Source organism: Calliphora vicina, chromosome 2 (assembly GCF_958450345.1).
Source record: "Calliphora vicina chromosome 2, idCalVici1.1, whole genome shotgun sequence".
In the NCBI taxonomy this organism is placed as follows: Eukaryota; Metazoa; Arthropoda; class Insecta; order Diptera; family Calliphoridae; genus Calliphora; species Calliphora vicina.
Window position 1 is genome coordinate 35,946,978 of NC_088781.1, and position 72,089 is coordinate 36,019,066.

General features: G+C 30.5%; 3 protein-coding genes across 3 annotated transcripts; 1 reads left to right on the plus strand and 2 right to left on the minus strand.

Annotated features, from left to right (window-relative positions):
• Window positions 1-24,028: 24,028 nt before the first annotated feature.
• On the minus strand, window positions 24,029-25,047 carry LOC135950285 (transcription termination factor 4, mitochondrial). The gene is made up of 2 exons (XM_065499832.1): window positions 24,943-25,047; window positions 24,029-24,885 (listed from the first exon to the last, which is right to left on the minus strand). The coding sequence occupies exons 1-2, from the start codon at window positions 24,991-24,993 to the stop codon at window positions 24,049-24,051; spliced, it is 888 nt and encodes a 295-aa protein (XP_065355904.1). The 5' UTR covers window positions 24,994-25,047; the 3' UTR covers window positions 24,029-24,048.
• A 1,065-nt stretch (window positions 25,048-26,112) lies between these two features.
• Window positions 26,113-29,341, plus strand: LOC135951668 (trans-1,2-dihydrobenzene-1,2-diol dehydrogenase-like). The gene is made up of 5 exons (XM_065501351.1): window positions 26,113-26,345; window positions 26,534-26,801; window positions 28,176-28,467; window positions 28,538-28,784; window positions 28,965-29,341. The coding sequence occupies exons 2-5, from the start codon at window positions 26,594-26,596 to the stop codon at window positions 29,220-29,222; spliced, it is 1,005 nt and encodes a 334-aa protein (XP_065357423.1). The 5' UTR covers window positions 26,113-26,345; window positions 26,534-26,593; the 3' UTR covers window positions 29,223-29,341.
• A 1,642-nt stretch (window positions 29,342-30,983) lies between these two features.
• On the minus strand, window positions 30,984-46,403 carry Axud1 (AXIN1 up-regulated 1). Its single transcript, XM_065500731.1, has 5 exons — window positions 45,297-46,403; window positions 45,179-45,223; window positions 36,352-37,366; window positions 34,172-35,826; window positions 30,984-33,616 (listed from the first exon to the last, which is right to left on the minus strand). Exons 3-5 carry the CDS (start codon window positions 37,253-37,255, stop codon window positions 32,798-32,800), a joined length of 3,378 nt encoding a protein of 1,125 aa, XP_065356803.1. The 5' UTR covers window positions 37,256-37,366; window positions 45,179-45,223; window positions 45,297-46,403; the 3' UTR covers window positions 30,984-32,797.
• Window positions 46,404-72,089: the final 25,686 nt, after the last annotated feature.

Sequence of the window (72,089 nt, forward strand, 5' to 3'; positions counted from 1 at the left end):
CTATTAAACATTTTTTTATTTCTTTTTTTTATAATTGCAGTGACTAATTTTTTAAGTTTGTAGCTGTTTAATGGGTGAGTAGTCAAATTATGTTTTCCCATAGATAGATATTAATGATGCGAGTGGCAATTTAATTATCAATGGTTAACATTTTTTATTAGAAATATTTGATTTTTGTGAGTGGTCAGTAATTGATTAACTAGCTATAGCTTGTTAAATTAAAACAAAAATTATATTGATTTAAAGCCATTCAAATTAGGAGAAATTACAATACAATTATTCACACGAATATATTTAGAAATCAAATTTGTTTTACTTAAAATGTGACAAAAGAATTAACACATGTTTGTAATTTATAACGTTTAATATAACCAAAACTTGCATCATATTTTATTTTAGTTATTTTCAAAAAATGTTTTTTTTTATTTAAATACATTTATTTGAGTTGCCCATTTATCTTCAACTTATGTCAAAAAATAGTTTCGTGAAAAATGGCTTTGGAACGAATAGAATAAAAACAGAAGTGATAAATTATCATACCTCAGTAGGGTTCCTAATTTCCCGGGAGGAAATTAAAAAATACCTTCATTTCCGGGAATTCTCAGTAATTTTTTAATACTAAATTACACCAAAAACCATTAATTTTTTTTTCGAATAAGCAGTCTTAGAATTTTACCAGTGTTTTAAAAGAAGTATAAATAAACTCTATTTGGTTGTACAATGTTGATCCGACACTTTTAAAGGTTTATGCTATAATAGTTGCATTTAACGGTCTTGTCCAACACGCAGTTTTAATCGGCGCACAGAGGGTTGAAATGTACCAAAAGTGGCGATTAATTCAAAAGCTGAACTTTATCTGTTTCAGTCATGTTTGGTATTGGGTTAAAGTGCATTAAATAATACATAACAAACTGCTAAAATTACAGTTGTGAGTAACTTACTTTATTGGCAGTGAGCGGTCAATGTCAAATAATTTTTACAAATTTTGCGTGCTGTGGTTAAAATTGAAAATTGTGATATTTCGAGAGCTTATATTTTTTGTTAAATCTGTTAAAAGTAGAAATATTAAAATGGAACCATCAACTTCAGGTATTTGAGAACATAAATAAATAATTTTTATTTAGATAAATGTTTTGAAAATATTTTATAAGATTTTTTTTAAAGTTCTCCATTATTGGGGTTTTTTCGATATATAGATTGTGTTTGGCATCAATCCAAGTTTTCCAAAATTGTTATAAAAATAAAACAAACAAATTTCAAGTTTAAATTAGAGACGAAGATCTCTTTTTATTGTAAATAAATATTACCTCGTATAAGGAATATATTTCGTTTTTCAGTAAGATGCACGTAGTGCTTATGTCGAAGACAATTTGACAAGTGTTTTTTAATGCTAAAAAAACAAGCATAATATGGTGGCTAACAATATTTAAGGACCCGTTAACGGTTTACTCGCTAGAATCTAGTAAAATACTTCCAGCAAAGTTGCATAAAAAAGGAAGCAACAATAGATTCTAACGTTGTTAAAAATAGTATAATACGTTTAATGTAGTTATTACCAAAAGGATGCAACCTAAACAGATTGAGTTTAAAAAAAATCAGGGCGAGATCGGGTAAATTCCATTAAATGCTCTTAAAATATGAACATTCAGCTTCTATATACAGAAAAAAAATCGTGCGGGTTTATTGAGGTTTTTTACTTATTTAAGTTATAGTGAAAGAACTCCTCTTGCTAAAAAACATATTCTGATACAAAAGAGGTTAAAACATTTTTTTCTTAAATTTTTTTTAAAGTTGTGTTTTTATGTATTTATTATTGTTCATTACAAAAATTTATAATATTGTCTTTTGTGGCTTTTTTTAAAAAAAATTTGTACATTTATAAAATTTTATGAAAAACAAAAATTAGATTTTAAATTAAATTTATGCTAATATAAATACATATAATAAATTTATGTTTTGAATTTTTTAATAGCATATTAAGCATGCTTTTATTTCCAATTTAATTCATTAATTTATCGCTTTCCATTCCAAAGTTACAGCATAAATTGTGAAAAAGGGTCTTTTTTTCCAAAAAACAATAATGCGCTTAAAGGGTTAAAACAAATTTTGTTTAACCTTTTTTTTCTAAAATGCTGTGTTTTTATGTGCTTATAATGAATTAATCGCCACTTTGGGTACCATTCAACCCACTGTGCGGCGTAAAATCAATAAATTATAATATTTTAGTAAACAACTTAAGAAATCCGACTATGTTAAATCTGGAAAACATGCGTAGTACGTTTGAAAGTGCGAGAGATAGTTTGTTCGGTTCAGAAGTGGTGATTTTGACAGGACTTCCAAAAAAGTTTGAAGACCAAGAATTGTAGAAATTACTCCATGTAAATTCTTGTAAAACTCAACAAGAGCTTGCAAAATCATTGGGAGCTATTCAAGCAGCAATTCCAAAACGTTTGCGAGCTGTAGGATTCATCCAAAAACAGGGAAGTTGTTTGCACTCTATAAAAGAAAATCAATTTTGCACCGAATCAGTACTTGCGATTAAAAATGGATCCATTACGATAACCCGAAGCATAAGTGATCGTACGTGAAGCCCGGCAAACCAGCCGAATCGACACCAAAGCCAAATATCCATGGCGCTAAGGTAAAGCTCTGTATTTGGTGGGAGCAAAATGGTCCTACCTATATTATATAACTGTTTGAATCTGACCAGACAATCACAGGAAACCTGTACCGTACGCAACTGATTGGTTTGAAGCGAGCATTTGCCGAAACTCCGTTCGTTCTTGGCCTCAAAAGATAAGCAATTTTTATAAAATTATTTTTATGTCCCAATTTTCAAAAGATTTTTTAAGCTAACTGAAAACAAATAATGAAAGCGATATTCTCTAATTCATATATAAATATATCGGGAATTCTTCCGGCTCGGTTGCTATTTAAAATTGACAAAATCGGTCCATAAATGTCTGAGATATAATTATAAGATTATATAATATAGGTAGTGTACTAGGACCTACGCTATATTTGATTTACACCTCCGACCTCCCTACGTGCAATAAACTAACAATTTCAACATTTGCTGATGATACCGCCATTATTAGCTCAGACGAAGACCCACTCATGGCATCTAGTCAACTACAGAATTACCTCGTACGTGTGGAGTCATGGTTGAAAAACTGGCGAATAAAGGTAAATGAGCTGAAAAGTAAACATGTTACTTTCGCTCTAAGGAGAGGAAATTGCCCACCTGTCACACTCAACAACGTTAATATACCGCAGTCTGATTATGTCACCTACCTTGGTATTCATCTAGATAGACGGCTTACTTGGCGCCGACACATAGAAACCAAGAGACTTCACATGAAGTTAAAAGCCTCTAGCTTTCATTGGTTAATCAGTGACCAATCAAAATTAAGCCTTGAATATAAAGTCATCCTGTATAAGACCGTTTTAAAACCAATTTGGACATATGGAATTCAATTATGGGGAATGGCTAGCAACACCAATATTGATCTTATACAGACGGCCCAATCTAAAATTCTTAGGACCATGACGGGAGCACCATGGTACATAAGAAATGAAAACCACAGAGACCTAGAAGTGACATTGGTAAAGGAAGAGTTCAAGAAAGTCCGTGAGAAATATATTGTGAAGCTGCGAAACCATCCCAATACGCGTGCAAGACAACTTGTGCAGACCCAAACCCGATCCAGGCTCCGTAGAGCAGATCTACCACCCCGCTAAGATGAGTGACAGTTTACCATTATGGCTCTCCTGTTGAAGAGCAAATAGTTTTAATTTTAGTTATAAGATTTGAATACTTATTGTAAGGTCAAAACAGACAGATTCAATAAATCAATAAAGCGTTAAAAAAAAAATAAAAAAAAAATAAATGTCTGAGATATAAGGAAACCGGGATAACCTCGATTTTAAGTCTATTTTTGATCTATATCTGGATTACTAAGTCATTAATATAGACAATATGGATATCCAATATCCATTGGATAAAAAATTAAAAAAAGGATTTTGGAAAAAACTTTTTTAAAATAAATTAAAAAACAATTTAGAAAATAAAATCAAATTTGTAAAACAATTTTGAAAAAAAAATTAAATTTTGTTTATCTAAAAATATTTAAACATTTTATTTTAAAGTATAATTTGGTATATAAGATTCGTCACAGCCGAATATAGCTCTCTTGTTTTCATTTAGTATAATCCTCCCTTCGATGAAAAAATTAAAACTTTGACCAGCTGGACTATAAATTTATTCTACAAAAATTATCTACCAAAAATGCTGTTATTTTTGATTTTTTATTATAAAAATCAAGAAAAAACAAGTAAGAAAGTATGTTCGGTCTAGCCCGACTATATAATACCCTACACTAAGTAAAAGAGCAAAAACATTTTTCTTTTAACCCTCCGACGGTTGAGTCCTTATACGAAGTACACAGGGACCTTTAGGGAATTTTATATGAAAACGCATTTTTTAAACATTTTTTTGTTTTGATTTATTATTATTTACTAATTATACATGCATTATGAATGTTGGAAAAAAATTTTTCTTTTATATATAACATTATTAATTTTTTATGAGTTTTATATGAAAAAAGCCTAAAAAACTATCCCGCGGACTTTTTCACACGTTCCAGTTTTTTCACATTTAAATCTCAATAAACTATTGGTCGGATCGCTTTGATTTTTTTTAAACGATTCTATATAAAATTTTCTTGGAATACATGGACGGGTATACTTCCCATGGACCATCAAGGAGTAATTTCAGTTTGAAAATGAAAAAGGTCCCCATGGACCTCTGGAAATATCTTCAAAATTGCGACCTGTACTCTGCGCACAAGGTTTACATGGACAGCCAGACGGACGGACGGACATCGTTTAATCGACTCAGAAAGTTATTCTAAGCCGATCGGTATACTTTAAGATGGGTGTTAGACTAATATTTTTGGGCGTTACAAACATCTGCACAAACGCATTATACCCTCCTCACTATGGTGGTGTAGGGTATAAAAAATTATGAAACAAACGGATAGATAGAGTTACGTTATGATGGACATAAATTGAGGAGCCGCAGAACAAAAGGTACTTTTTAGATTTTTTTTATAAATTGTTTTTATAATATTTGGGTTGAAATCTTCTAGAAAAAATCAATTTCCCAAAAATGTTTAATTTTCAAAAAGTAACTTTTGTTCTGTTGCTCCTCAAATATTTCTAAGGCATTTTCTTCATACTGATTTTTTGAGTTGAAAATTGCAGAAATAACAATTATTTTCGGTCTCTGTATAAAGTACATCTAAATTGATTCGTTTGTTGCCCTAACTCAGAACATAAGTGTAAATTTATTTATTTATGCATTCATTACAACTCATAAACCAAATAATAAACGTGAAATATCTTGGCGATTAAATGCAGCTCAAATAGAATGGATGAATTAGTTGGATTGTTTGAGAAATTTTTAAGTACGACTATTGGTGAATTGTTTATTATCCACAATTTATGGCATTAAAAAACGAAATTGTCTTTAAATTCTGTACGTTAACATAATTTCTCCAAAAAAGCAGCAAAAACACAATTTCTTCTAAATTTCTATTTATTGGTAATATATTCAATTCAAACATTGAAATCTTTTAAAACCACTAGTAATCAAAAAAACATAAATTTACTAAACTGCTGACGCTTTAATCAACCTGTCTACACCCATACAAAGAATATTTATACAATATTTCGATAATTTTACAAAGGCGGTAACAGCAGCAGCTACTGGTTAAACTACTGCAGTAGAAATAACACCCAAATAAATAAAAATTATGTATATGAAAATTAACACAAAGTGATTCTTTACAATTAGTGGGTAACACATGCATATACAAAATTAATAATAAAGAAATTTGAAATTGTAACACACAAACAACACAATAATATTTGAGATTGAGAGGAGTGCAATTTCCAATACAAAACAAAAGAGTTTAGCAGCAAACTTTAACTATACCAAACAACCAAATAAACGCCAACACGTACAATTAAGGAACGTATCACCGATACGATACAAAAACAACAACAATAACTACCATACCATATGCATATTAAAGTAGAAAATGAGAGAAAAAAAAACTTTCTTTGCACAAACTTAAATTTAAAACGATACTATTTGGCATTAAGCCCGTCATACATTTTATGGAAAAAAGTCATGCGTTTTTTTTTTTTGTTCACAATTTTACTTCTATTTTCTATTTCAAAAGCTAATTTTTTTCTTTAGTAATCAACTGATCCATCAATGTTTAGAAAATATTTTTGGTTTAAAATTCATTTTTAGCAACTTTTAACAAAAAATGTCAATTTGTCAATCGTTTGTCATAAACAAAATAAATATTTTTGTAATTTAATGATTTTTTTTAAAGGTAAAGTTGTTTTTGCTTTTGGTTTTGCATATTTAGCACGCTTTGAAATGGAAGCTTAACTAAAAAAAGCAGCAATAACAACTTTATGATTTGTTTTGTATTGCTTTTCACTTACATTTTTAGTTGCCCCTTTACGTACGTCCGTCCGTCTGTCTTTCATTCAATTTTGTTTCATTCATACATGGATTTTGCCAGAAGGCGTCAAAATATCAATTTTTAAACTTCCATCAAAATAAACCAGGCAACACAAAATACTTCATGTCAACTAACAGCAAAAAATTGCTTATTTTTAGTATAACTTTTTAAACAATGTATTTTCTTATTGATGTTAGTTGTTTTTTTTTTGTTCGTTCAATTGTATTATTGAACTAGATACATATATGCTAATATGAGATATGAATCGAATTTAAAGAACTCTATAACATTAAATTAATTTCGACTTTTTTAGCAAATAAAAAATATACAAGATGGTTTATTATACCCTTCGCCATGAGTGGCAAGGGTATGTATAAGTTTGTCATTCCGTTTGTAATTTCTACATTTTTCATTTGCGACCCCACAAAGTATATATATTCTGGATCGTTATAGATAGCGAAGTCGATATAGCCATGTCCATATGTCCGTCTGTATGTTGAAATCAACTTTCCGTAGCCCCTAAATAACTTACATACATGATTCATACATCTATATGTCGGGAATTCTTCCGGATCGGTCGCTATTTACAATCGACAAAATCGGCCTACAAATGGCTAAGATATAAGGAAAAAACCGGGAAAACCTCGATTTTGACCTATTTTTGACCAATATCTGGATTACTAAGTCATTAATATAGACAATATGGATATCTAATGATAGATATTTCAAAGACCTTTGCAACGACGTATATAAGACCATAGTAAGTTGGACATACAATGGGTCAAAATCGGAAAAAAATATTTTTTAACCCGAATTTTTTTTCTGTCATAAATTCTTTTTCCAAAAAAATTAATTAAAGAAATTTAAAAAAAATTAAAAAACTTTTTTTAAAAAAAATTAAAAAACATTTTGGAAAAATTTTTTTTTAAAAAATTTAAAACATTAAAAAAAAATTTTGATTTTGTTTCAATAAAAACTTTAAAAAAAAAATGTTTTTAAGTATAATTTGGTGAAGGGTATATAAGATTCGGCACAGCCGAATATAGCTCTCTTACTTGTTAAGTATAATTTGGTGAAGAGTATCTAAGATTCGGCACAGCCGAATATAGCTCGCTTACTTGTTTTGTATATACTTTGGAGCATGTATATACAATGTTATGGCCACTGTAATTATGTATATGAGTGCGGTAACCATAATATGTTTAAGTAATCATTCACTTTATTGTATCAATTATATATATGATTATTGTGGTAATCATATTTATGATATAATTAGGATTATGGTTATCATACTTTGAGAACAATATATTATGATATAATTATTAATCATGAATATTATTGTCATAAACATATGTATATTTATTTACTACAATTGTCTACGATTGTCGACATAATGATCTGCGATTAAAATTGATATATAGATCTACGATTAAAGTTAAGATTTGTCTACATATCGAGCCCTTAGCGCCAAATTATCCTAAGCGACAAAACACAAATTTTACAGGAAAAGGTTTTTTTTGATTATTTTGAAATTTATACATAAAATTAAAAGTGTTATGATGCGATATAATATAATTTCGTTCAAGCTATTTGTCTATTTTTCAAAAATATTTATAACTTTTGACAATTAACAATTCATGGAATACTTTATTGAAAAATATGACAAAAATTTTTTTTTATTGAGTTTTTGCAAAGATACAAAATTTTCAAATTGAAATTAAATTTTTATTTATGAATATTTTTATATAGATTTTTCTTTTGAAATTCAATTTTTAAATTTGTTATCGTGAATCCCGCAAGTTCTAAAAAAGTTTTGAAAAATCCCAAAAATTTGATTTTTTTAGTTTTTTGTCTATGATACCCATACCATTATCGGGGTTATCGAAACCCTTTACAAAATAATTAAGAACATAATTGGCCGTCTAAAATGGGTTACTGTATTTTGATATCGACTATGCGATTTTAGAATTTTTGCCCTAAAGTTGAAATTTATATAAAAAATAGGCGTTTTTTGGATGGACATGGTCCCCTCGGCTTCAAATATTTCCAATTTTTTTTCATTTGAAATATTTGATGTAAAGTTAGTTTTTCAAAAAATATAAATTCCTTATACATCTCTTAGAAATTTTTAAGATAAAAAGATAAGATAAAAAGAAAAAATTTACGATTTCCCAAAAAACTAGCGAAAAATCGATTTTTTTAAATTCAAATGCATATAACTTTGAACTATGTAGGTCAGTATTTTTAAACAATTATTTTTTTTTATTTGACACGTACTTTTCTTGTTAGTCCAACAAATGAAAAATTGAGAAAATCTGGAAATATTTGGACCCGCTGTTATCAAAAAACTGGAGTATAGTGGGTAAAAATGTTAAAATATAATTTTCAAATGCGAAAGCAGAGTTCCTGCCAGGAACTTTTTTAGCCATGTCTGTTTTTAAACCTGCATTGGCTTTAACTTTTCGTACCAAATAGTCCAAGTACTGAGATAACCGGACTGCTTTCCTACCAGATGTGTTGGGAGCTCTTTTGAAAATTCTTTCTATTTATTGGCTTTAGAAACATCATGTGGATCATTCCTTCTACCTGAACCGATACTGTTTAATAACATTGTAATCAGTTTGACGGCAGACCTTTGATTGTTTGGACAATTTTTTGTAAGACCAAGTTGGGTTTTGTTGAAAATATTTAATAATTTTTGTAGCACTTTTTTCTCGTCACTCATTTTAATCAGATTAACCACAAATGTACACAATTGTAATTAAACATAATAACCAGGGAAACCGGAAATATGCTCTAAAAAAAGCGTTTTAGGCGCTTTAAATATGCAGTAAAAACTTTAAAATATGCTCTTAAAATTTAAAAAATATGCTCTTAAAAAAACAAACTTTTACATAATTTTTAACCAAAAAAAATTTACTTAAATTTTCAAATAAAAATCGTTGTCTATTGGATCTGAAAACATTTTTAAACATAGAAAATGTTCTTTCGACATCAACTGATGTTACAGGAGCAAATTTAAAAGACAATATTTCTTTAACACTTAGAACGGTTAAGTTTGAATTAGAACTAAAATTTGATATTTAGATGGAGCTATTATTAAAATAGTCCTTATTTTATATTACAACAAGTAAGAGAGCTATATTCGGCTGTGCCAAATCTTATATACCCTTCACCTAATTATACTTCAAAATAAAAAATTTAAATATTTTTAGGTGAACAAAAATTTTTTTTCAGTTTTTTAATTTTTTGGAAAAAAAAATTTTTCGAATTGTTATTTTAAATTTAAAAAAAAATATTCTGTTTTTTAAATTTTTTTTTTGTGAAAAGCCATCTATTTTTCAATTTTGAATTTTAAACAAAGGAAGTAAAAACCTGTAACACAACAGCGAAAAATAAGTAAGACAAAATTTGTTTTTGATAAACTCAAAATATGCTATTAAACAGTAAAATATGCTCTAAAAACGCAAAATATGACATAAATATGCTCTTAAAACAAATATATGCAAAAATATATATTTAAGGGTAAAATATGCAAAAATATGCACTAACAAATCGATGCCAAAATTCTTAAATAGTTCTGAAACGTGTAAATATCTTATCCATGTGCTCATAAGACTCACCAGAAAAAACATGCATTTGCATATTTTGGTTTCCCTGATAATAACTGACATGATTTACAAAGGTTACTTGTTAAAAAAAATGTGTTAAGGTTTTTTTAATCTCAGTCCTTATATTTAATAAAAGTACATCATATGTTCAATATTCCACGTTCTCTTTATGCCGACCACATGTTCTGCATATATTGTATAAAAGTATTGTACTACAATTTACAGGAACATAGCAACATATTTTGCTAACATGCAAATATATGCTTTTTTAGATTTAAAATTTGTTATTCTCTTGTCTTCCTTTCTGGAGATACATGAGCGTTTTAATCTTTGTGTCCATTACACAGATTGACATTTTTATAAAAAATCTAAAAATATTTTTCTTCAAAGAACAGCCTAAAACTATATCTACTCCTACTGTAGGGTGCAAGATAAAATAACAGCAAACATTATTTTTTTATGATTAACGATACACCGACGCTTTTAATGTTACTTGAAGTGGGTTGGGTTTACATTCAAACTATGCAAAATATCAAATATTATAAACAAATCTTTAAAACGGAAAGAAACACAACGGTGAACAGTTTTGGTTAAAGAGCTTATTTTGGTTGTGAAAAGGAAAGTGTTGATAATGTATGACAAAAATGCATTAAACAAATATTCAAACACAATTTTTTTTAAATAGAAAAAAAGTAATAAAAACAACAACAACAACAACTACATTATATATACAAACATACTCACGCACGGAGGAGACAAATTTAATGGGGAAGCGGCAAATATAATAGCAACAACAACAGCAACTGCAGCCAACAGAATAATGACGAAAAATCAAAAGACTTCAGTCAGAAACTTGTTCAAATAAGAAATCACTTGTTTTCTTCACTAAAAGCAAAATGTTCATTCATAAAAATCACTGATTGATATTTGTTTGATTCGTACATAAATAAAGTCAACAAATAAACAAATAAACATAAAAACATACACACAACACATTATAGATAGACTCTCTGCTTTTAGCCATATTAATGAAAGAAAGACTTTTTCTCTTTACGTTTTACATTTCCTTGGAATTGTTGAAAATGAAACATCCACAGAAAATCGAATCAAATCAAATCACTTCAATTACTAACAACAACTATTGTATATAACAGAAAAGGAAAAATAATTACTCGTTTTAGTGAAAACTTTACAAAACACACATAAGTAGCTACTTACGAACTATAACTATAAATATAACTATTTCTACTGCAAACTATCATCATGTGTTATTTATTTATATGCATATGCCTTCACTAAATGGATAAATATTGAAAATGAAAATTATAACATACGAATATTTATATATACGGAGAAAAACGCTTGATAATCGATTTGTTTATTCATTCAGCATCCGAATAATGATGCCAAAACAAATTGGAAAATGCAATAAAAGAGCATGATATTTTTGGTGTAGATCTAGCTCCAAAAATTATATATTGGCAACGATCTATTGATAGTTTATTCTCCCTTTGGAGCGCTCAGAAGTCTCAGTTAGCAAATAAACGAAAATGAGAGGAAGGAAGAGAGTAACAGTTTAACTTTCATTATAAGGAGTGAGATCGAAAAAATCTTAACATACATAAATGTTAATAAAAAAGAAACCACTAAACCTACAGTTTTTATTTTTTTATTTGATTGAAATTATTATTACACACCTTTTATGTGATCTTCAATTGTCTTTTAACAAGATCCCAATATCTCTAAACTGGCCTCTCTTGGTACAAATATCACATTATTGTTCTTGACCTTGCTTACCATAGTGACAGGATACCAAATCAGACCAAAAATAAGTGGACACATTAAGAAGTCTTATAAATGGAAGTATCCTCTTTTGTAAACATTTACATTGATGTAAATTTCAGTATTTATAGAGTCCTTTGTAACAAATATTTGGCTTCTTTTGCCGAAACAGCATATTGCTTGCTATACCAAGAACTTTTTGGCAACATTTTTTGCTTTTGGGTCCTAAACTTTTCTACAACATTCCCTCAGACATCAGCAACATAAAAATAATGACCCGGAAGCTGCGAAAAATTTTCCAGAACTGTTTTTGGTCCTGTTCCTGTCAGGAACTTTTTGTATGTTTTTAAACCTACATTGTCTTTAACTTTTCGTACCAAATAGTCCGAGTACTCAGCTAACCGGACTGCTTTCCTACCGGATGTGTTGGGATCTCTTTTGAAAATGTTTTCTATTTATTTGCTTTAGAACATAGTTCCTCGCTAATATTGTCCAGAATACGAAGATTTTCGTCAATTTACACGTACACAATCCGAATGTAAACAATACCCAGCAGTTAAGCAAGTAGTCAATGTATCCCTTAAAAACTGTAATTGTCAGAAGTGTCTTATCACTTGGCTGACTCCAATTTATATATTTTGGTAATTTGACACGTGTGTTCACTTTGTAGTGCAGAGAGAAGACAATTGGTTACTTTAAACACCCAAGTAATCTAGCGTGAAGACACCCAAGTAATCTAGCGTGAAGACAATTTACACTAAGTGTCTCTAAGTAATCTGGAGTGTAGTCATTTTAAAAGTTTTGTGAGTAATTCGTACAAACTGGTTTTATACAAATTGTGTTGATACAATTCTCATACAGATTATTTTTATTTTTGCTTAAGTGTATTGATATCCTATGTAACACAGCATGGAGTCAATAGCCACTTTAGTGTCTCTTAGTAACCTTTGGTTACTTCACTTCAAACTTTGTTTGTACTACACTTTATTTTACCCACCAGAAGCGTTGACTTCTTTCGATCAGCTATCAGATAGTCACATTGTAATCAAAATTGTCAATTGACCCCATGCTTAGAACATGCACGTGTTAAAATAACTAGTCAAGTAGCTGATCAAGTACCCAGTATGTGAAGCCAATGCGTTGCCTACTTTGGACCAGCTATTAGACAGTCCCATTGTAATCAAAAAGAGACAATTGACCCGTTGCTTAGGATATGCCCGTGTTAAAATGACTAGCCTATAGGCTATAGAAGTAACTAGCTCCCACCCTAAATGATGGGTAAATCACTAGTTCGGTACTTTCTCCTAGAACTGCTGGATAGAGAAATATGAAAAATACAAATATTTCAATCCGTTGCTTGATGTTGTTGTGGATATTTTATTGTTTACCCATACATGCACACAATTTGAATGCCTCTATTTGCGGGACTATGCTTTAGAAACATCATGTGGACCAATCCTTCTACCTGAACCAGGTTTTCTATCAATGGACAAGTTCTCCCGATACTGTTTAATTATATTGGAATCAGTTTAACAGCAGGCCTTTGATTATTTTGCCAACTTTTTGTAGGGCCAAGTTGGGTTTTGTTAAAAATATTTAATAAATTTAGTATGCACTTTTTTCTCGTCACTCATTTTAATCAGATAACAACATATGAACATAATTGACATATTTTTCAAAAATCATGATCAAAAAAATAATCAAATAATACTTGGGTTAAAAGTTTTAAGGAAAAACATGTGGTTTTTTCGATCCCACTCCTTAATGCCAAACCAATAAAAGAACAAAATATTTTTGATGTAGATTTAACACCAAAAATTCTAAATTGGCAACGATCTGTTGACAGTTTACTTTGAGCGCTCAAAACAGTCAGATAGAAAATAACCAAATATAAGAGAGAGAGAGAGATTAACAAAGAGTTAAATAGTTTTGCGTGCATTATAAAACATATAGGAACTGTTTTTCTTTTTACACTTTACTGTTTATTAATATTGCGGAGAGTAGGTGATTTCCTTTCGGGTTTCACTACGCGGAAGACCACACCAATCGTCAGATGTAGTGCCATTTACATCCTAATGTATGCAGGGGGGATATTAGATCTAACCTGTTGCGGAGAGGTATATCAGTAGGTCATTAAGTCTGGACCTAGATAAGACACCATGGATTGTCAGTATGTATTTGCGCAGTATGTTTATTTAAATAGTGGTCTTTATGCGTGGAGAGTAGTCAGTTATTTTGACTGGTCTATAGGGTTACAATTCTCAATTTACTGTTCCCATGTTATCAATGGTGGGATCATTTGTCACTTTACTATCACTTGGTGGAGTACAGATGGGTTTTGTAATAAAATAAAAAAAATAGACAGAGAGAGGGAGAGCATAACAAAGAAAAAGTTATCCAGTTTTGATTACATAATAAAATAGGAATGTTTTCCTTCTAAAAATAAGAAAAGCTTTAAGTTTTTTAATGTTGTTTTTATTTGTTTATTGAAATCGAAAGTGTTACCTCCTCGAACTAGTAAAATTTGGACAATTGATTTCATTGACCAGTTAGGACTAGTTATATTACTAACTCCTTGGGGGTCAATTGTTGAATACATTAATCACATAGGCTGTCCCCAAGGGGGACAGGTGTTTATCGGTAATGTAGTAACCAGAGTCCTCAGAACTACATGGTACTAACTAATTTCTGTATCAACTTTTATATGAGTTTGTGTTTTTATTTTTTTTTTTTCTTAGAAATGGCGAAATTGCGGGTGTTTGCTTTGAATTGAATTTTTTTCGTATTTTATAAAAGTTTAATAATCAAACACAAAATATAAAAACAAAAAACACTTACACTAAAGATTTACTTTGTAAGAAAACAAGTTGACAGATTATTATGGTTAATATGTTTTACTGGATTTACAAGTTAGTAGGTTTTTAGTTGTACTCCTTGTAATATAGATTTGAAGGAATATAAATATAAATATGTTTGCACATTTTGTCATTATGTTTGCAACATTTTGTGTCATCAGAGTAGATTTTAGATTTTGCTTTGGAGCTACTTCTTTAACTTGTCTTGAGGATCTGAAAAGGTCTCAGAATTAATTTAAGAATTTTGGAGTTTTTAAATATTCATTTCGTGCTTAAATACTATTATATTGCGAATACGATTATTTATGATCTTTGATGACTATTAATTTATTAAAATATATAACATTATCCACTATAACCAATAGTAATACCATATATTGGCTCAAACGAGTGATTTTGATAAGTTGTAGGGTCATTTCAAAGCATGTTTGAGTGGTTCATCAATTAGTGTAATAAATATCTGACTTTGTTTTCTTTTCCCATAACTTCATTGTGTCCAATTGCTGCCATTTAAACTTTAGGTGTAGTGTATAAACAATTCTACTCAAATCAACAAAATGTTGTTATTTCTTTCTTTTAAGAGATGAATGCGAACCTTTAAATAAAAATATTACTAATACGCGTTCAATTTGGGTGCCCGCCCAATAGTCTAGATCAGGGTTTCTCACAAGCTTTTGCTTCACGACCCATTTCATTGAAATATGGTCCACTTTTTTATCATATTCTTTTATACAAAGCACAAAAAAACAACAATTTCAATTTTCAAGTTAAAAACTACACCATTTCCAATTGTATTTCAGAAATTTCTAATTGTATTTCAGAAATTTCTAATTATATTTCAGAAAATTCCAATTGAAGTTCAGAAATTTCCAATTATATTTCAGAATTTTCCATTTATATTTCAGAATTTTCCAATTATATTTCAGAAATTTCCAATTATATTTCAGAATTTTCCATTTATATTTCAGAATTTTCCAATTATATTTCAGAAATTTCCATTTATATTTCAGAAATTTCTAATTGTATTTCAGAAATTTCCAATTGTATTTCAGAATTTTCCAATTGTATTTCAGAAATTTCCATTTGTATTTCAGAATTTTTAATTTATACTTAAAAAGTTTCTAATTGTATTTCAGAATTTTCCAATTGTATTTCAGAAATTTCCATTTGTATTTCAGAAAATTCTAATAGCAATACAAAAGAAAATTTCTGAAATACAAATAGAAATTTCTGAAATACAATTGGAAAATTCTGAAATACAATTAGAAACTTTTTAAGTATAAATTAAAAATTCTGAAATACAAATGGAAATTTCTGAAATACAATTGGAAAATTCTGAAATACAATTGGAAATTTCTGAAATACAATTAGAAATTTCTGAAATATAAATGGAAATTTCTGAAATATAATTGGAAAATTCTGAAATATAATTGGAATGTTCTGAAATATAATTGGAAAATTCTGAAATATAAATGGAAATTTCTGAAATATAATTGGAAAATTCTGAAATATAAATGGAAAATTCTGAAATATAATTGGAAATTTCTGAAATTCAATTGGAATTTTCTGAAATATAATTAGAAATTTCTGAAATACAATTGGAAATGGTGTAGAAATAGATATTGAGAGAATAAAATTAATATTCAGAATTAAAAATTTTAAAATGAGAAATCCAAATTAATATTGAGAAAAAACTAATTGAAATTCAGAAATAGAAATTAATATTGAGAAAATTCAAATTGAAATTCAGAATATCTAATTAATATTAAAAAAAACTGAAATTGAAAAATATAAACTAGCATGCATAAAATACAAATTGAAATTAAGATAATAACAAGTAAGAGAGCTATATTCGGCTGTGCCGAATTTTATATACCCTAAAATTTTTTTTTTAATATTTAGTGAAAAAAAAAATTCGGGTTAAAAAATATTTTTTCCGATTTTGACCCATTGTAGGTCCAACTTACTATAGTCTTATATACATCGTTGCAAGTCTCAAACCTAACATTGGCATACTATCCCCTCGATAACTTCCTAAAAAAGATTAAATATCATCTAACAGCATTTACCACTAGTAGTTAAGATATTGTCTTAATGTTCAAGCCATTAAGATGGAAACAAAACAACTATGGTCTTATATACGTCGTTGTGCAGGTCTTTGAAATATCTATCATTAGATATCCATATTGTCTATAGTAATGATTTAGTAATCCAGATATGGGTCAAAAATAGGTCAAAAATCGAGGTTGTCCTGGTTTTTTCCTTATATCTCAGCCATTTGTGGACCGATTTTCTCGATTTTAAATAGCAACCGAGCCGGAAGAATTTCGGAGATATTGATGTATCATTCGTGTATATAAGTTATTTGGGGGCTTCAGAAAGTTGATTTCAACACACAGACGGACAGACGGACATGGCTATATCGACTCTGCTATCTATAACGATTCAGAATATATATACTTTGTGGGGTAGCAAATGAAAAATGTAGACGGAATGACAAACTTATATATACCCTTGCCACTCATGGTGAAGGGTATAAAAATTGATGTCGTGAATAAATTTTTTAAAAAAACATGCTACGATTTTGAATTTAAGTTTGTTTAAACAATTGGGCACTGCTACACGTTCAATATATATTGACCGCGATCCAGTATCGCGACACGTTCAATATATATTGTGATATTTAGGTTATTCTGCGATCAATACTGCATGCTACACGTTCAATAAATATCGCGATACTGGATCTGATTCTGAAATTCAGATCGTTGATCACGGGTCACGCAATAAATATTGAACATCGTAATATCAACTCGCGATACATTCATGAGAAGTGAAGAATAAATAAAATAAAACAAGTAATAGAGCTATATTCGGCTACCAAATTATACTTAAAAATATATTTTTTTAAATATTTTTATTTAAACAAAATTAATTTTTTTTTAATTGTTTTTAATTTTTTTTTTAAATTTTTTGGAAAAAGAATTTAGACAAAAAAAAAATTTTTTGATAAAAAAAAATCGGGTTAAAAAATATTTTTCCGGATTTTGACCCATTGTAGGTCCAACTTACTATAGTCTTATATACATCGTTGCAAGTCTCAAACCTAACATTGGCATACTATCCCCTCGATAACTTCCTAAAAAAGATTAAATATCATCTAACAGCATTTACCACTAGTAGTTAAGATATTGTCTTAATGTTCAAGCCATTAAGATGGAAACAAAACAACAGCAACAACCAAAAAACAGGTTGGAATCATAATGTTGCATATAATACTGTTTAGAGCACTTAATAAGGCAGTTTGTAAGTTTTAGTTCCTCCATAATTAGTCATATATGTTTAAAATCCAAACACTGAATGAATTTGACATAAATGGACAGTTTAGCCATAATGGTCGAGTAGTATAAGTCCAATATTCAATAACCACAATTACAACAATATCATCAACTGAAACGAACGATGATGGCTAAAGATACTAGTATGGATGCGGCTAACAGATGCTGGTGGTGTCACACAGCAATGATAGTTGAGTTGTGCATGTAATGATTTCAAATAATATTAAAACAAATTCTTGATTTTCATTTTCTTTATTTTTTCCTTCTACTGCTGCTGCTGCTCCAACTGCTATTGCTTATAAGACCTGGTCGATTGTGTTGAAATTATTCATATACATACATACTCGTTTATTGTTTTCGAAATAGAATTAGAAAACTTTCACTTTCATTTCATATATTTCGAAATGAAAATATTTCTACTTCTTTTTAATGTCATTTATATCATACTTTGTAATTGTGAGTTAATACACTGGTGATTGTATGTTTTGGAGTGTTGTGTAGTGGGTAGAAATTATTGGTGACCATATAAAATAAAAATGTTTTACTGTGATTGGAAACCTTTAGTTTATATTGTTGCACGTACGAACTTCTAAAATGTACATGCGTATCACCCAGACTTTACATATAAGCATTTGGTGTGAGTACACTCTGAAAATTACGCAAGAAAATTGATATTTGGTGAATTTTCTTGATGGTATTGAATTGTAACTCTCATTTAAATAGATATAAAGTACACTAACACATTTATGTTATGACATTTTGGTTAATGCGAGGGCCAGATGCCTCCAAACTTGAGCTATTTTTGATGTAAATTTCAAATTGAAGCCGAATTTTATCTAAAGAGTGTGTCAGAAAAAACTTATACAAACTATTTCATCCAAAACTTATCCTTGGTCCAACAAATTGTTATTTTTTTTAATCACGTTAGCTTTTTTGTAAAAAAAATATGTCAGATATTATCTTTTCTTAATCATTAATTTTCAACTGTTATATGTCAGATTTTATCTTTTCTTAATCATTAATTTTCAACTGTTATTTCGGTCAAAATGGATAAATAACACTGTCCAACAAATTGAGACTTTTTGATTGGAACAAAATAACGACCCTATATTCATTCATTGATTCCCATGACAGCCGGTTCTACGCACCGGAATGACCCGAGTTCACTCGGCCAAGGGCTGTCAACTCAGCAATCACTGCTGCTACAACAACAACAACAACGATCATATAATTCTGAAAGGGCATGTTGAGTAGATCATTTTTGTATAATAAACTTATAGTCCAGCTGGCGCCTGAATTTTTTTTTACAATGGGTCAAAGTTTTAATTTTTTGATCGAAGGTAGCATTATACTAACTGAAAAAAAACTGTAAGTTAATATCTGAGAGAATTCTTATTGTCAGAGTTATATTGTGAAATTTTATGGGGATCATTTTTGTGCAAGATCTTAACCCTCTATCTCCTCTCTTTAGGGGTCAATTCGACCCTTTTTTTCAAAAAAATCAAAAAAAGTCCTTTCAAAAAGGACATTTAAGGATTAAAATATTCTACGAAATTATTTGCCGTAAAATTTCAGTGGGGGTCACCAAAGATATAAGAGTTGTAAATAAAGCCCTTTACACTTAATTAGCAAAATTGCACGACATCTGGGGTCTCACATTTTTTAAAAATATCTCCAAAAAGCCAAATATGATCCGAATGAGTTGAAATTTAAAATATAAATAGTCCTTAAGGAGATCTACAAAAAATATGCATATATACTATGTAAGTTATCTCTTTTAGTTCAAGAGATATTTAGGTTTATTTTTTTTTAATTCTGCTCGATCATTTTTTTAGTTTTTTAGATATACGGAGGTTCGATTTTTTTTAATATCATCTACATATTTCGAATACAATAAAAAATAACATGCTAACAGTTATCTCATCACTATAAAAAGTTACACGCATCCAAAGTTGGAACATGAAAAAATGGCCGTATTTTTTACGTTTTTTCCAAAACACATTTAGCATGGAATGAATAAAAAAGTTTAAAATTTTTCAAAAGGAAGCAAGTCCTTAAATTATAATTTTTGACACTTTTTATTTCAAAATACCAAAATTTCTAAAACGGGGAAAATGTGTTCCAAAAACTGAGTTTTTGTTTTAGAAAATACCCTACTGCGACGTTATTTACCGTGTGATAGCAAAATAACTTTGTATGTACATATTTAAATAAGATATTGTAGATATAAATTTGTTTATTTAATTCAAGTACATATTATGACTGTTAAGTGATTAACAGTCGTCTATTAACTTCAAAATGTGGTTTATGTCTGTGCTAGTTAAATTTAAATGTCTCTTCACACCTATATAAACCCCTATTTTTATTAAAATTGTGACCTATATTTGGGAAACAAAAAAAAAACTTAACCAATCACTGTACCTAGCCTATCTCAAAAATATATGTTTTATGCAATGAACAAAAAAATATTTTATTTATAAACTTGTGTTATTAAAAAACTATTTACTTATACCATGGTTATTTGCATTGAATTCATTAAAATTCTAATTAGTTTTCTTCTCGTATTGAAAAAAACAATTACAACGCCTTAATTTTACTAAGACTTTCTAACGACAATGTTCCTACAAAATTCTTCAAGTGCATATTAAACAAATTGGTTTTAATATAATCTACAAAGTGTCGCCAAACTTTAAAGTACTTAATCGACCACAACACCACAAATACACATTTAAATGTCCAAAATTACATACATACATATGGTATGTTTACGAAGTACCAACTAAAATTATTTATTCCAGTCAAGATTTAAAGTTTGAATTCGTACGTACTACTAACGCATGTCATTAACTACATATATTCATACATATTTTTATCCATTTTAAAAAAAGTGTTAGCTGTCTCTTTATAAATACAAAAACTTGAGGTCTTTAATTTCACTTTGTCATACATTTGTTTTTATTTTAATATTATTTTCTATACCATTTCTTTCATTTCAGCTACATATTTTAAAATGCATTTCATACAACTATTTGGCTTAATTGCGTGTTTTTTTTAAACGCAAATATTATTATTGGGTTTTATTTGTAAGTTTTCCAATACTTTTATTACTGTTTTGATTGTTTTTTGGAATTTCCGTCCTTAGTCGTCATAAATTCTTCTTTATTTAATGAAAAATGAAAGTTAATGTTTTGTGAGTGTTAAAAACTACTACCTCAAGGTATTTTTAATTAAGAGTTTGGTTTATTGTTTTTAATGAATTCATAATAGTTAGAAATGAAATTAAGGAGCGTTATGAAATTAACGTGTATATTCGTAAATATTATGGTTCCTAATCGGTAACCATAATAATGTTTTATAAGATAAGATATGCTATAATATACATCAATGTATAGCAAATTGCTTCTTCTTTTCGAAAATATATAACATTTTTAAGAATTTTAAAATTCATACAAGATTTTATGCAAAAATAAAACTTAAATTTTTCATTTTCAAAAAATGATCAAATTGCAAAAGTGAAAAAAATGAGATTTGTTATTGAGAATCCCACAATTTCCAAAAATGGTATTTTTTAGATTTTTGACCCTATTGAGGGTACCAAGGTCCGGGCTATAAATTCCCTTTGCAAAATATTTAAAAAAATATTGGAGCATACTAAACAGGTTATAATTTTTTAATTAATTTTATAATTAACACTTTCATAAAAAATAGGAATCCTCTAGACCTCGCAGTAATAAAATTTTTGGAATTAATTTTCTTTTAAAGTACAATCCATAATATTACCTTTAAGAAAATTATAAATACATTATTTATTTAGTTTTTATTTTGTGTATAACTAAAAAATCAATGTAAGTACTTTTTTAGAAAAAAAAATCGCGAAAAACTACATACTTTATAAAAATTGTCATAACATAACTTTTGACTTAGTAGTGATTTTGAAATAATTTTTTTTTTTGAATATTTATAAATTAATTAACAACAAATTTATAAAGTACTCCATGAAGATTGTTTTAACTCTTTCAGTCACGCTTTTTTGTGTATAAGTTTAAAATCAAAACAATTGCATTTTTACTTTATCAAGATTAGTTTATAATAAAAAGTAAGAAAAAATTAATCAAAACATGAAAAAACCACCCCATTCCAAGGTTTTTTATGAAGTGAAGTGGTTAGTTTACTAACCCCCGTGGCGGTTGGCCTTCAAAATAACTATTATACAAATTTTTGTTTCGTATACATTTTTTTGGAATCGAATATTTTTGACTAAATTTTTTGACCAAACAACCGAAATATCAAAGTAACACTGAATTCGATGAACAATGAACACTCTGTGCTTTTTTATTGAATGCGTGAAAGTCTCTTAAAAAAACTGATTTTAACAATATTTTGAAATTAATATATTTATCTAACCAGAGCACACTGCCGGCAATGTTTTGCAAAAAATCATAAACGATGACTTCAAAAAATATAATTGTTTAGCAAAATGGCAATAGATGTCAATAAACTATCAGCCCAATTATGAATAAAATTTCCCCGGGAGTTTTTTCACTTTTCTCATTTTTCCTATTCAAATTCAATGGGAAAAAACTCCCGCGGAATTTTTTATTCATAATTGGCCTGTCTGTATGTTTTAAAGACTATAGAAAATGTGGTTAGTAAACTGACCACCCAACCGCAAAGAGTTAAAACTCAACAAGAGCTTGCAAAATCATTAGGAGCAAACAGCAATTTCAAAACGTTTGCGAGCATCAGTATTCATCCAAATTGGTTACTACACGAATTGAAGCCGAGAGGTATTTGAACAAAGCTTTTGCATGTCCGAAATGATACTTTAACGATAAAAAAGAAAATTATTTTTGCACCAAATCATTACTTGCGATGTATTTGGTGGGACCAAAAGGGTCCTATCTATTACGAGCTGCCAGACCATCACATGGAACCTGTACCGAGCGCATCTGAATCGTTTGAAGTGAGCATTAGCTGAAAAACTCCCAGAATATGCGGTCAGACATGAAACCGTAATATTCCATCATGACAACGTTCGGCTACATGTTGCAATACCTTTTAAAAAGTATTTAGAATGAAGTAGTTGGGAAGTTTTGCCTCAACCGCTTTATAGGCTAGACCTTGTCCCGTCCGACTGTTATTATCGATCGATTTAGAACGCTCTCTGGGATACGCTTCACTTTGGAACAGAGTATCCGATATGGGCTTGATTCGTTATTGGCCTTAAAAGATGGGAGAATGTAATAGCTAACAATGGCCAATACTTTGAACAAATTTATATTAAAAAATAAAATTCTTTTAACTGTTCCATGAGTTTCCGTTTCCAACCACCTCGATTTGTTATCTAGGTATATCTGGATTACTACATCATTTACATAGAAAATGTGGATATCCAATGATAAACATTTGAAATAGCTTTCCAACGACGTTTGTAACACTCAAAATCGGGGAACATTTTTTTGTCCCGATGATTTATTCACAAAATAATTTTTTTTTTATAAAATTTTAATTTTTTTTCCTAAAATATGAATTATATGCTCATAAAAACAAAATAAGCAATTATTACAAAATATGCAACATCAAATCGATGACATTTTGTTGCAAATCATCCGTTTCAGGAAAATAATTTATTTTGACCAAACTGCAAATATTTGGATGAAAATCAGTTTGGTAATGTGTATAAAATATAATGGTTATGATAAAAATTGTTATTCGATTTTAAAAATTGAATTATGAATTAATTCTTTCGAACCTTTGGTTTTATTTTAAATTGAATTTTTCAGTTTTTGTAAAAGCCTATCCCAAATTATAATGGCTGTAATCGCTAGAAACCAATTATAAATCTTTCACATCTGTTAATCAACTATTTTTATTAAAATCTAAAAAAAATTTCAACAAACATATTTATTTTTACATCATTTTATTACTTCTCTTCATCACTTAACAAATCATCTTCGTCATCCTCATTTTCTTCTTCTTGAATTCTTTCCAATTCTCTGGCATACAGTTCCTTAAATGCCTCATATTCTGCCACACTTACATGACACACTTTTGTGGCAAATGTTTTCTCCGAAGTGTCGGTAATTTTATACAAGCGTGGGTTTTTCGATGGTTCATTAGGATCTGCTTTCAAAGGCCTTGGTTTAAATAGGCCTAATCGTTCCATGAAAATATGTCGACATCTAATGTCATCCAAAGATTGACTCAATGCTTCTGATTTAACAATTTCTGGTATTTCAATGCGCATTTTCTCTTTCATATACAATATCTTGGCTTCAATTGATGCTTCTGTTTGTTCGATTAAAGTAGGACAATTCATAAGTAGCTTCCAAACATTTTTGCTGGTACTAACATACGATTGTAAAAAGGAAATTTGTGTTAGCAAACGCCTTTTGTCATCGACATCCATTAGGAAGGGGTATTTGGTGATAAGAAGAAAAAGAAAGTGTTCACCAAACTGACAGGAACGCCAATGTTCCAAAGTGTCCACGATTTTACGGGGCGAACGCATTAGAACTTTTGGATTGCCGGTTACGATTTGTAAGAAACTATTTGTTGTAATGCCATGATTAAGAAATGTTTCGTGTGCTCTTTGCCACATTGCCGGTGATACATTTGCTAAAGTAGGTGTCGCCTTAATAGCTTCCTGAATATGCTCCTTTTGTAGTTCATAGTCCTCTACCGGTTGTGGCTGTTGCACGGCCGCTGTAGTTTTACCGGGTGTCGACGTTTGTGTAAAACTTCGTGTGTGATGATTACACTAAAATGTTTATTTTTTATTATTATGATGTTAACAATGTTATTTTAAAATAGTTACCTTTATTTTCGTGGTATTATTTTGTAGTTTTAAAATGAAATTCCTTAACATTTTAAATTTTTTTTGTTCTTTTTCTACTGTAATTTTAATTTTGTCTGTTATGAAAGTGTGGTAAAAAGTAACAAAACAAAAACATATGTTAAACGGCTGTTTCTAGTGCTGTTATTTAATTTGCAATCCGGTTACTTAATATTAGGCCGTTTTTACATAGACATTTTTAAATTCAGCGGTTATGTTTATACTCAAGGAAATAAATATTTCTTAAAATCATATAAAATGATATTTCCATATATGAAAGTAGTTAGTCCTTCTAGGCGAGAAACGAGTCAATGAAATTTTCAGTTTTTTAAGAAAATTGAACTTTTCCATAAGAATCTTACATTTAAAAAAAGGTTCTAAAACTTTTTCCACCTAATACTTTTAAAAAATTTTAAATATTTTTCAATGATTGTAAATATTAAAAAAAGTAAGAATTGTAATAATTTATACAAACGGGATTTCGTTCGTACTTTTTTTGGTATTTTTTTAGATTGAGAGTAAATGTATTTTTACTCTCTAATTTTTTTTTGGAAAAAAAAAATTTCGAATTGTTTTTTTAAATTTAAAAAAAAATGTTTTAAATTTTTAAATTGTTTTAATTGTTTTTTAATTTTTTTTTAATATTTAGCGAAAAAAACTTTTGGTGAAAAAAATCGGGTTAAATATTTTTTCCGATTTTTACTCATTGTAATTCCAACTTACAAAGGTCTTTGAAATATCTATCATAAGATATTCATATTGTCTATATTAATGACTTAGTAATCCAGATATAGGTAAAAAATCGAGGTTGTCCTGGTTTTTTCCTCATATATCAGCCATTTGTTGTGGACTCGAAAGCATGTCTGACAGAATTATTGAAGACTTGGGTCCCGAAAATATATGTGGTCTTCAGAAAATTGATTTCAACAGACAGACGGACATGGCTTAATCGACTCCGCTATCTATAAGGATCAAGAATATATATACTTTATAGGGTCGGAAATGAAAAATTTAAAAATTACAAACGGAATGACAAACTTATATATCCCTTCTCACGATGGTGAAGGGTATAAAAACAATCCATACAGTATTACTTAAACAAGTAACCGAATATTTGTTTTGGTTTATTCTATAACACTATAAATTAATTGAAATGCAATTTATTCAGCCGGTGTACTTAAAGCAGTGATTGAGTGAAATTGTTACATATTTGTTTAATTAATTATAAAACAAAACAAAAACATAGGTATACATAGTGAATTTGCAATTATCTTAATTATATAAACAATCTATTTCTAATCTTAAAAACAGTTTAGTGTGTTCAGAACTAGCAACCATAAACATACTTGCAGTTTAATTTGCGCAATTGAGATTACAACTTTCAGGTACTTTTATTATTATTGGTGAAGTCAATAGTTTTATAAATATTTGCATTTGCTTACCTCCCCTTGACCATGCCAAACATATACACTCACCCATCTATATGTATCTTATCTATAAAATAGTTGTATACATTTTTTTACTTGAAGAGAACTACAAACTAAAGTTCTATAATTAATTTCTTTACACACAGGTTAAACAAAATATTGAAAACTAATTTAGTTTAGTCTTTGTTAATTCGTTTATTGAGAAGATGCCAAGCGCTTTACGTTGGGGTATTGCATCGGCTGGCAAAATAAGCCATGATTTTTGTGTTGCTTTAAGTACTTTGCCATTTGATGAACATCAAATTTTTGCTGTAGCTGCCCGAGATCAAAAACGTGCCCAAGAGTTCGCCAAAAAACATGAGATTACTAAAGCATTTGGCTCCTATACAGAGTTGGCTGAATGTGAGGATGTGGGTGAGTATAATACCTATATTGAAAGCATTTTTAATAAAAAAAGTTAGGGTACGTGAGAATATGCACATTTTAGAATATTTGTAAAAATTAATTATGTAGCAAATATTGTAATATTTCCTTATTTACAATCGCCATAATCAAGGTTGTAAAGTTTTTATTAAAAATTAAAATATGCTTTACACGAGTTGCCATTTTAACTAGCATAAAATAATCATAATACTTATAATTATTAAATTTTCCGTTTGGGTGATCCGAATTTCGCTCCCATATCACGCGATATACTTATTTCCTTTTTATACCCCATACCACTATAGTGGACTGCATGACACAACAATATAAGGTACAATCCATAGGGTAACATAGAGACGAGACGTAATTGCCAAAAACATAAGTCTGTTGTCAAAAACCTAACTCTTGCAACAACAAATACATGCTAGTCAATGTATTTTGTTGTTGTATCAGACATATGTTTTGTTGTATTTTTGTTTGACAAATCGGGGTGTCTCGTCTCTATGTATAATTCTCTATGGTACAATCAGTAGAAAAGGGGTAAATATTGAAAACTCTCCCTAGTGATTCTACCTTCTACAATTATTGTATCATGGTGGGCTGGTTATTATGCTCAAACGTATTATGTGTTTGTAACGCCCAAAAATATTAGTCTAACACCCACCTTAATGTATACCCATCAACGATGTATGTCCGTGATTGTCCATTAGGGTCACCCCATATGGTTAAAAGATTAGTTGACGGCTATTCCTGAAATGTGCGATATGTGATGATCGAGCTTTTAATAACGACTTGGTAAATAAAAAATCAAAAGGGCGGTATTATGGGGCGTGGCAATTTTTTTTTTACATTTCTGGAATCATCTTCACCTAGTCTGTAATTTTAGGGGTTGCTGGGTTAAATTTTTCTTCATCCATGTAAACCTTGAGCCAAAGTATAGCACGCAGTTTGATAAGATGTCTATTTTGATACAATATTGAGTGTTTTGGCCCAAGGATGAAACCTATTGAAATTGTTTGAAATCTGTCCATTATTTCAACTAGATTTTATCCGTCATAAATGTCTGATCTCAAATTTATATTAAAAAAAATCGTACCTTAAAATTGTGTGTGGATCGATCCCATAATAATGTTGGCATGCTAATAAAATAGAATAAAAAAAGTTTCATATATAAAGAAATCACGCGAACTTATTTCATGGCGATCGGTCCATATAAGACTCACTTCTGAAAATCACTCATGAAAAAATATTCTTGAAATTTAAAAAAAAATTTTGTTCATTTAAATGGTTGGGCTTAACCATACTTTCTTTTTAATTTTCTTAAACTCTTTAACACTTTACTTTTATATTTTTGCTTAATTATAGACATTGTTTACGTGGGCTCTCTCAATCCCCAACATTATGAAATCACTATGTTGATGCTGGAGCACGGTAAACATGTTTTGTGTGAAAAACCTTTGTGCATTAATCGCAAACAAGCCAAAAAAGTCATACAATATGCCGAAATGAAGAAACTATTTCTAATGGAAGGCGTTTGGTCAAGATTCTTCCCGTCCTACCAGTATTTGCGCAAACAAATTGATTCGGGTGTGTTGGGAGAAATTCAAGAAGTAAATGTGGAATTTGGTTTTCCCTTAAGCGAAGTGGACCGTTTGCAGTAAGTGTTGGAAGATTCATATTAAATTTGTTGATGTTGATTTTAAAAATACAAAAAAAAAACTTTTTAGAAAACGTGATTTGGGAGGTGGCACTTGTTTAGATTTGGGTATTTATACCATACAAGTTTCCCAGTGGGCCTTCCAGGAGCCACCACAAGAAATCAAAGCACAAGGTACTTTAAATGCTGAAGGCGTAGATGTAGAAGTCAAAGCTGTATTACATTATCCCGGCAAACGCACATCGAAAATGCATTTTAGTGCCAATAGTGAATTGGCCAATAATGCTGTTATAAAGGGCTCAAAGGGTCAGATAACAGTAAGTATTTATTATTAGTTTATTATGGCATACATATTTTAGTTATTTAAAACCAAAATCTTTTCACGAAATCAGATTTTCTTTAGTTATACATTTTATATTTAATAGCCAAGTCCGCCTGTCTATTGCTCTCTAAATAGTTTTTTATATAATATTTAATGTATGTATAAATTTTTTCAGCTTAAACAATTTTGGTGTCCCACCAAAATCATTGATATCGATGGCCAGGAAAAGGAATGGGTTTTGCCCAAAGGTAAATATCCCACCAATTTCGTTAACTCGGAAGGCTTGCGCTATGAAGCCGAGGCAGCTAGACAATGTGTTTTGGAGGGAAAACTACAGCATGATCACGTCAGCCACAATGACAGTTTATTATTTGCCCAAATTGAAGATGAAATTCGTGCACAAATTGGTGTCGTCTATCCTGAAGATAAATAATGGTTTCATTTTTGTAAACATCTTTTTGAGGCTGCTTAAACTTTGTTAAATTTGTATTTTTAATCCATTTTTTTGTATTTTAAATAAAGACATAATATACATATGGAAAATACCACAAATTTTTTAATTTAACGTTTTCTCTTAGTATTTAGGTTGTTAACGCGTTATAAATTCTTTGCAAAGTTGACAACGCCATTTAACCTTGAATTAGCGCCATCTATTGAGGGAGTATAAATAATTTCATTGTAATAAAATTATGGCAAACAATAGATGGCGCTGTTAGCATGCTTTAACAGAGTTGCCAAGTTTTCTTTATTTTCTATGATAAAGGATCTAACAAAATCGTTATAACTCGGCAAATACTTACCCAATTTCGTTCTAACAAATGCCATTTTATTAATGCCTTTGGATTAATACATATTTTTATAGTTTTTGCAAATATTTTCGGTTTGTTTGTTTTATTTTATTTAAAAATTAAATAAATTATATTTGATTTAATATTAATAATAAACTACATTATTTATATTTATAATATTATCAAGACTTCTAGTTCTTGTTAATTGAATTTTCCCTTTTTTTAGTTGATATATGTATTTAGTTATATTTAATATTGGAAAACGATTTAAGTTAACAAAACCTTAAAGGATTAGAAATAATAATTAATAATAATAAAAAATTATAGAAACAGGGTCTTATTAAACTACATTACATATTTGTTTTTGAAAATAAAGTAAAAAATACAATATATAACGTAAAAGAAAATTCATTAAAGAGAAACATTTAAATATATATATATAAAAAAACAATTAAAGCTAATTTAATATTAAATTTTATATAATAAAAAAAATTTAAATATGTATAGTTTTTATTTAGAGTATATTTGTAAAGGAAACTATAGAAAATTAAATTATTAAAAAAGAAAACAATGGAAACATGTTCATTTCATCTAAAGCATCTCTTGATGATTTGAAAACCTGACTTCATGTCTGGGTTTATGTACAGGACCCAAAATTATGCTAAGTATTATTTTTTGGGATAAGGGGGTTCAGGCGTAAAGGTTATATTAACATTAGTTAATTAAATAATTTACAAGCTCTTTTAAAAATGTTGATTAAAGGGGTATTAAGTTTATATATAATGTTCATACGGAATTTTTGTTTGTTTTAAACAAATAAAAAAAAATTATTAAATTTAATAAATAACAAAAGCAATGCAAAATTGTAAATTAAACTTAAAACTAAAAAAAAATATTCTTTGTGGAAAACAATAAAGTAGGCGAAGAAAAGGAGTAATTTACAAGTAAGAATAAACTGCAGGGAAAAGAGAACCAATAAAATCTTCAAAAATATGTTTTAGGAAAGAAGAAAAATGTATAACTTTTTCGAAGTAAGCTAGCATTTGTTTGTACAATAAACAATTTTGTTTAAAAAAATAAATTCTAAATTTATAAGTCATTTACAATAATCGCATCCTAACACAGAATTTACATTTTCAAAATTTTGATATTTATAGTAAAATTCTCGAGGTTTTGCTATTTATAGTAAAATTAGGGATGTGCGATTCATAATAAATTCAATAATTTTGTCTTTGTTCAATACAAAGATTAATTAATTGTTTAGTTATAAATTACTATAGTTTGAAATAAGATATTCAAATTTGAAAAATTAAAATGAATAGTTTTGGTTAATCAGAAAAGTTGATTTATCAGAAATTCAATTAATCACACACCCCCTGTTAAAAGAAATTTAATTAAAAATGTAATTGTATAATTTTGTGCCTAAATTTATTAAGAATACAATAATATTTACTGTCAGATTCTCGATGTTGAAAGAAATGTAAGTCGAATTAATTTGTATGAAAATTCGGGCTCTGATTAAGAAACACGAATAGAAAATTTAATTTAAGTATTTGTATGAAAACTAAGTTTTTTTCATATAAATTTAGGGCCTGATTTAGAAAAACGACCGGAATTCAAGTTATTAATTAAGTCTTGCCTAACAATTGAATTTATAGTAAAATCGAATTATAAATTCAAACCAAATGTTTATTGTTTGTATAAATTAAGGGTCTTATTCAGACACACTACCGGAAAGCAATGTTCAAAATTCTTGTATGAAAAATCACTCAATTTTCAAATAATTTTTCAGTGTTTTTCATACCAATATTTTAAAACTGTATTTCGGTCGTATTTCTGAATAAAATTTTCGAACCAAAAATATTTGATTTGAATTTATAATTCCTTTTTACTATAATACAACTATAATTCAATTGTTTGGCAGGACTTAACAACTTGAATTGCCGTCGTTTAGGTGGACATAATAAATTGATTTTCAGTAATTGTATATATGTACCAATCAAATATATCTGACGACAAGCTTGACAGTGTTGTGGCTTGACCTGCTACTTTTTATTGAACATTTTTATATTTGGCTTGATTTTTTTTAGCAATAATCGAATTTTTTTTATAGTTATACGTTTTTGTCATATTTTGTTTCAACAGCAACAAATTTTTTAGAATATCAGAAAGTAATACGCCCAAGGTGTTGAATTCCAAATAAGTACGCTACTTATTTGGTAGCATTCAAGCCTGAATGCGGAAATATAGTGCCGGATATAACGGGTCCAAAATACAAAAATTATATTTATCACGATCCCGAATGCGGTAATTTGGCCCTTAAACGTATTACAAATTGCTAAAAAAAAATCAAGATTTTATGTAGTTTCTATGAAACTAATATTTTTTAAACTAAGAAAATTATTTGATTCTCTCCCATTAACATAAAAAAGACACGAAATATTCAGAAATTAATAATATTTCGAGAACAAATTTAATTAGCTGGCTTTAATAGGATCATTAGTACGACTTCCTGCATACAGAACTAAATTAAACAAAGATTAAAATAGTTGGAATTTCATAAATTCAAATAAAAGTTACAATTAAAGAAAGTTTGGGATGCCAAATTTTCTAAAACATTAAATTAGGATGATTTTAGAATTTACAACGGTAGAAAAGAGAATGCAATTAGTTGTACCTAGAAACCCCAAATTTTGCTTTATATAAAGTGTTAATTTTCTCTACGCCATCAAACTAAAACTAAGAAATTAAATTTCAGAAAACAGAATTTTTAACAACAAATAAATTAAAAGTATGAATTAAAATAGTACTTTTTTTGTTTTGTAGTAATATTGTAATACATAATGTGAATAAATATGTACGTACGTATGTTGTATGTTTGTGTTGTAAGAAGATATTTTATGTTTATGGTTTCCGTTTAAATCTGCTTTTAAAAAACACTACAAATTGATTTGATTATTTTTGCATATTTGTATGACTTTTGGAGGGGAGATGTTGGGGGTTCTGTTAAAGTTGTTGGTAATTTATAAGTTTATATTGTTGTTATATATTGTTTAAACGCTTATTACTCTATATGTATGTATATATGTATATATAATTAAAATTGGAACTTAACTAAATACTTGATTTATCATATTTTCATGTGTTCTATTTGTTTGTTTGCATAAGCAAAGTATTATTACTTTTTTTGCTTTGTTTCAAAAAAGACTGGCTTGGCTATTTAGTTTCCAGCTGCCACATCAATAGTTGAAGGTTCTATGGTTGCACTTACCGCCGCTAGCGTGTTGCTATCTTGCTCACTTTTACACAAAGCCAAAGTTTGTGGCAAAATCTCTGTATTTAATGAAGACGATGCTGGTGATGATGTTGATTCCACTTCTTCTATAGGTAAAGTTTCTGCAGCCACTGTAGTTTCTGGTAGTGTAGGTGTTGTTGGTTTAACTGGTCCAATGTTAATGTCACTTTCAATAACTGCCACTGTTGGGGCCGGCTTTAAAGGTGACACTAACTCTTCATAGGCCATGCTGTTTTTGTGGGCATCTTCTACAGGTGGCGTTTCAGTTGATGAGCTTGATGACGACATGTTTGTCTGCAAATTATCAACATTGACTTGTGTTGTACACACTGTTGTTGCTGCGTCTGCTGGCGCTGAGTCATCGTCTGTGGCTCCTTTAATTGGTGAAACCGCCACAAGAGCCGTTGTTGCATTACGATTGTGTTGTAGTAAATCATTTATTTGTGATAGTCTTGAGGAACTGGCCAGTGGGGTGGATAGACTTATAAAATTAGAACTGGCATCATTTTCTAACGAGGTCGTACCATTGACACTGCAACTGGGCGCAGTGGTTGTCTCTATGCTAGTTAAACTACTTACACTGTGATAAACTCCTGTAGCTTCGGTAGTCGTAGCTGTACCATAGGGTGGTATAGAGGGCACGGCACATGAACTATAGGTGTTCGGTGTGTTAAGGGAAGTTGTGGCATTGGCATTGTTCGCATTGATGTAGGGGGTACTATGATAGGAATTGAATGGTAATGCCTGTCAAAAGAGATTAATTTGAAATCATGAATTATATGTACACTGAATTAGTCATTATAGAGACGAAACGAAACGAAAAATGTAGATAAAAAAATTATTTTTGAACATCACATTATCTTTGGTATACAAGTTTTCCATTTCCATACAAAATTTGAAGTTCTCCAGAATTTCGAAATTCGCTTTAGTTGGCTCAATATTCAAATTTTTAATAGATACGTGCAAAATGCCTAAAGGAAAACTGTTAGATCTGTTAGTCAGATTTAATAATTTTTGATCTCATCCCACCAAAAATAATTTGAAGTAATTCTAAGTGAATGCCTTCCTAAATGAAAATTTTAAACATTTTAGCAACTTCAAATTGTGTATGACCATAAAGAACCTGTGTACCAAGTCTTAATAAATATGGAATGGGTAAGTTCCGATGCCTCGTCGAACATATCCCTATAATTAAAATATTTTAAATGAGATGATACTTTTTTAAAAAAAGGTGTTGAATTTGGATCACAAGTGTTTTTATAGCTAATTTTGAACATGATTAGTTTATACAATACCCACTTGTGTTTGCACATTTCCATAATGATAAGCAGTCACCGGCATTAGTTCACCATATGATGGAGTTGCTGTGGGAGTGCCACCAAAAAGACTTGTATCCAAACTATCAATGCCATATTGGGTTGCAGTGGCAGCGGTAGCCCCACTAGCATTGTGTGTCATTTCTAATGAGGTTTGTTGGCCATACAGACCGTTGGAAGTGGAAGGGTTTTGTGTGAGATAGTACGAACTGGCAGCCGTTTGTTGATGTAGTTCGGAGGCAGTATTGTAGGCCGGAGATGCATAACCCGAACTGTAATTCGATTGTGGTTGCAAATGGGATTGGTAATACGAGGAGGGTGTTGCTTGCATGGGTGAGGCAACGGCAGAAGAGTAAGGATTTTGTTGCTGACGATTTTCCATCTCCAAACGCATTAGGGTGTGTATGTAATGGGTGCGCACACGTGTCGGATTGAATTCTACACGTCCAATTGTATTGCCGCAGGCATCACGAGAGCAGCCACAAGGAAACATATCACGATCAACTTGACATTTAATGCCAGATTGGGAGCAAGCACAAGTTTCGGGATCACAAAAATCTCGACAAGTACAACCGCAGACCTCTCGACTATTACGGATGTTGCGGCAATCAGCCTTTTCACTGGGATCAATTTTACGTATGCCAGCCGCTTTCAGCAAAGCCCTTCGCTGTTTGGGCGAAACAGGCTGTAGGAAACCATTCGACTCACCATCCAAATCAGAACCGCTGCCCTCACTTAGATAATCTTCTTCGGACTCTTCACTATCGTCACTAGAGGAACCTCTGGGGTTAATTTCCTGTAATTGCATGCGATGAGCCCTTCTTAGTTCAGCTGCATGCTCAGCTAATGTCAATGTTTTAAAGGCCACATGCCTAGCTCCCATGCCTAGAGTACAACCACCCGCCGAGGGTACACAACTAAAGCCCTGTTGCCGGGGGAAATAGTAGACTTGTACGGTATCGAAATTTATTGAACGCTTTGGTTTCTTTTGTATGCTGCCTGTTATAGAACTATGATCACTAAGTGAAGATGTAGTGGCTGTTAGCGAACCCAAACCCTCAACAACATCGTCGTCAACTTCTAAACGTCGTTTTAAGTTTGATCTGTATGGTTTTGGAGGATCCTTGGGTGGTGATTTTGCTAGTTGCAGCATATTCGAGCTCATTAATTTTTCACTGTCTTTCGCCTTCGCTTGATTAGTGGGTGTCTGCGTTGGTGTCGCTGCGGTCATGTTCAATTGGCTAGTATCGGTAATACTTGTGATGGTCGTGTGTAAGGCTGATGTTTCACTGCCTAAACCGGAATCGGAACCCTCACCATTACGCTCTTCCTTTTCGGGCGTTACTTCTGAGACAGTATCTTTAAGCAGTACTTTATTGCTGCATGATGGTGTATTATCTTCTAGATCGGTTTTCAACCACTGCAAGTCATCTTCGGTGGTTGTTCGAGTATCTTCATCCTGTGAAGTTTGTGAACTATTTAGTAAATTTAATTCCTCTAATGCAGCTGCTTTGTCGGCAGCAAATGCTTCCTGCTCTTCGCACGCTATAGCTAAGGGATCGTCAGTTGTGTTGTTCGTATCAATAGAATTCGTAGATGCATTTAAGTCAACTTCATCTAAAACGATTACATTGCTGTCTGGAAATATGAAGATAAAATATATTAAAATAAGATTAACATCAATATTAGCCGGGGAGGCCAATTGAAATTGAATAAAAAAGAATTATAGATTAACAAATTTGTTGGTGATGGAATTTACAATTACAATCTTCAATGTTACTAAATATTTACATTAAACTATTTTTTTATCCAGAATTTATTTTGAAAAACGTTTCAATAAAATTAACTTAACATAAATAAATAAAATCGTTATATTTTTTTAGAAAAACCATAAACTATTCACATATGTAATGAAAATCGATTTATGTAGATGCAAAAACGATTCAATCGTTTCATCACACCTAATTTGTGCTGTGTCATTTTCAAAACAAATGAGTTAAATCTATTAAATATCGCGGAAACAAAATAAAAATTTGAAGAATTAAATCATAGTTTGACGTTGCTGGGGTAATTATTGAAAATACTCCCTAAAAATTCTACTTTCTAAAATTATTGTATCATGACATAAATCCTTTTAATAGCTTTTTTTTAATTTCAACTTACTTTTAAAATTATTCAAATCTAAAAACGGTTCTTCTTCATCATCCTCCTCCTCATCATCGTCGTCGTCGTCGTCATCATCTATATCGATTACTTCCTTTTGTTCGTCATCTTTGTCTTCGTCTATTATTTCTAGATCTGTATCTTCATCCATTACTTTGTGTTCTTCTTCTGTTTCAATATCCTCCACTTCATCTTCTTCTTCGGTTACGAACTCATCCGCAGTTGCGGCATCTCTTTCTAATGCTTCTTCGGCACTTCCCATCGAACACATTTCATCGGCATGTTGAATGGGACACGGCGATGAAGTTGTGCCCAATACTTCTGTTGGATCATGTCTGAAATCATCCAATTCATCGTCAATAGGACTTAAGACCTGAGCACGATTAAAATCATGGTTGATAACAATGCTGCTGCAATTAGCATTTGATGTACTTTTGATCTCCAAAATATCGCAGCTATCTGTGGCTGAAATTTCAACTGGTTTCTTCAACATAATACTACTTTCGATTTGTGCCTCTATATCATCTTCATCAAATTCACAGGAATTTTCTGTGGATACTGTAGATGTTGTCGTTACTGTGGTTGTTTTTGTTTCAGACTCTTTTTCCTCCGAACTGGAAAAGTCTTTGGTTTCTTCACTCATTTCTTGTTCTTGCTCCTCTTCTTCTTTATTTGTAACGGGATCCTTTTCTATTGTTTCTTTTGGAATTTCATTTTCTGACTGCATTGTTGCTGTTACAGTTACAGTTGCAGTTTCTGTTTCTTGTTCTATTTTCATATTTTCTGTTTCCATTTTTGCTGTTTCTTCTGCTGTACTATTTCCTCCAAATATTGAATTTCCACTAGCATTCTTTTGTATGTATGTTATAAAGTTTTTAATGGGTGTAAACATTCTCCTTTTCATGCACACACGAACAGAGAGATGTCTACCTTATTGACAAGTAGTTTCTGAAGATTAGCTTGAGCTAACTTGAAGATTTATGCTTAAATAATTATGATTAATTAGCATTTGTAACTGAAATGAAGAAAAAATATGTTGGTTAATTTAGTTGAGTTGTTTTTTTTGAAGTAATTTAATATACATTTGGTAAATAAAATTTAGAAAATTTAATTTAAAGTACTAAATATTCTTAATCAAAATTATCAAAATTTTAAACTTATCTTTGATTAAGTTTAAATTTAATAAGTTACCCAGCTTTAATCTGTTGCATAAAACGTATGCACATTTGAATTTACCAAAGTTATTACTCTATCAGCTGCTCTACTTATATATTTAGAGTTGGTAGCCATTCTTTAAAAATTGAGAAAAAATATATCTACAATTTCTTCTATCTAAACACATTTATCAAGAGGCCTTTTTTCTATATTAATTACACTAGTTTACAAGGTTTTTTCATGATGACCCAAGCTGGGCATAAGTTTAGAACGGCAAGGTATATGTGGGACCAAAAGTCTGTTGCTCCATCCTGATCTAAGTTGTGCCAGAACTACTCTTGTTTTACGCGGCAGAATCGGTGGTGGGCGACCTCCAAGTACGACATTCATACGGAATCCTGCTACCGCGGAATTGATGGCGTCTCTGTGAATGTCGTTCAAAGCTGTCATATACGAGCTGCGATCAAATGGATCCTGCACATACCTCTGTATGCTCTCCTCGTATTTCCGTAGGTCCTGTCTGACATGCCTTGGGGGGGACTCCAACTGTGTGATGTTGAAGTTTGGATGACTCCTCCGGTGACATCACAGAAGGAACTGTTGCGTCAACATGACGTTGTGTTACCTGACCGGTAGAACCTTGGATTCCTCGTGTAGGTGGTGTTCTGAAGTTATTTGAAGGCAGCCTGTGACGGTCCTTAAGGCTGCATTTTAACAGCTTTGAATATTTCTCCATTGGGTATCACTCAACGAAGGCGACCACACTGGAGCAGCATAGTTGACCACTGACCGACCAATCGTCTTGTAGGTAGCAAGCAAGCAAGGTTTCTATGTCCATAACCCAAGTACTGCCGGCTAGTGCTATGCCTGCCACTCAGATAATTCACTATCCATCTCTTCGTGTTGTTGGGCATTGAGGACTGCAGGATGTCCTGGAAGTGTGTGGCGTGACTGACAGTTTCGAAGGCCTTCGACAGGTCAAGTGCCACTAGGATAATCCGTTCACAAGGCCTCTGCTGATTAAAGTATGTTGCTGATGTTCGAGGGAATGTTGTTGAAAAGTTTAAAACCGAAAAGCAGACAATTTTCCCAAAAAGTTCATGACATGGCAAGCAATATGCAGTTGCGGAAAAAGAAGCCAAACATTTGTTATAAAGGGCTCTATAAATCTCGAAATTAACATCAAGGAATGTTTACAAAAGAGGATGCATCCATTCATAAGACTTCTTAATGTGCCCACATATTTTTGGCCATATTTCCATCCTGTCACTATGGAAAGCAAGGGCTTGAGTGGTACAAGAACAATAATGTGTTATTTTTTACCAAGAGAGGCAAATCCTCCAAACTGCCCGGAGCTAAGGCCATTGGAGAGATATTGGGATCATGTTAAATGAGAATTGAAGAGCACAAAAAAGTGTCCAAAAGTATGGTAGATTTTAAACGGAAATGGACTACGCGTTAGGACAAAGTATTGTAATTGTAATAACAATTTTAATCAAATAAAAAAAATAACATAACATAAGATTAAGATTTTTTCTTTCTCGGTCCTTATATGGGTTTTTTATTTTAGGCCGTCTAGAGAGATAGATTTGAAGGGGTGTGTCCACTTCCAGTTGGAGACCCATAGGATCCATTGTGATACCCTTTAGAAATATAACCCGGTGTGAACTTAATCAGCCCAATTATGAATAAAAAATTCACCTGGAGTTTGTTCCCAGGGAGTTTTTTCCCATTGAATTTGAATAGGAAAAATGGGAAAAGGGAAAAAACTCCCGGGGAATTTTTATTCATAATTGGGCTGAATGTGAATAGAAAAAATGAAATTGGATAAAAAAAGAAAGAAGTCCGTCTATCATCGGAAAATTTTTCGAAATAAAATCCATATGACAAATAAAAACCAATTTTTCTTGAAATTGTGACGTATACTTAATAAACTATCGTAGCTAACCTTTATCCAAAATATATGTTTTTTTCAATGAACAAAAAAGATTTTCTTTTGTGAACTTGTGTTATATAATCATAAACTCTTATACATATTAAATGATTAAATTAAAGTATTTGAAAACATTATGAATGAAATACAGGAAAGAAAAATTCTGATGTATCACCATCATCAAAATCATCAACACCAAATATATACATATAAAATTATAATAAAATGCCACAAATATAACCTACATAACACACAACAGAAGGGAAGTTTGTATTTATTTTCATACTAGTCTGATACATCGTTATCTTTTTGTTATAGAAAGTAGATGAAAAATAAATTGTATATTAGTTGTATGTACATATGTATATTGAAAATTCCTTTACAACAATAATTCTAGTAAATGTAAATATTTTTTTTAATCAGAGTCTACAAAATGCAAGTAATATGAATACGTATATTATAGGAACTCACATGTATGTACTACAACTATTAATTTATAAAGATTGTCATACAATTTCAGGGCATAATCAAATAAATACCCTGTAAAGTTTGCTGATACCACCATTGAAGTTACATTTATTGCGTTCTTATCAGTTTCATGGGCACCTACAAAATATCTGCTTTTATATTAAAAATAGACATATGACTAGTTTAATGTATGAATCTTTCATAGGTGAGATAAATTTGATAGTGGTGCAAACATATCAGGCTAAAATGATGTAGAATTAATGTAACTATTGTACGGAAAATTATCCATGTGTAGATGTTGTTTCATTATATGAGGTTAAAATTTATATTAATAAACATATGTAGGATTTAAATGATGTACACTGGTGCATATTCCTATAAACGCAACAAATTGCGGGTTGGTTCCAGTGACTTCCAAACACGTTGCACACATTTTACGAAACGATGAAAACCTAAAATGTAAAAAACCGAAATGTAAACCCATGCTAAAAAAGCACCATAAAGAAAATCGTCTAAAATTCGCAAGAAAATATATGAAATGGACAGATGAGTGGAAAAAAGTAATTTTCTCTGACGAAAAACAAATTAATTTAGACGGTCCTGACTCATACTCATGCTATTGGCACGATTTGAGATCAAACGATGTTCGGATGTCAAAACGTAATTTCGGTGGTGGCAGTATTATGGTTTGGGCAGCGTTTTCTGCAGTTGGCAAATCGAAAATATGTTTTGTTCCGACAAAAATGAATAGTGCGATTTATAACGAACTGTTGGAAGATGCTCTTCTCCCATTTATGGATGAAGATTGCATATTCCACCAAGATAATGTTGCAATCCATGTTTGTTTAGTGAACATAGCCTTCCTCTGTTGGACTGGTCGGCTTGTAGTCCGGACTTAAACCCAATGGAGAACTTGTGGAGATACATTGCCCGTAAAGTTTATGCAAATAATGCCCAGAATGAAAGCATAATGACTGTGACAGAGCTGAAACTAAGAATTAAACAAGTCTGGGAGGAAATTGATTCCAATCTGCTTAAAAAATTTGTGGAAGCAATGCCAGGCCGTATTTTTGAAACAATCCATAACAAAGGATCATCCACACATTATTAATAACGCTACAGTGGCCAATAAATTAATGTTAATCTGTTAATCTCGAAATTTAAGTAAAAAAAAAAAAAAGTACAAATGATTTTTTTTGTAAACAATATTTTAAGTGAAGTCTTAACTAATTTAATAAACAAATTTGTAGTCCCCTAAATATGTTCATGTTTAATTTTTAAAATTTTTTTAAAAAAAAGTGGTGTGCGTTTATAGGAATATGCACCAGTGTATAAAGAATTACTAAAAATAAAAGTGGGTGAACAAAAATTGAACATCCTTTAAAATGTATTAGTACCAACTTAAGAAATGTTTAACATGAAACCTTAAAATAATAAACAACGAATTTTAATAGTGAAAATTAAAATTTTACTATATTACTTCGTGAAATTCGAGCAGTTTGATTGAGCCAGGTAGTGTTATAATGCAATATAAAACTACTCCAAGACAATTTAATAGCTAGAGTTTGAGAAATTCACAAAAAATACTCCCCGGGAGGTTATAAGTAATCGTAAATTAGTTCTTGCTATCGAACTGCGAAAACTCTTATTTCTAAAAAAAACTACTGCTCGAATACAATTAGCCAAAGAAAATTTAAAATGGTCGAAACCGAATTTTAATACTGTTATATTTTCGGATGAATTCGAATACAATTTAGGCAGTTATGGGAGAACATTTATAAGACCACCGAAGGGAAAGAGACTGGACCCTAAGTACAAAAGTTTGGCGGTGGCAATATAATGGTGTGAGCTGTGCTGTTCCAATAAATAAATAAAATATACAATGTGCGAAATCGAATACGGATCCATTCTAAACGATTATATGTCTGCATACGCTGAGGAAATTATGAACCAATAAAATGTTATATTTTCGGATAAATACTTTTCGGTATGTCCTTTATTTTCAGAATTTAATTAATTATGTTCTAATTGTTCTTGTTAATATATTTAAATAAAATAATAATTAATAAAATACTAAAAAATATGTGTGATTTTTTCAAATGTTAAGCTATAATTTTTAAACATTTGTACAATATAAATTTATTTAAAGTATTGGCCATTGTTTGCTATGACCTTTTCCCATTTTTCTGGCAACATATGGATTCCAAGCTAAAAGAACTGCTCATGTTTTGAGGTCAAGAATGTAACAAGCCAATATCTGTTCCAAAAAGAGCATTCTGAATCGGACATGGCACGGTCTGGACTATATAGTGGGTAAGGCAAAACTTCCCAACCACTTCATTCTAAATACTTTTTAACAGGTATTGCAACATGTGTCCGAACGTTGTCATGATGGAATATTACGGTTCATGTCTGGATGCATATTCTCGGCGTTTTTCTGCAAATGTTCGCTTCAAATGAATCAGTTGCGTTCGTTACAGGTTTCCTGTGAGGGTATGGTCAGATTTCAGCAGCTCATAATAGATAGGACCCTTTTGCTCCCACCAAATACCTTAATGCCATGGATATTTGGCGTTGGTGTCGATTCGGATGGTTTGACGGGCTTCACATACGATCTCTTACACTTCGGGTTATCGTAACATGCATATATCATCGCAAGTAATTATTCGATGCAAAAATGATTTTATTTTTTATCGTTCAAGGATAATTTCAGACATGCAAAATTGTCCTTGTTGTTGTTGTTGTAGCAGCAGTGTTTGCTGAGTTCACAGCCCTTGGCCGAGTGAACTCGGGTCATTCCGATCTTCATGTAGTAATGCCCCAACACTTGGTCTTTAAACTTTTTTGGCTGGACTGGGCGATATTTGTCTCTCGCACGTTGAAACCGACGGAAATCATTCACCATAAGCTTTGGTGAAAACTTTGTTGTTTACACTATAATGTTCAATAATTAAGTGAGAATAAATTCAACATTACAGTTACTAAAAACAAAAACCGTTTTCAAAATATACGCCCTATAATTAGAGTATTTCTTTTCCCGCACTTTTTCATTTCCCGGGAAATCGAGATAGATTTTGAAATTTCCTGGGATCCCGGGAATTCCCGCTAGAACAAATTATCCAATTTAAGAATGTAGACTTCGTTAAAAATCAAAAAAATTTCTTTGGGTTTTAATGTAATTGGATACAAATAAAAAATATAATATAAAGATATAAGCTGACACGATTTCTAATTTTGGTTATATACAAACCTGTCACCATTTGTCATTTGAATGGCTTTAATTTTCATTAGATTTTCTTCTACCTTCATTAGATTCCAATTAATTCTGTTAATTCGCAAAAAATAAATATTTAATTTTTTTTTAATTTTGAATTGCAAATGTTTTGCTTATTAAATCAAAAATTAAGTAAAGATGTTAATTAAAACTTGAAGAAAACTCAATAATATTAAACAAAATTCAATTCCACGGAAGGTGGTTTTATTCCAAACATATTTGTTGTACTCTTTGTGAAAAAGCTAAATCCTAAAATAATTCCACTTTCGATAGAATAGAATTCTGCCGTGAACATTCACGAGTTTTTGGAATATTTTGAATAATGAATTTGTTATTGGTCTAGTTGAGTTAAATCTTTGTTATTGTATGAAACTTCTGCATTTATTTTGGATCTTTAAGCTTCTTTTAGAGAAAGTCAAGTTCCAAAAACATCAAATAAACCTAAGGAAAATAATTCCCGGAAATTCTCTCACAATTTCCCGGGATTTCGGTATTGAAAATTTTGCGGAATTCCCGGGATTTACCGTCCGGGAATTGCCGTGATAAACTCTAACTATCATATTCAATAACTAAGTGAGATAAAATGACTTCAAAAGATATGGCATCTATTGTAAATCCCGCATTTTTAAATAATATGTAATTTTTTCAAGTTAAGACTTTGAATCCTCATATTCCACCTCATTCTCCAAATTTTAAAAACTGAAGGATATTGATGGATTATGATGTTTTTGCTATTAGCGAATAACTGAATTTTGCATGTGGTAAAAATGTATAAAAGAGGCAAATAAATATAATACAATATATCATAAAATCTATAATAACTAGATGCATCATATAACGAAAATAATTCAAGCTTTTAAAAAAATTAAAAATACATTAATTTTACACGGCGCTACAGTGAAAAAAGGTCTTGCTGAGTATATTACAAATAGTGTCAAACAATTTCAGAAACACCTCCAGATTCTGAAGTTATTCTACAAAAACCGTTTTCAGTGATGTTCGTCAACTTATTAAAAAAGTTTAATAACTTTTGTAAATATAAACCGATTTCAACAAGTAATGTCTCGTTTTTTCAATATTGTGCAAAAAATAGGTTTTCATAGAAAAATAATTAAAATAACTTTGAAAACTGTTTTTGTATGTCCTCACGTAGGCATACGACACCCATTAGGTAGCGTTTCAGGTTCTGACAATAAAAATAATTAAAATAACTATTGTTGAATTTTGAAAAATTACGAAAAAAAAATGCGAAGCTTTTTATAAAAACTTAATTAATATCTTGGAATATACTTTTTAAGCATATATTATTTAATTCATAGCTTTTCCATAATTGTTTAAAATTTTGAAATCGGCCTAAAAATGTGCGAGTTAGAAGTACTAAAGTACTAAAAACTCAAAATTTTGAGGGTGTTTCATAATCTTCGAAAACTGTTTTTGTATGTCCTACGCTACCTAATGGGCCAACGACGCCCATTAGTTAGCGTTTCAGGTTCTGACAAAAGGTGTTATTTTGTAGCTGTGTGTTATTTTAATATAACTCTAATAATTACTAAATACCTACAGTAGTTTTCACTTTGTTTTAGATATCCATCAGTGGACCTCTGATGGAGTACTGTTTATTATATGGTCATAACACAGCTTAAAAGTAAAATTTTCGATTTTCTCAGTACATATTTTAATTTAGTGTATAATCGAGTTAATTTAAAATTATTTATAGAATAACGATTACATTTGAGTTAACGGTATTTACGATTATATTGTTAACAGTAATAGTCGAGCTGAAAGGGTATTTAAGGGAAGCGTTAACGACATGCAATCTCGTCGGTATTCTGCTATAACTTAATAAAATTTGTTCATATTTGTAAAAATACTTTTGGTATAACTATAATACTTTTTCCATTCACCTGTAAAAAACATTCCATGGTCCTGACTATTATGTAATTTCAATGCTCTTCAATGTTACATAAATACAACAAAATAAAATTATAATTAATTACCTTCAAAACAAATATCCAAGTTATTTACAACAAAATAAGAACAAACTAAAAAACAAAATATAATTAAAGTAATTAGAATAAAATCAAACAACAATATAAAGATTAACAACATTCATACCTTTTTTCCTTATTCAAGCAACAAATTTAAGAAACAAGAATACAAGAGCAGCAAATGTATGCCCTTTTAAGGCCGCTGCTCTTAGTTGGTAGATTTGAGTTTGTGTTTTTACAAAATCAAACGATGACCTCCAACGAGACCACTAACTAATCTGAGGAATATGTATATGCTGACGATAATAATTTGCAGTGGATAATGAATGAATGTGATAATATCGAAAGTGTAATCGCTTTATCGATCAACAAAGATAAGAGGGGCAGGTGTTCGGGTTGCTTGTTGCGTTTTCGTTAAAAATCCCTTCGAAACATAGGAAAACGAAGACAACAACGATTCCGAAGATTTCAGCAACGAAGCGGTGAAGGCGGCGGCTTCTTTTAACAAAAACAAAAAAGGCTTCTTGAGTACGTATACGCAACGAGAGCCAAAACAGCCAGCCACATACACAATGTTTAATACAAAATTTTGCAAAAACTCCCGAAAAGAATTGGCAGTAAAGTAAGTAGTAAGAACCAACAGGCAAATAGTTTAAAAACAAATAAATTTCTTTTTTTATATTAAAATTTCTTGTGTTGAAATGTGCTAGTTCTCAATTTTATCACTTTTTTCAACAATGAATTTTAGTATTTGACCTTTTTTGGTAATTTGCATTTTTTTTAATTTTAGCAATTTTTTTTTACAATTTATTGTTTTCTATTTTTCTCAAAAAATTTTCTTTTTTTATTATGAATTTTATTTTTTTAAATCACAAATTTTCTTCAAATTAATTATTTTTTCACAGATTTGCGTGACTTCTTTGAATTTCTTTCTTTCTCCTTTTACTTCTTTTATATTTTCGGAGAGAATCTCAGCTTGAGTTGTTCTGCTAGTTATTTTTTAATGTGTTTTTTCTACACAATCTTTCTTTAATTGTATATAATAATAGCGTTTTTTCCACTAAAGATTTTTTTTTATTTTGCTATATTGTTAATTTTCCAATTGTTAAACTATTTTTTTTAAAGAATATCTTCCTTCTCATTGAAAAAACTTTTTCATCCGTTCAATTCTTGTAAATTATTTAATTCTTTACATTTATCTGCGTTTCTTACATTCTTGCACCATTCGTGTACTGTGGTGGTAATACAGCGATTAACCGTCAAATCAGGCGATTTTGTCACAAATTTAGCGGAGACAATGTGTTTCAACGATTTTTTATTATATCGTCGGTAGCAACAAAAAAACAAACCGACCGACCGACATTCGAGACCGACATTTTTTTAAAATAAATATTTTTTATTTTTAAATCATTTTTTGGAGTTGAGATAGGGTTCTTTTCTATTAATTCATAACATAACAAAAACCATGGCAAAATGCTACACGTTGATTTAAAACGAGAGTGGGATCGAGGACAAAAATCAATCACATTTCTTTGTTTTCATAATTTTTGAGCTTAATAAAAAAGCTGCCCGCCCAGATTTGCATTTATTTGTTCATGTGTTCGACTTGTTAAAATGGGGCTGTTTGTGTTGTTTAATGATGAATGATATGATGACACAAAAATAAATGATTTTGTTTCAAAAGAAGATAAAATAAAATAAAAAGGACGTCTGTCTTAAAAATCAACGTGGAATGTGGAATAAATAAAATTTAACAAAAAAAAAAAAACAAACAAAAAAAATGAATGGTAGTTAGAAAAAATCGCTGAAATAGCATCACATCTTGTATGTACATAGTTGTATTGAAAAGTAGTAGTAGTAAGTGTAGTAGAAAAAAAAGTAGTAAGAGTAGTTGTAATAAATAGTAGTAGTAGTAAATTTTTATAAAATTCCCAAATTCTTTTTTTTTTTAAAGTTCGCATAATACCCACGAACCCGGTTTTTTTGCAGCGAGCGAGCGCAGCCACCGTACGTGACTGAAGAAGAAAAAAAAGTGGGAGGGGAGGAGGAGAGAAAGAAGAAAGAAAGAAAGAAAGTGAGAGAGAGAAGAGAGGAGGAGGAAAAAAAAAACGCCGAGGACAAAAAAAAACAAAAAAAAAATGGAAAAAAAATGAAAAAAAACAACAAAAAACGGACGGACGGACAAACAAAAACAACAAAAACAAGTTTTTTTGTTCGGTGTGGTGAATAAAAATCGTGGTGAATATAATTCGTGGTGAATATAAAAAATAGTGGTGAATTTTTAGAAATTCACCACAAGTACCGTTATGTCAAATTTTTCAAGGTCATGTGTCATCTGGCTTTTCTAGAGTTTTTACTAGTGGTTGTTGAATTAGCTAACAGTTTGGTGGTGGGTTGTTTGTAGGTTGTCTTCACTGACACAACGCTTTTTCTTACAAGTATAAATTTATTTATTTTTATTTCTGGTGTTTTTTAATAAAACGGAATTTCACACATAATAAATAATGTTGTTAATTTCAAACACGAACCACGAGAGGTTCGTATTTTTTCTACATACATATCGTCAGCGTTGCCGCTTTGGTCCAATTGGACCAAAATTGGTAGTTTCAAGTTAACAAATTGACTTTTGGTAGTTTGGTTGGTTTGTTCCGATATTTGTCGTATTTTGGTATGCTACGATATTTTTGAATACATAAGTATTTTTAAGAACAAAATAATTAAAATAATAACGAAAAAACTTAAGCCAAAATAATAAAATAAAAATAAAAAAATATTTGCAAAATATGAAGATATCATTTTCTTAACTATTTAGTCAGGTGTTGAGTTCAAAAAATGACAAAGGGCTCTCAAAACTTTTATTTTCTAATAATATGTGTTAAACTCTGCTTCAATATTTCAGTTTCATCTGACACTTTAAATGTCCAATTATGGAAATTAGGACGCGTAATTTATTTCTATATGAAACTTATTTGTGTTGAATTTTTTCGGGATACCAACACTTTTAGGAGTTTTATGCTCGTTTAAGTAATTTTCGGAAGAGGGCCTTATATGGGAGCTATGGTCAATTATGAATTGAATTTTTAGGTGTAATTTATTTGTAATCATTTTGTACAAAATGTTATTAACATATCAAATGTAAATTTTGAATTCAAACACATACTGACTTAACAGAAATTTTAGTGTAACAGATTTTAGCACGCATTATATGAAAAAACGTACAAATTTGTCAAAGCGGGCAAGGTTTGTGGAACTTCTGAGGAGTAAATAAAGGCTTTTTATATAAGTATTTGATACTGTTGTAAACATTATGACCTGAGGATTGATATTTAAGTAAAATTAAATAATTTTATAAAATTTTGGGACTTCATTTACCTTAAAAACTAAAAAAACTTTCATATGGTGATTTTCCACGAATAAAAATATAAAATTTGATTTAATGTAAAATTTTAACGGTTAATGATATCATAACAAAATTGGGAACTAATTTAGATCCAAATGTCCTTAAATTAATGACATTATAATTTTTGACATTTTTTATTTTCAAATACCGAAATTCCTAAAACGGGGAAAATGTGTTCCAAAAACTGAGTTTTTTTAGAAAAGTGCCTACTGTGACGCTATTTACTGTGTGATAGTAAAACAACTTTCTAAGTATTTAAACAACATATAGGGTTATACAAATACGGAACTTTTTCGAGGATCGGTGCTTTGTCTTTTTAGAATTTTTTACTGAAACCTAAATATTTTTTTTAAAATTGTCCAAGTTTGGATAGGTCTGGGGGATACTGTGTCCGCTTAAGTGAACCCAATTTTACTTTACATGCTTTTGCATTAAGTTTTCTTTCCGGAACATATAAAAATTGTATATAGTTCCAAAGAAAATTTGTTTCTACAAAAGAAAAAATATAGGGACTTTTTTAGGAAAAATCGTAAAAAATTAGGCCCATTTTACATGTTCCAACTTTGGATGCGTGTAACTTTTTACACGGACGAGATAACTGTTACCAAGTTTTTTTATTTTATTTAGAATTTTATTGCCAATATAGCTGATATTTTGAAAAAAAATTCGACCCTCCGTAGGGCCGCCATATCTAAAAAACAAAAAAAAATCTAGCAAAATTAAAAAAAAAAAAAATAAACCTAAATATCTCTTCAACTGAAGGAGATAACCTACACATGTAAGCGTATTTTTTGCAGATCTTCTCAAGGACTATTTATATTTTAAATTTCAGCTCATTCGGATCATAAATGAATTTTTGGGGATTTTTTTAAAAATTTTGAGACCCGAGGTGACCAACTTAATACGGGCACAAACTGGCCCGTATTACCCCTAGGAAGCTGAACAAATGTAATTCAACTCAAAAACACCTCAGCTCTAACCATGTGAAATTTTGTAATAATATCTCCAATAGTTCCCGAGATCCCGAATTATTTCAAAAAAAAAAGTTTCTAAACCACTGTGCGTTGTAGATGTTTTTTAAACGATCAAGCTCCTACTTTTGTCAAACTTTTTTTGTCCTAACCTCACACAAATCGATTCTTTTTTGAAACAGATGAGTTTTAAATGTTTCCATACATTGAGGGTCAACCTTAATATACATACATTAAAAAAAATATATACTTTACATACATTCATGATACAATAATTGTAGAAAGTATAATCACTAGGGAGAGTTTTCAATATTTACCCCTATAACTTCAAACTTTGGTTTTGATTTTTTTCATATTTTCTTTTGTTTGACGTTACTAGAATTGTAGTCCTGAAGTCCTAAGTTTTTCACCAATATCTTATCAAGGACTATTTATATTTTAAATTTCAGCTCATTCGGATCATAAATAGATTTGAAATAGATTCGAAAACACGACAGCTCCAACCATATAACAATATCTCCAATAGTTCCCTAGATATCGAATTATTTCCAAAAAAAAAACGTTTATAAATCACTATGGGCCGGACCATTAGGTAGCTACCTTACTGTCTCCAGTAAGGTAGGGCCCGTAGTGGTGGTTCGTCACATGATACTTTAATAAATATTTATTTATTAACTTTACGCATGTTGTTTGTTCTTCACTCTCATGTCATTCCACGATCTACAAGGTGCTTTTATTTTGATTTTGTTGTCGTGGATTAACATATTTGCGAAATATAACATTCCTGTGTAGTTTTGTTTTTTTTTTATTTGTTGTGATTCTATTTCGATTTTTTTAAGCCTACCTACTACTAACTACACGCAGTTATGTCTGGTTTCAAATTTTGAATTTCTCATTGAGGGCATTGACACCACAAGAAAAAAAGCCTCAATCAACATGGTTAGATTTAAAAGGTTCAAGTCGTATCTTCTTGTATTCAAATTATTGCGGAAGAATTTTCTTATTTATGTATGTAGATACTACGTACGTATGGATTTTGGCGCGAGTTTATTACTACTACAGAATTCTATTCTATTTAATTTATAATAATAATACGCACATGTTGTAGTTTGAAAATGTGTTATGTAGAGAGTTTGATAGCCTTTTTTTCATCAAAACTACGTGTTGTTGTTGACGATTATTTGTGATCTGATGTTTTGATTTTGTGGAGTATATTGACATGAATAAATTACTTCAAGGATTTATGAAAATGTTGTTTTCATAATTTAAAAGTTTTATTTTATTTATACCTATGTATGTTTTGGTAAATATTTGTTTTTGTAATCGATCAATCAATCATTGACCTTTTCTATTGGCAAGATAAGAAGGTGACGTTAATATGTCAACAAAGGTTTATAATAATCTACCATTTATCATCCGATTTTATTGATGTTCAATAGGAATATTTTCCAAAATAGATCTGATATGAGATATGGGGCTTAGTAAAATGTTCATTGCGATTTGGGTCGTAGATCGTATCCGACATTATAGATAGGCCTGTTTCATCGAAAAAATTAGTATGAAAAACACTCAGTTTTTAAAATTCTTTCGAATAGTTTTCATACAAATTTGTTCGACTCATTTTTCTTTCGACATCGTGAAACAGGCTTTATGTTTAATAATCTCGGATACGTGACTGGTAAGATGGTTGGGAACTGCCTGAGTAGAAATGCTAAAGAGCTAGTCGTCAAGCCATCCGGTCCGTAATAATAATTGAAGTCCATACCTATGATGATCTGGAATAATAAACTTATTCAGGGTTATTCCTGTTCTCAGTTTCACCATTCACCTTATTTTTGAAAGCACAATTACAACAATAGTATATAATTTTCTCAGAATTTCTTATTAGAAATGTTTACAAGTAATTTGTTTCACCTTAATTATATTGTTGTAATTATGCTTTCAAAAATAGAGTGAATGATGAAAGTGAGAACAGGAATAGCCATGATTATATAATTAGTATCCAAATAACTACTTTTTTCTTTTGTCCGAATAAAACGAACATGTTTAAGATTAATCGAATATAATGCTTATACCGCATATGGGAAAGTGCTGACGGTAAAACGGTGGCAAATCTAATTGTGGTACCGTCCTCTAAAATAAATGAAGTAATTAAAGAGTTCCAGTGGGGGTCATCTTGTTATGACAAAAAACTCTATAAAAGTTGAAAAAAAAAACGTTTTTATTTAGGTGGGTTGTCAGCAAGCAGTAGCCGATTGGGCCGCCAATTGTCCAGTAAGAAGAAGTTGTGGACAACTTCAGCAGTACAACTCCGGTGTCCCATTTTAGCGGATTGCAATGGATGTAGCTGATCCTTTTCCTTAATGAATCCACCTCTCGAACACCTGCAAAAATTGCCTTTGAAACTGAGCTGAAATTGCCTGGCGATTTAGAATTTGGTATTAAACTTTCAGCAATAATGAAGTCAGTGAAAACAATACCCAGGAGCAGAAGACCTTAAACTCCATGAATTCGTACTCAGACAGAAAGAAAAGATCCCGAGATTTAAAATGAAGGTCGTACATCTAGAACGATTAGCTGCCTATTCGGGACGAACCGGCTTAAGTGGGGGACAGTGTTACGAACATTTCCATCAGTAGAAACTTCTACTTATCAACAATAGTGATAACACTCTGTTATTAACATTGTTTGTAAGTATGGTAACATCAAATGTTAAAGCTGTTAAAATTAACATTGAAGCTGCTAAAAGATATAGATATTTATACATTATAAAGTGTGTTTGCGTACTTTCCAGTAAAACTTATCCAGTAACATTAATTTGGAGCGTAAAAATACATTTACTCTCAATCTAAAAAAATATCCAAAAATTACGCGAACAACAATTTGTAAAAATAAGTTGTATTTTATTATAAATCAATTTAAAACGTTTGTTTTGTGTTATTTTACTTCTTTTATTTGCAAGACTTGTAAATTGTGTTAATTTTCTATTTTTTTGTTTTGTTTACGTTTGCAACAATTTGTTTTAAACATATTTTTCATGTTGATACTTTTAACTGGACAAAAAATATCCAGTAAACAATATCATGTTCTCTATCTACGAACTGTCACTTTTAACACTCTCTTGCTCTCTCGTTACAAGTTTTTAAAAGTAAACGAACGGAATCCCGTAACTTCCAGTGATAATTTGTAGAAATTATCAAGTACGCGAACACAACTATAGTTTGGTTTGTTAAGATAATTCATGAAACTGCTGGAAGATGACACTTGAATATAAATAGTGGCAGCAGGTTGCAGTCAGTTTAGTTTATGATAGGCGCTGTTAGAATTAATATCAACTGTATTACCAGTGTATTCTTCTAGAATTAGGTTTATTTAAAGGAAATAAACTACAGTTTTTAAAAGGTAAAAACTCAACAATGTAGCTTAGTTCTTAATATAAACGAGATTGTTCCAATTTGTAGCATGCATAAATGGTTCGTTTACAAGAAATCGGTTATTCTGACTATTTGGGGACAACTAGTATTCGCCTATTCAAGCAACAAGTTAGGTAGCTAATGAGCCTACTGACCGGTATCTGAACAGTCTCTTTGTAGGGTTAATTGACTTCTGTTAAAATTATTATTTATACATACATGTATTCTAAAAAGTTCAAAATTAACTAGGTCGTGTGTAAAGTGATGAAATTAACTCCAGAATGGAAATCTCATACACTCATATGACTCTCACTTTTATTTTGTTGTTTACTGTTATTACGAATTTAACATTATGTATTGTATTACGAGTATTTACAATTTAACGGTAAATTACCAATAAAATCTGACAGCCAACATATTGTCACTTTATAAAAATGTTCACAAAAAAAAAATATAAAGGAACATAAAATTAACAAAGTTCAAGTACAGGTTATAAAAACATCTCAACCAAAAAATTACCCAAGATTTAACAAAAACGATAATAACCTTTAAAAACTAAATATTGGAGGGGACATATTTACTGATTTTACCCAAAAAAAACAAAAAAGTTTTGTAGTTCATAAACTTAACTTTAAAAATAAACTTAAACTATAGTTTTTTTTCGGCAGTATTTTATTTATTTTTTATACACATTGTTCTTTTTTGTTTTTGGCAATACTTGACAACTGAAACTAAGATGCTGTTAAGATGATAAATACCAAAAAAATTAAAATAAAATAAAACCAAAACAACCAGCACCAGAAATCAATGAAACCCTAGAGAAACAGACTAACAAACATGTTGCTCACCTTACTTACTAACAGACAAGGAGTGAGTGAGTTAGTGAGTACTAAGTACCAGCGATAGTACCTTAGTATTTAGTGTTGGAATCTGTGTTTTCTAAAACACCTTTTTGCGGAGTTTTTTTGTTGTTGTTGTGGGGCTGGTGAGATTCTGCATTAAATATTAAGGTTGGGCATATTTTGCCATAAAAGGGCTTTTTTCATGGTTTGCTATACCCTACAATGAATGCGGTTGTTTGTTTAAGGGGAATATTCAAAAATATAAAATCCGAAACTTCAATTACTTTACTTTTATTAAGTAGCTAATATTGTAAGCTATGATAAAAGTAAATATATTTTTTCATTATATCAAAATTTTTGGAGGTGTAAAAACACATTTTTTTAGATAAAATATTAAAACAACTAGCAGTAAATACAGTGAGTAAAAATACAATGGAAACTTTTCTGAAAACTATATTCCGTAATTTCAGCTTTCAAACCCATGTCCTTTTATCAAATATTATGTTTATTGCTAAAATAAATTTAAATATACCAGGTTTTCTATTAAAATATATTAAATTTCAGCATTCAAGCTTAAGTCAAAATTAATTTTTGTAGAATGTAGATATATTTCTTAAGGTAGGGTCTCACATGACAAATATTTGACGAAAAAGACGTAACCACTAAATAAAATATACCTGTTGGAACCGAAGAATTATATTTTAAGTAAACGAATTTTTGTCACCACAACTAAAATTTTTCAGCAACAACAGAAAATTTCAGTTATTTAAAGTGAATCAATAGATTACACAGTGCAACAGTGAAAAAAACACACGATCATGACTATATAGGTTCGACTCTACTAACAAAGTGTAGTAAAATCCTGTACTCAGTTTGTCCATTTTGGTGACCGATTTTTTTTTATGGGCCCCCAAAGTTTCTGAAAATCAGTGGGGCCTCTAAATCAGTTTTTGGGTAACAGCTAATTCACACTTTGTGATATGGCTTAACTTTATATGGCAATAATATTGCTAAGAGTCCGCCAAATAAATTTTGTTAAAATTTTTTTCCAAAAGAAAGCTTTTTCGTGCACTTTTGTTGAAAAATAAATAATGTCACACATTTAAAAAAGAATCGCCAAAAAGCAATGAGCTGAAATTAAAAATATAAGTAGTCCTTGAGAAGGTCTACAAAAATATGCTTTTATCTGTAGGTTATCTTTTTTAGTTCAAGAGATATTTAGGTTTAATTTTTTTTTTAATTTTGCTCGATCTTTGTTTTGTATTTTATATATGAGGGGCCTACGAAAGGTCGAAATTTGTTTTTTATATATGAGGTATATTTGCAATAAAATTCTAAAGAAAATAAAACAAATCTGATAACAATTATTTCGTCCCTATAAAAAGTTACACGCATCCAAAGTTGAAGCTTCTTTTTATATATTTCAACTTTGTATGTGTGTGTTTTTTAAGTTTTTTCCCAAAAAAGTCCCCATATTTTTTCTTTTATAAAAAACTAATTTTCTTCGTGGCTATATAAATTTTTTTATGATTTGGAAAGAGAACTTAACGCAAAAACGTATAAAGTAAAATTTGACTAACTTAAGCGGACATTGTACCCCCCAGCCCTATCCAAACTTGGCCAATTTTGAAACAAAATTTTAGGTTTGAGTAAAAAATTCTAAAAACGCAAAGCACCGATCCTCAGAAACTCGACATATTTGTATAGCCCTATATGTTGTTTATATACATACAAAACGTTTTTACTATCATACTGTAAATAACGTCAAAGTGGGCTATTTTCTAAAAAAACTCAGTTTTTGGAACACATTTTCTCCGTTTTAGGAATTTCGATGTTTTAAAACAAAGAATGGCAACATTAGTGATGCCATTGACTTAAGAACATTTAGATCTATATTACTTCCAAATTTTATTGTGATATCTGTAACTGTTAAAATTTTTCATTAATTCAAAGTTTTTATTTTTCTTGATGGAAAATTACCACTTTATAATATTGTTAGTTTTTAAGGTAAAATACGTCCGAAAAAACACAAAATTAATTCATTACCCTAAAATATCAATCTACAAGTCATAAGGTTTCCACCGATATCAAAAACTTATATAAAAAGCTTATATTTACTCTTCAGAAGCTCCAAAAACCATGCCCACTTTCAAAAATTTTAATGTTTTAGGAGTCCCTGGAAGTTGTTCTAAAAAAATTAAAAAAATAAATTTTCATCCTATTATTTTTCAACAAAAGTGCACGAAAAAGCTTTCTTTTGGAAAAAAATTTTAACAAAATTTATTTGGCGGACTCTTAGCTATATTATTGCCATAAATAGTTAAGCCATATCACAAAGTCTGAATTGGCTGTTAACCAAAAACTGATGACACCTTTTTTAGAGGCCCCACTGATTTTCAGAAACTTTGGGGGACCATAAAAAAAATCGGTCACCAAAATGGACAAACTGAGTATAGCGTTTTACTCCTCTTTGGTAGTAGAGTCGAACCTATACTGTCATGATCTTGTGTTTTTCCAAAAGTCTTCATTTGTTGCATAGTGTTATCAATAAATTCGGTTTTCACGACCAAAACTATTTTCTTTGTATGACAAGACCAGAAAAATGTTTATTAAAAACAAGAAAATTAGGTCGAGTTAATACAAATAAAGACATTATTGAAATGTTTAATATTAAAATTTAATTAAAATAGATGTACATACGAGTACCTAGAGGAAATAATGACAATAATATTGGTTTTAATTTGTTTATATACATTCTGAATTGAAAAAGTTCTGGTTCGAAACAAAATACGATTTTTTTCCAGATTTAACTTAGTCTAAAATCTTATATACATTATTGAATTTTGGTTTAGTATAAAAAATTCCTGGGAGTGACCAATTTTTTTTATTATTTCCCGGGAAATTAGGAATGAAAGGTTCAATGCATCGTCACTGTGAAGAAGTAATAAAAAACAAGTATGAGCTATATCACCAAATTATAGTTCAAAATACAAATTTTAAATATTTTTAGGTAAACTAAACTTAATTTTTTTTCCAAAGTTGTTTTTTTAATTTTTTGGAAATTTTTTATTTCGAATTGTTATTTTAAATTTTTTTAAATTTAAAAAAAAATTTTTTTTATTGTTTTTTAATTTTTTTTTGGTGAAAAAAATTCGGGTTAAAAAATATTTTTTCCGATTTTGACCCAATGTAGGTCCAACTTACTATGGTCTTATATACATACGTCGTTGCAAAGGTCTTTGAAATATCTATCCATAATAATAAATACTATTTAGTTTGTTTTCTATTTTCAAAACTTAATTAATTTCTTATTTTTGTTTTAAGTAAATAAAAATATAAACTAAAGAAGTACTGAAAACACAAATTGAATTATTTTGGATACCTAAATATTTGGATAAGTTTTCATTGTATTGTCGACCACTGTATTTTAATGTCTATTGAAAGTTTACATCATATTAATTTATAACAAATTATTCTAGGTAAATTGTGAATAATACACATTCAATATAGCCCTACCTAAAGTCGACTTATACCCCCTCGAATTAATATTTACATTATGCATGTCAATTCAATAAGGGCTTTCTACAGTAGCTTGAAGTTTTTCACATTTTTCAAACTATTTTTGGAAGTTGTCAAATTTAAAATTGCATATTGTTGTTGTTTCTTCTCAGAGTGTTTTGATGTTTACACAGGGAACGTTATGACATTTGCATATCACTGTCAAACTTTTTGTGTATTTTACTTTAAAGGAATATAAAATTGCATTTATTTGTTTGTTTGTTTACTGTGTAATCAAGATAATTAATGATTGAAAATTAATATGCAGCATATTTGAATTTCATTGGCATTGGTTATCTATGTTTCGTTAGAAATGTCATCTCTATGACTGCGATGAAATATGATAATTTGTTAACCTTACAAAAGGTTAAGAGTTTTGTGAAATATTCAATTTGAAGTTGGCAAAAAAAAAACATTTTTGCAATTTTAAGCAAAGTGGGTTACTAGAGTAGATTTCAAAGCTGTTGAAATGCTGATAAAGGGAGTTAGGAAAAATGTAGTATAATAGAGAGAAAGTATTTTGGGTGATAAAGACAAATATTTCTTATTTGTTTGTTAAAATTATAGGGATTTTTAAAGGGAAAATGCAGCCAATTAAAATTGTAAAACTATTATTTAATTGCATATTTGTAAGGCTTTTAATATTTTAAAATTTGTTATGGAAGTTTTTATTTATCAATTAAATATACTGGTTCCATTTTCATTGAAAACATTAATGACTTTCAGATGTAAAAATTTCATAAATCCGAATGCTCTCCTTATCTCCTCTTAAGGGAACAAATGATCAAATTAATTAAACATTATTTACTTCCTCAAACATTTGCTTAAATACAATTTTTAAATCATTCTCCTCTCTTCCAGCAGCTCATTTCGGTTCACCCAAAACTGATTTCATTGTGATACCCAAGAGGCAAATTCATACCGAACTAAACATATTCTCACATGGCGGGACATTGTCTCTTCCTCATTATGATAATTTCTTCTGGATTTATTGGAGCACCTATTCTTATGAATCCCTAACAGTTTTTGTTGGACTAGCGATTTACAACTAGCCACATCTCGACCATTTAACCATTTCATCAGCTATATAGTTACGCTGACAGTTGTCATGACTAGGAACTGATATTAGTGTTATTGTAGAATGTCTCTCTGTTTTATTTAGGGAAACGTGGGATTTCAATAACGGCTGCCTTGAATAAGTAAATATACAAATATCAACAGATAATCGATAATACTGCATCCATATAGCTTCACGCTGGATTGCACAAATTTCCTCCTGATGAGCACTACGAAAACTCAGGAAGGCGGGAGAAAAATTATATTCCATATTCTTCAATGAAGAAGCCACATCAAAGAAAGATATCGTTATGTAGTAGTGGACATTGATCGACTCGGATAAATTCACTAATTACTATCAATTGACACATTATTTATTCTATTTTGAATAGCTAGATTCCAGGATAGTCTCATATACTATATAATAACAAAATACTTTGCACTAGCCCCTCCCTAACAAAATCGCCAAGATGGAAACAAGAGAATATGTACTCCTTGTGACCTAACGATCATTTAATAGAGTCCACTAGCGAATGAAGGGATGTTGTCACAGATCTGTCCTTAATATAAGTCAGTCTCAAATGAATATCAATGATCCTTTCCGGGATCTTTAGTAAAAATAATGCAAGTTTAATTAGGCTATAGTCATTATATGTAGTGCGTGATGCTTTTAATAAAATGTGTCACTACTTCTACGTTCTTTACAGACATGTCCTTTCGGATTTTGAAAGATATTTTGGTATTAAGTGTTTTTTTCCTTTAAAAATTCTAGAGATTGATCGAACACTTTGTCAGGCCGTCAAAAAAATATTATTTTTTTGGGGACTGCGTCTTATCTAGGAATGCTACAAATCGTTAGATTCTTTAGATATGTATACTCCCATACTCCCACTGCCATTGAATTTCATAGGAAAGTATATACATCTCATAATTGTTAGGACCCTTTTGCTCCAACCAAATACAGAGAATTACCATAGCGCCATGGATATTTGGCTTTGAGTCGATTCGGCTGGTTAGCCGGGCTTCACATATGATCTCACACGCTGCGGTTTATCGTCATGGATCCATTTTTCATCCCAAGTAATGATTCGGTGCAAAAATGATTTTCTTTTATAGCGTTCATCATTTCCGACATGCAAAATCGTCTTTCAATGTCTCTAGGCTTCAATTAGAATGATACACAATTTCCCTACTTTTGGATGAATCCTGCAAATGTTTTGAAATTGCTGCTTGAGTAGCTCCCAATGATTTTGCAAGCTCTTGTTGAGTTTAACAATAATCTGGGCGATCTTTGTCTTCCGTGTCAAAATTACCACTTCTGAACCGCACAAACCATCTCTCGTATGTTGAAACTAATGGAACATATTCAACATAAGCTTTGGTGAGCAATCAGCGGCACTTTTTATACCCTTCACCTTCGTGAGAATGTTATATATAAGTTTGTCATTCCGTTTGTAATTTCTACATTTTTCATTTCCGACCCTATAAAGTATATATATTCTGGATCCTTATAAATAGCCGAGTCGATTAAGCCATGTCCGTCTGTCTGTCCGTCAGTCTGTTGAAATCAACTTTCCGAAGCACCCAAAAATAACTTACATACACGATTCATACATCAATATCTCCGGAATTCTTCCGGCTCGGTTGCTATTTGAAATCGAGATTATCGGTCCACAAATGGTTGAGATATAAGGAAAAAAACAGGACAACATAGATTTTTGACTTATTTTTTTTTACCTATATCTGTATTACTAAGTCATTAATATAGACAATATGGATATCTAATGATAGGTATTTTAAAGACCTTTGTAATGACGTATATAAGACCGTAGTAAGTTGGACATACAATGGGTCAAAATCGGAAAAAATATTTTTTAACCCGAATTTTTTTTTCACCAAAAGTTTTTTTCGCTAAATATTAAATAAAATTTAAAAAACAAAAAAAAAAATTTAAAAAAAAACAATTTGACAAAAAAAATTTCCAAAAAATTAAAAAAAAACAACTTTGTAAAAAAATTATTTAAAATGTTTATTTTGAAGTATAATTTGGTGAATGGTATACGAGTATAAGATTCGGCACAGCCGAATATAGCTCTCTTACTTGTTTAAATTAAAGATGTAAAACAAAACTTCCCGCATATGAGGCTTTGTTTGCACAAAATTCGACATTTTCAAAACAAAAAATAACGTTCTTTTTTACACTATAATATTGAATAACTAAGTGGGAATTAATGACAGATATGTACCTTTCAAAATGACATATTAAAAACAAAAGCCGCTTTCAAAAGATACGCCATATATTGTAAATCCCGCATTTTTAAGTCATACAACCAATGTAATTAAGGTATTGTATAGTTTTCAGTAAGATATTCAGTTAATTAAGGAATTTTCGTATTGTCTGGTAACAATGTCGTCTCCTCAATTTATCTGAATATCTATTTTGATTTTGAGAACGCAAGCAGTTACTGACTGGCATTCATTTCCTAACGAGATGGTTGAAGGATATTTTATGATAAGCTTTTCAGACTACGAGTTAGTTTCGTCCGTCTACCAGATTTGGTATATGTACCCCTAGACTAGTGATCCTAATCGGGAAATATTTTCCGATAATTCCCGGGAAATTCTGTAATTTCTGTACAAGTTTTCTTCTTAACGTCACATTATTATTTCCCCTCAGATAAAACAGATTCGATGAGATTTGTTGCCAATCACTTGATTCAATTATATCGATAGAATTTTTAGACACTAGAGCAACGGAAAATATGTTGACACAGTAGAATTACGATTTAAATTACCGAATTAAAACAATTTCAGCCAGAACATTAAAATTCAGTCATTGGATTAATCCCTTTGATTATCAATAAATTCAGTATATTTTGATTTGAACGCATTTTATCAGATTGAACTTAGTCCGATCTCTTAAAAGGGCGAAGATGGCAAAAAATCTGCAATGTTTTAAATTCATCTCTTACCTTTCTAAAAATATAAAGGTCAAGTTTAAGTAAGTTTCAGCTTGCCCACAGAGATCCATTACTTTGTGCTGTTGAGCAAGAGAGAGGAAGAAAAAGAGGAAAATCTTTCCAATCTACTCTCCTCGATTTTCTACAAACTTTAAGTTTTTTGGCCTGGGGAAGAAATGAGCCTTTTTCGGATAAATATTATTAGGTCGTAAATATCGAAAAATAAAATCACTTCGTCTAAAAAAAGGGAACGTTGAATACTTTTTATACCACGATGACGAGTTTACGAATGATATTCATAACATCGAATTATTTCGAAGTGTCTAACTGATCGGATACTGAGTTGCAGCGTATTATGAGCTTTATGACGAGGAGTGGATCAATAGGTACTTATGTTGGATTTGACTTTGATAACTTCAAGTTTTGATTGAACTAATCGCAAACATTTTTGGATTCTGGTGTGTTTCAAAATGTCTCTTTCTGTATAATTACATGCAACTTATTATCACTCTACTTAAGATTTTTTTTATATTTTTGATTTAAAAATTATGAATGTATGTTAAACAATTTGTAATAAATTTTAAAAACTATAATAAAATTCAATAAACCGTTTGCTGCAAAGTTTATAATTAATATTTTGTTTATGCATGCAAATATGCAAAGAATATGCAACATGCGAGTATATTGGGTGCTTAGCTTTATACGACAATTGTGGAGTCTGTAAATTATAGATACGAGTATTTTAATTGAGAGAATAAACATTTGGTAAATCTTAAACGAATCATACAACTAGCTAAATTGAATACATACAGCATCATTTGGTTGGTTCCACATACAAAATTGAATAAAGAATAATTGTAGCCAATATATAGTGTCACCATAGACAGCGAGCCGTATAAATAGTAATTCATAAAAATGTTAAATATTGTTGAAAATTCTGTCGACCAAGTGTAGGTGGTGGTAAATTTACAGACGCCTGTTTCATATTGTCTTACGATATATAGATTTTACTCTTACATACGAATCTATTTGCGAATAAATATAGGTTTTTGTTTGTACGATATTCAAATTCATGATGCTGGTAATAGCAATGGATAAATTGAAAGAAAATAAAAATGAAAAAAGAATTAAGGAGTGAGTCATTCTTTAAACATGCTGAACTTTGTTCCATTAGACGGACTGGTTGTTACGTGTATTTGTTATACGAGCGTACCAGGGCAATACTTTATGTGATTTTTGCGTTTTAAACAATTTTAACATTTTGTTTTGTACTGTTAGTTGTTGGTTGGTTGTATTTTGGCGCCAAGCTTTTGGGGGATATTTTTAAGTTTGACATTTTCTTAAGAAAATGTAAACAGTGTTATCTATTTAGCGGGTTTTCATTTGGGAAATGGTAATGGTTCTTTCAATAGGGACTTCCGAAATTTGACAGTTTATACTGGCCACATTGTTGAAGATACATCTGTCGAATTGGCTGTTAGTTTTTCAGTTTGTTATGCCAAATGACCATGGATGACTATAGAGTTCAATAACACATGCAAATGTTAAAATTGTGGAATGGAAATGAAATGGAAACAGACCCTAATTTTCATTTAAAAATCATCTTCAGCGATGAGGCCCATTTCTGGATGAATTGGTACGTCAACAAAAAAAATTGTCGAATTCATCCAAATGAGATCCAAGAGCGTCCAATACATCTCGGAAATGTCTCTGTTTGGAGAGGATTTTGGGCTGAAGGCGTCGGTCCATATTTATACCATCACCATCAATGGCGAGCGATATAGTTAGATGATTATCAACTTCTTTTCGCTTGAATTGGATCATATGGACACCAACGACATGTGGTTTCAAAAAGACGGTGTTATGTGCCACATAACTCATTCCAAATTAGACATTCTGCACCAGAGATTTGAGGGCATTTGAGATCATGCGATTTTTCTTGTGGGGTTTTCTTAAGACGCAAGTGTGTGCGACTGCCGCATAAATCTGCCTGATTTATGCGCCAGAGTCATGGAAAATATTACATGTGGGATACACGCCACACAGCGAATCCACGGCAGATATGTGTACGATGTTATATTCGATACATAATAGCATTGATACCATTCTAACAAATTTAAAAATCCCGATGATATGTGTGTGAGCACATTTTGTATTATTAAAATTTAAAGATAGGAAGAACTTAATGAAATACCCTTTATAAAGGAGAGATATTCCATATCGGATTTGTTACAGAAAGCGATATAGCCGTTTGAATGTTTAAATCAACCTTCCGATGCCCCCAATAAATTTTTGGTTAAGATCGATAACCGTCAATTTTGATGCCGATAGCTGCTCCTCTAGTGTCAACATCACATTTCTATGGATTCCGAGGACATGGAAAATACAGAGGGATATTGGGGGAAATAAGTTTTATAGACATATGACTATTGGTCTGTTCAATAACAAAAAACTATTACGAATTATTACAAATTTTCACACAACAATTATAAATTTGCATTGAAAAACTGGAAAATGTATAAACAATTTGTGATAATTCGTAATAGTTTTTATACCCTACACCACCATAGTGGAGAGGGTATAATGCGTTTGTGCAGATGTGTGCAACGCCCAAAAATATTGGTCTAACACCCACCTTAAAGTATACCGATCGACTTAGAATCACTTTCTGAGTCGATTTAACGATGTCCGTCCGTCCGTCTGGCTTTCCATGTAAACCTTGTGCGCAGAGTACAGGTCGCAATTTTGAAGATATTTCAATAAAATTTGGTACATATATTTTTTTTTGGCCCAAGGACGAAGCCTATTGAAACTGGCTGAAATCGGTCCATTATTTCACCTAGCCCCCATACAAATGTCCTCTCGAAATTGGACTTTATCGGTCATAAATGTTTAATTTATGTATGTATCTACACAAATTTCGCTCCAAATAAGTTTTATATATACAAAATTCATGTCACCAAATTTTGTTACGATCGGTCCATAAGTAGTCATAGCTCCCATATAGACCCGCTTCCGAAAATCACTTTAACGTGCTTAAATCACTTAAAAATGTAGGTATATACACAAAATTCAATATAAATAACTTTCATATAGACATAAATCACACGACTTAATTTTATGGTGATCGGTCCATAATTGGTCATAGCTCCCATATAAGGCCCACTTCCGAAAATCACTCACGAATATAAATTATTGATATTTTAAAAGAAAAATATTTTTACTCATTTACTTGGTGTAGGGTATTATATGGTCGGGCTTGACCGACCATACTTGCTTACTTGTTTGTTATTGAACAGACCATATGTAAGTTTGCACTTAAAAAGTGTTAATTCTTTAGCTATCGTGAATTTCTATTCTGGTAGTCAATCATTGTCTTTCATCATCAGAGTTATTACAGTGCTGCGGAACTAGAATATATGTATGTTGATTCAAAAATTCCATTAGTTGGTATGATGTAATTTCAGTGTTCACCGATGGCACTTTTACTTGTTATACCCTTCACCTTCGTCTGTCTGTCTGTCCGTCTGCTGAAATCAACTTTCCGAAACACCCAAATAACTTACATACACTATTCATTCTTCCGGATCGGTTGATATTGAAAATCGATAAAATCGGTCCACAGATGGTTGAGATCATAGATGCAACTTCATATTGTGCACTAAATTATTAAGTTCAAAATGGTTTAAGTTTATTCCTGTACACTAATTTAAAACTTCATTAAAAATAACCAAAAATATTTAAAATTTTTATTTTTCGAATTTAAATTCAACAATTTCATGACAAATCATTTTTGAAAATTTAGTGATAGTATGTTTAATGCAGCTTTTTTTGATTGCAGGTTAAAATTTTGCACTAATTAATTGTAGTGCAGATTTTTGCACTAAATCTTCGTTTAGTGATAGTTAAAAAATTATCACTATGACTATTTTTTTAGTGCTAGTTAAGAAATAAGCATTATCACTAACCCCCATTAACACGAAGCCTGGTTATGGCCTAACTAATAATTATACTGTCGGTTAAAAATATTTTTGTATGAAAACTGTCAGTTTAACTATTAGTTAATACATAACCAGACATCGTGTTACTGGGGGTAAAGCTGATAAAAAAGAGTGCAAACAAAATGTTTGCAATTTTAGTGAGTGATAGTGCAATGCTGATTTCAATCAACATTTAGAGCACTACCCCCAACTATGGCTGAGATATAAGGAAAAAACCAATACAACCTCAATTGTTTCCCTTTTTTTGACCTAAATATATCTGGATTACTAAGTCATTAATATAACAATATGGGTATCTAATGATAGATATTTCAAAGACCTTTGCAACGACGTATATAAGACACTAATAAGTTGGACGTACAATGGGTCAAAATCGGAAAAGTTTTTTTCGGTAAAAATTAAAAAAAAATTAAACAAAAAACAAATTTTTAAATTTTAAAAAAATAATTAATTTTAAAAAACAGGGTCATAACTGGTCTTCAATAACCATTATGAAAGATTTTTTTTTTTTTAAAAAACAATTCGAACATTTTTTTTCCAAAAAATTAAAAAAACAATTTCGGAAAAAAAATTTATTTTGTTTATCTAAAAATATTTAAAATTTTTATTTTGAAGTATAATTTGGTGAAGGATATATAAGATTCGGCAAAGCCGAATATAGTTCTCTTACTTGTTTAGTTTTAAAAATGGAGTTTCAAAATTTATATTTTTGAAATAAAATAGGTCAAAATACCCAAAAAAAAATTGTAAGAAATTTTTATATTTTAAATAACAATCTAAGTTGGACTTTATCGGAGATATTCATGAATCAACTAGGTATGTAGGTTATTTGGATGCTTCGGAAAGTTGATTTCAAAGACGGGTAAACGGGCATGGCTATAATGACTCTGGTATCTATTACGAGTCAGAATATTGTATATACTTTATGGGGTCACAAATGAAACAAAAGTGGAAATTACAAACGGAATGACAAACTTATATGTATATAACCTTGTCAATCATGGAGAAGAGCGTATAAAAAGAATTAAACCAATCGGTTTACATATAACATATTTATGAAATATTGAGTTAGCAACACTTAAATTTGTATACACACTTTTGTAACATGCAACATTATTGCGCCTCCATTATTATAGCGGTTGACAATTGTTTGTCATTTGTCATGTTTTAGCACACTTTAGATACACCATACTCCAACAAACTTACATACATCCATACGTAAATACATAATACATACATGTATCCATAATATATTTGTATGTCATAGATACATATATCGAACAGTATTAAGGTACTAAACGTACAAATATTACATGTTTTCTGTATAAACTGAAATTCCAAAAAAAAAAATTCAAACATACTCGTACCACAATATCTATTGATGTTGTCACAATGTTATTTTTCGCGTTATTTTACCAAGTAAAATAACATTATTAACACACAGGTCAAACTCTTAACATGACACTTGTAATGTTTAGTTTAATATTTTTTTTCGTAGCGCTTTTTGTATCAAACACCAAGGAAAAAAAAAAGAAAAACAAACACTTTGGGTGTTGTTTGAAGTTTTTTTTTTCTTACGATTTTTTTTTATATTTTGTAGGGAGTATAAATCAATTATGTCAAATGTTTAATGTCAACAACATAATTTTTGTTTTGCTTGGAAAAATCTATAGAAAAAATTTAAAGAATAAATTAAATTTTTAATAAGCTTGAACAGAGGGGGAAAAAAAAGTGAAAAATTACTACATGTTTAGAAAACAGATTTAGTTTTAGTAATACTCATAATTCCCCAATTTGGTTCGATTTATTAATATTTATCCAGGTGTTAAAACGCTATTATGTTTAAACTACTTTTTTTATTTGGGTTTTTTTGAAGTAATATTTAAACATATGTAGTGTAAGGGGTTTACACTGGCAATGGGATTTGAGAGTTTGTTATAGAAATTTAAAAAAATCCTTTTTAAGTTTACTTGATCATTTAGTATTTCAGTGGATCGGTCTATAGTTAAGATCCAACATAAAGAAAAGGTTTATTTCGAAGTTTCTAAAAAAATTAAAGTTTAATTTGTTTAAGACTTCATTTCACAATTTGTAATTTATTTCTTATAGGAAGAGGCCTACCAGTCCCATTATATTGAGAATAGTTCTACTCTCTTCTTGTTACAAGGCTTCTAGAAAATCTTCAAGTATGCATTTCAATATAATGGAAGTAATGATGTTTAATATATCTTTTGGAAAAGAAGCTGTCATTTTTGGAACAGTAAAGAGTCTTTATTTCTTATAGGAAGAGGCCTACTAGTCCAATTATATTGAGAATAGTTCTACTCCCTTCTTGTTACAAGGCTTGTAGAAAATCTTCAAGTGTGCATTTCAATATAATGGAAGTAATGATATTTAATAGGTCTTTTGGAAAAAAAAGCTGGAATTTTTGGAAAGCGGGAATGGATGGGAATTAGAAAGAATACTGAATTATTTTGAGAAGAGTGGTATGTGAGGTTGACGACAACCAGTGAATTTTGGAACAAGAGACCTCCCGGTGTCAACTGATCGTAAGCAATCCCTTCATACTTCGAATCTTTTGGAAAAGAAAGCCGAATTGAATAATATGGAAATAATAATAAAATTCTTTGAGATGAGTTTTAAAGAGAGTTGTGTCAGGTGAATTGAATGTGAATTGAATCATCTGGAAATGATAGTGAAGTACTTTGAATAGAGGTTTAAATAAGCGGTGTGCTAAATAGAAGTCATGCAGTGAATTTTAAAACAAGAGTCCTTCGAGTCCCTATTGATTGTGATCTATCCATTCTTACTTCGGATGAAAGTAAATGAAAGTAAATATCTTTGAAAAGGAGTGGATGAATCGATTTAACAGATAGAAGTCGGAGAGTGAATTTTCACACTGATGATTTTAAGCTAAATATGTGTGATATTCTGGAAGTAGTTATTGGTTAGGATCAAACTAAACAACCGTCAATTTATATGCCGATAGTGTCAACATCACATTTGTTTGAATTCCGAGGAACAGGAAAATACAGACGGATATTGGGGGAAATAAGTTTGATAGACTTATTACTATGTAAGGATGTACTGAAATGTGTTGATTCTTAAGCTGCCGTGAATTTCTCTTCCGATAGTCAATCCTTGTCTTTCATCTTTAGAGTTATTAGGGTTCTGCGGAACTTGGATATAGAAAGGAATGTTGAGGATAAAGCTACAACATCTAGACACTTGGACTGACACTTTTGTTGGGTCTTTATGATAAGCTACGGTCCAAGATTTAAGCATTTACTGCTCGTGTTGGCTTACTAATCAAAATCAATAAAACCAAGTTAATGCGAACTTGCAACACGTACTTCCGGCTTTTGGTGTAATCCATCCATGCAATCCTTTTGCTATCTGGGGAGTATAATTTTCTTTACAGAGTAGACTTATTACGTACTGGAGATCTCAAAATATCTCAAGCCACACCATAGTGAAAGTTTTCAAAAGCAATGTGAAATCCGTGCTTCTATATGGCTCCGAAAAATGGAATATATAGATTCTCCAGATGAGTAGTATGAAAGTTGTTGCACACAGCTGTCTCAGCTGTCTTTTTTACGATCACAGAAATTTGCTTGTAAACGACAATCCGACGAGTATAATCCTCATGTTTGCGTAAGATCTGGCAGAGCAGCAAATACTTGGAGACGCCTAGTTTGGAGAACGAGTAACTCAAAGTGAACACAATGTCATAGCTAACGAATAGCTTTAAATCTCTGCATTGTCGAAAATGCCACTGTGCTTTATGGGATTTGCTGTCTTCGAAGAGTATTCAGTTGAAGTGACCTAGAAACGCAGTACTAAGAGTATAATGCGAAACCATATATTGGAATATATTGCGGTATATCATACAAATTTGTCAACATTGATTAAATAAATTTAGGAAGTATGCCGAACTTCGGTATACCCAAACTTTGGAGCAGTTAATTCACAAATTCCATTATTTGGTATCATGTAATTTCAGTCCTTACCAATGGCTCGAAGATGAATATTTTCCGATAATATTACTCTTTTGGCATTTCTTGCAATACAATATCAAAGGTATTGGGGAACTGGAAATTTAAACGTTAAATATGTGGGTATACATGGATATTATTGAGACAACCAGAACACGCTCATTCAATATTTGGTAAGATTATACTGTATTAGATCAAAACGGTTCCGAAACGGAAACGAAATGGCCAAGGACCGTGCGAGGAATGATTTATTTTTGAGAAACTTTTAAATATGATTGATCAGTGGTCGCTAAGAGAGACCGAAAGTGGATTGAATACATAAGTATTCCTTACGTCGAATTCCGATTGATCTTTTAAACCCACCAATCAGAGTAGACTGAACGATAAATTTAGTTATTCGGGATGATATTATTTCGGTATCAAATCACAAGGGCACTCGTTAAAACGAGATGGCCATGGAACATGTGCGAGGAACGATTTACGCTTGAGACTCTGTGAAATAGGATTGATGAGTGGTCGCTAAGGGGGGCCGATAGTGTATTGGACATTAGGAGGATTAAATATTTATTCCTTACGTCGACTTTTCATTGATCCAACCAGAATGGACTGGGTGGTAAATTTCGTTATCCGGTATGATGTTACAAACCATAAGGACACTCTTGAGATGTAAATGGCTTAGGAATATGCGGGGAAAGATTTAGAGATATATTTATTTTCTATGAATTAACATGAATTTATCAATATTTCAGTGCGAGTGTAAACGACCCTCAAACTATTTATGTTAATTCACGTAGCAAATAAATAAAAATCCAATAAACTAAATGTTTTATGGTGTAACAATGATGTATGATTCCAACACGCTCCACCATTTAACCATTTGACTATTCATATTTTTTACCAGTAAATCTAACTACTTACATACTCGCTCGTATCATGCCAATTTAACCAACTAAATGTATCATTTATTGCCATTTTATTAGAAGTTTTGTTACACTTTAATAGTCGCGATTTAAATGGCTTTACAATTTTATTAATTCGCCTCAGACACTCAGACAAGCGAAAATCTCTAGACAAGCAAATACGAGCTGCAATTTACTGCTGAAGCTGGAGCATAAAGTCAAGTGTATATTACATTTCGGTGGTTATGGAATATTTAGAAGGAAAAGAAAAATTTAAAAAAAGTGTAATAAGGAGTGAGATCGAAAAATTCTTAACATACATATATGTTTATAAAAAAGAAACCACTAATCTTACAGCTTTAATTTTTTTTTTATTTGATTGAAATTATTATTACAATTTACAAAAAAAATTATTTTTATAGTTTTAATCACTAGTGATGAAATTTTGAACCTTTTTCGGAAACCCTTCCATTAACGTTTTTATAGTGCTTTCTGTCACTTTGCTCGAACATGTAGTCCATCTCCGTTTAAAATCTACCACACTTTTGGACACCTTTTTTGTACTCTTCAATTCTCTTTTAACAAGAGCCCAATATCTCTCCACTGGCCTTAGCTCCGGGCAGTTTGGAGGATTTGCCTCTCTTGGTACAAATACCACATTATTGTTCTTGTACCACTCAAGGGCTTGTTTGCCATAGTGACAGGATGCCAAGTCAGGCCAAAAATAAGTGGACACATTATGAAGTCTTATGAATGGAAGCAGCCTTTTTTGTAAACATTCCTTGATGTAAATTTCGGTATTTATAGAGCCCGTTGTAACAAATGAGTGGCTTCTTTTGCCGCAACTGCATATTGCTTGCCATACCAAGAACTTTCTGGGAAATTTTGTCTGCTTTTGGGTCCTAAACTTTTCTTCAACATTCCCTCGAGCATCAGCAACATAAAATTTTTGACCTGGAAGTTGCGAAAAATCTGCCAGAACATACGTTTCGTCATCCATTATGCAGCAAGAATATTTTTTTATAAAACTTGACTTCAATTTCCGTGCTCTGTTTTTGGCCTCTAAATTTTTAGTAGCGTTCCTGTCAGGAACTTTTTGAGCCTTGTATGTTTTTAAACCTGCATTAGCTTTAACTTTTCGTACCAAATAGTCCGAGCACTGAGCTAACCGGGCTGCTTTCCTACCGGATGTGTTGGGAGCTCTTTTGAAAATGCGTTCTATTTTTTTGGCTTTAGAAACATCATGTGGACCATTCCTTCTACCTGAACCAGGTTTTCTATCAACTGACAAGTTCTCCCGGTACTGTTTAATAACATTGGAAACAGTTTGACGGCAGACCTTTGTATGCTTGGCCAACTTTTTGTAAGACCAAGTTGGGTTTTGTTGAAAATATTTAATAATTTCAGTACGCACTTTTTTCTGGTCACTCATTTTAATCAGATTAACAAAAAAATTAATATAATTGACATTACACATAATAACTGACATGTTTTTCAAAGGTAACTTGATCAAAAAAAAATTCAAATAATACTTGGGTTAAAAAATGTAATGAAAAACGTGTGTTAAGAATTTTTCGATCTCACTCCTTAATACACATTTTTTTTTGGTTTTCATTTATTTCATGTTAATATTAATAGTTTGTTCATAAATTAAGTCAATATATGAATGAATAATTCATTAATAATACTGTGATTAATAGGTTGGTTGATACAAATATTGAAAGTGCATATTAAACTATTAAAAATTATAAAAGGATATGAATGGAAAAATATATATTTTAAATTAATCTTTAGACAATAAAAACAATTTGTATGTGACTTTAAT

Coding starts and splice junctions, on each gene's coding strand:
- LOC135950285 (XM_065499832.1), bottom strand. CDS start 24,993: ATGTTAAGGAATTTCATTTTAAAACTACAAAATAATACCACGAAAATA. Junction 24,886..24,942: donor ATAATACCACGAAAATAAAG/GTAACTATTTTA, acceptor TAAACATTTTAG/TGTAATCATCACACACGAAG.
- LOC135951668 (XM_065501351.1), top strand. CDS start 26,594: ATGCCAAGCGCTTTACGTTGGGGTATTGCATCGGCTGGCAAAATAAGC. Junction 26,802..28,175: donor GGCTGAATGTGAGGATGTGG/GTGAGTATAATA, acceptor GCTTAATTATAG/ACATTGTTTACGTGGGCTCT. Junction 28,468..28,537: donor AGCGAAGTGGACCGTTTGCA/GTAAGTGTTGGA, acceptor AAAACTTTTTAG/AAAACGTGATTTGGGAGGTG.
- Axud1 (XM_065500731.1), bottom strand. CDS start 37,255: ATGAAAAGGAGAATGTTTACACCCATTAAAAACTTTATAACATACATA. Junction 35,827..36,351: donor AGATTTGAATAATTTTAAAA/GTAAGTTGAAAT, acceptor TCATATTTCCAG/ACAGCAATGTAATCGTTTTA. Junction 33,617..34,171: donor ATGGAAATGTGCAAACACAA/GTGGGTATTGTA, acceptor CTCTTTTGACAG/GCATTACCATTCAATTCCTA.